General features: G+C 45.4%; 2 protein-coding genes across 3 annotated transcripts in view; one reads left to right on the top strand and one right to left on the bottom strand.

Moving 5' to 3' along the window:
- LOC142581949 (uncharacterized) overlaps window positions 1–10,801 on the top strand; it is a 46,670-nt gene extending 35,869 nt beyond the window's left edge. The window contains exons 10-13 of the mRNA XM_075691382.1: window positions 4,682–4,847; window positions 7,027–7,157; window positions 7,251–7,409; window positions 10,372–10,801. Coding sequence (XP_075547497.1) covers window positions 4,682–4,847; window positions 7,027–7,157; window positions 7,251–7,409; window positions 10,372–10,677 — 762 coding nt within the window. The 3' untranslated portion in view covers window positions 10,678–10,801. The remainder of the gene's footprint in view (window positions 1–4,681; window positions 4,848–7,026; window positions 7,158–7,250; window positions 7,410–10,371) is intronic.
- Window positions 10,802–17,814: 7,013 nt separating this feature from the next.
- On the bottom strand, window positions 17,815–66,088 carry LOC142583092 (uncharacterized). Of its 2 annotated transcripts, none has more exons than XM_075693388.1 (13): window positions 65,889–66,088; window positions 57,397–57,609; window positions 52,567–52,803; window positions 49,804–49,952; window positions 45,257–45,385; window positions 45,001–45,103; window positions 43,317–43,489; window positions 39,229–39,336; window positions 30,799–30,867; window positions 28,757–28,925; window positions 26,906–27,042; window positions 23,683–23,847; window positions 17,815–19,653 (listed from the first exon to the last, which is right to left on the bottom strand). In XM_075693388.1, the coding sequence occupies exons 1-13, from the start codon at window positions 65,968–65,970 to the stop codon at window positions 19,189–19,191; spliced, it is 2,199 nt and encodes a 732-aa protein (XP_075549503.1). In that variant the 5' UTR covers window positions 65,971–66,088; the 3' UTR covers window positions 17,815–19,188. The 2 variants fall into 2 exon arrangements, with proteins under 2 accessions (XP_075549503.1, XP_075549504.1); XM_075693389.1 differs by lacking the exon at window positions 65,889–66,088 and adding an exon at window positions 65,775–65,878.
- Window positions 66,089–72,089: the final 6,001 nt, after the last annotated feature.

The raw sequence follows: 72,089 nt of genomic DNA, 5'->3' as shown, positions 1-72,089 counted from the left end.
AAAAATGCGCCAAACATAAAAATGTCATTTATCAATCGCAGCAAGAACGACCATACTTCTGTGATGTTTCAAAATTATTTTCAGCGCCGCCATTACCCCTTTGAAACTGATGACAGCATATTAAATTGTAGAAGCGAAAATATCCGCTCATGGTAAAGTAGTTCTGGGAAATCATTCCACCGAATAACGCAAAATAAAATTTTCTGATTGGATTTGCTGCTCGGCAAAACACATTATTAGGAGCGAATGCTCACAGTTCTGTAATAATGCGATAATATCCATAATCATACCTTCGGGAAGAAAAAAAAACGAAAGGACTCTGGCGACAGAGAAAGTACTTCTGCAAGCTGACCCCGAAAAAAAAGTGACAACCGACGAACGCTGCATGCGTTCGTCGGCTGCCACTTGTCGCGCTTGAATTTCACCATCCGGAGTCGTCTTCATTTAAGATCCCCTGGGAAAGAGAATATCTTCGAGCCATTCCTAGAGTAGTTTGTGCAATGCGGCAAGCAACATTCAGGCATCTTGCGAACTTCGTGACGGATCAGTAGGGTGACAAGGCGGCCTGCACAACTTGCGCGTTTAACCTTAGCCCAGCGAGTGCCCAAACATGGCGGACGCTCCAGCGACGGTGAGGTGAGGCGGCATTGACCCCTTAAAAGAATGTCAGCACTCTCAGGCGGCGCGCGCATTGAGGCATTCTACTGCATCGCGGCCGACGCAAGAGGCCGCGCTTCTACCAGAAAGCTCGCCTTCTTGCATAGCGTTTGCCGCCAGCGTTTCCCAGTAAACATTGCGGTTACATAAGCCGCAGTTGCCGGGAAACGTCAGGGATCTTTGAAGAGAAGCAGTCAGGGATCTTTGAATGCTATCGCGTTCCACGTTTATTAAAGGCTAAGCTTAAGCGTCCTCGAAATTTTTTCTGCGCCTTGATTGCCCGCGCAAGCTCTCGCCCGATTTCTCAAAGCGCCTCGGTAATGCCAAATGAAGACGCGCCAAGCGTCTCAAAGCGGTCGCATGCCCGCCAGGAGTTCATAACTCGAAGGACCACTCAGCGCCGTTCAATTGTACATTAATGCTTTTCAAGCGAAGCTTGTATTGGCTTCGGTCGCAATATGGTCACGCAAAAACCCAGTTGCTCCCAGAGCAGAGCAGCTGCGGGTAAGGGCAGTTCGATGAGTTGACAGCTGCACCGGCGCCAGAGCGTGAGTCAATAACAAGGATTCCAGCTGCATAGGCGTGCGCTCACGCCACGCGCGCTGCCAATCAGAGCCATTTCGCTTCCGCCGGGGATGGAAAGGGCAGGGAAGGGCATCGCGCGTGCTGCCCCCCCCCCCCTTTCATCGGCTTCGTTTTCGTTCAGCGAGCGGAAAAATCAGTGCGCGTTCTCGGGATACCTATTGACCACACAGCATTGACCGCACAGCGGATGCGTGACTCGCAGACCTTCGTCGGACATGGCACAACACTCTGCACTTCATAAAACGAATCTGTTTCCGCATGGGTGGTGCTGGTATCGACGTATGCCGAAAGCTTGTTAGTGCTTTGCTGACATCCCGAGCGATATACGGAGGGCGCTGTTATGATCTGCTTGCTCGGCACTGGAGACAGCTAGAGGTACTCCACAGATCAGCTCTCCGTGTTATCACAGGGCCCCCGAAACACACACATGTCGAGGAGCTACATCGCTATGCGAAGTTGCCTACCCTCCGTGCAACCATCGAAGCATCGAAGGCAGGACACGAGGAACGCCTGAAGCCCACCAGACAAGGCAGGACTCTACTGGCCTACATGGGAAAGGATATATCAACTTTGCCACGATTGCCATCCGACATCTCACCGTGGGATGACATTGCTGTCGTCGACACTACGCCAACGCCCCGAAACATGGGCGCCCAACATGCGCACCGCCGGGCAGCATTCGCTGCGCGTCATATGCAGACATTGGCAGACGCACCATGCCATGAACAAGTGTACACTGAGGCAGGTTTCGACCCACGCACCAGCGAAGGAGCAGTCGCCTACCACGTAGTGGGTTCTTGTGAGACACATTCTACCTTTACAACTGCTGATGCTGATGACCCAACGGGACTTGAACTCCGCGCAATAGTCTGGGCATTAGATAGAGTTTCAAGCACCACGCAAGCAAAACACATCGATATATACACCGACTCTCAGTATGCGCTGCATGCCTGCAATTCGCGCCACACAGCGTCATCGGAAGTACTCCTCGTCAAGCAGGCCTTCAGGTGTGCGGAGGCCCACGGGGTCACTGCAACACTTCATTGGATCCCTGGTCACCAGGGCATCGAGGGAAATCAGAGAGCCCATGAGGCGGCGCGCGCCTTTCTTTCCAACCGCGTCGTCTCCCTGGATCCTTCAGAAACCCTCACAACCAGCACAAGCAACACGACAAATGGAGCCCCGAATGACCCAGACAGAGCTCTGAGAGCAGCAGCCAACCGACGCAAGAGGGAACTCCGTGCGAGTGTGCCCTCAGACCCAGACCCACTTCCAGCGGGTCTTCCCAGGTCGGGGCAGGTGCTGCTGCATAGGCTCCGTTCCGGCTTCGTCCTCACACCGGTTGTGCTGGAGCGGTGGCGGCAGTACCGGCCACGCCGGGAAAGGCGCCCTCCATCTCCGTCTCCCAACTCCCTTCCAACGCAGGAACCCGGCCATCCCACAGCCTCCGCGGACCAAGAAGCGCTCCAGGCGCCACACAGGTGCCCTGACTGCGACATGACCACGCGGCCATCCGCAGCCCATCTGTTTTGGGAGTGCCAGCGACACACTCAGCAGCGGGACCACCACCTGAGGGCGGTGCGAGTGTCGTCCTACGAGGAGTGGATTAGACTGTCAACTGGCTCGATGGATTCCGACAGGCTCATTCTGGACTCGCTTTTGGCTTTCGCCAAGGACGCGCAGCTTCTAAGACGGCTCTGAATACGCCTCCCCCCTCCTCTTCCTATTCCGCATTATAGGCCTTCGCGCCATCCCTTAATAAATACATTTTGTCATCATCATCATTCAGTTCATTCTCAGAAAACGGATAGGAAGGCCACGCATTGTGCGTTCCCCCGGGGAACTAGCAGCCTTCGACGAGTGGCGGCGAGAACCCGCCCGTGAAAGGGCTCGCCGTGGGGTCGCCGGTGCAGCCTTTAGAGCACCCTGAGCCAGGCAATCAAACAGCAAGAGGAGGATCCCGAGCTGAATGAGCGGCACGCCGAAGCAATCCGGCACCGTTACCTTTGGGTTACTTTACCATGACAAAGTTCATGTACACGCAGGACAAGCATCACTTATCCCCAAGGTGCTTGTTTCGTGTTTCACACGAAACAGCCACCTTCAGTTACGGTTTCATAGACGCCGGGTAGGGTTACATTTCTTGCTGTGTCTTTTGAAAGAAACAACATAGCAACACAGTTGTTTCTTGCTCTTGCGGGTGGAGCTTGTACTGAATTCTTAGGTTGCCACCGACTAACGAGGCACGTTCAATTCTCTAGCTTGCTCGAAAAGAGGGAGTGGTGAATGAAAGAACACTATATATATACTTCCTTTCATACATCAGGCGCAACGCTGTGGAGGCTAGAAATACTTTTCACTGTGGCTACGTCCGCACTTAGAAAGAGTTCGATATTCTTGATCGAAATTGTGCGGAAACTGTTCACTATTGGTTAGGTTCACTATTGAATAAAGAAACAAAAATGTAATCCTTTGAAACAAACAAACTGTGATATACGGCAATCTAATGCGTTGTTTTAGATCACTTTGTTTTTCGTTGCGTTTCTTTTCGTTTTTGTTTCTTTTTCTTTTATCGGCAGCACGTCGCGGCAGCCTCACGTGCATGCTAGCGCGAGCAAACGCCGTTGGCGCGCAGCGAAGCACGGACGGAACGCGCGGAGTGATACTTTTTTCGTCACCGAACTTCTTGCGTAGCTTCCACAACGTTGCACCTGAACTCTGAAAGGGAGCGTTGTTGCAGGCACGCGTGAAGATGCAGAACAAGTCTTAAACAGTCGCAGATGCCTCTCCACTTGGGACATCGCAGTAAAGGTCTTTTTGCTTTCTTCTCAAGGGGCTCGCGCACGGTCATGGTGTAAGGATTTTTATTTCCGATTGTAGTCGTAAGTCCAACCGGTTTAAGTCTGTCCAGGGGCGTTCACGCTCAACGTCAGACTTGGAGACACAGGCGGAAAAGTTGCTGAACGGTTTCTGTGCAACCGCAAGCGTTTCCCTTAGCATCTCACACATTTTAACGCGAAACGAGCAACCCTCTGTAAATTACACTCCCAGACAATAGAGGCACAGCAGTGTCACATCAGAGCGGGAAACTCTTCTGATGCCACTTGCAACTTTAAGGGACGATCAAGCATAGTAGGATAAAAATCCTAGAGCTTAGGAGAAGACCAATAAGCGTGGGTCATAGCTCTAGTCAGGAAATAAAGCTTCCTTGCAGCGTCCGTTCTGCAGAGGGGATCAGGAACCGTTCGGGATCCACCATGGAAGGACCGTATGAATGCTTTTACCATGGCACGATGTAACAGTGCATTATGTACTCAGAAAAAAGAAAAGAGAAAAGAAAATCCCTCTTCGAATATACCTATACAAGAAGTTCAATATGGATTGTGCTTAAGATTTGGCCGCTTGAAGCTGACTGTTCCCCTCATTGTTGTATACTTAGGTCGACGATTCCGTAACCGCCAGCGAAGGAACGACCGATTGGGAGAAGCTCACTTATTCCTTCTACCGAGTTGACAGAGCCAACAAATGGGTGACGGACCTGCAGGCGTTCGATGTCACTGACTGCATGGGGGACAATGTTTATTCTATGCAGTTCGAGCTGACGTGTAAGTAAACTAGCATACATTTCTCTCGCGAAAACTGTTAGTGACGGCTTCACTCGAAACATGGAAACGGGAAGGAAACTGTGAAACGGGGTTATCGAGGGCTATCAGCGAGGTGATTAATTACAGTGCACCGAACTATTACGCGGTATTCTCACTGTTGATGCGAGTAAGGACTGCGACCATACTGTATGCATAGTGTGGCCATACCTGGCAAGCACTGGGAGCCTTGTATCTTCCGAAGGGGCTCGTTAAGGACTGATTTTATTATGTTTTCCCATGATGATGAGTGAACGCAGCTGCACGAGTTCAGTTACGACATTGACAGTAACCGCGCTCACTGAATGAGCGCATCAGCGGCAGCCGCGCTGCTGTGTTTTGACATCTTGTTTATTGACCTGTTTCTTTAAGCCGCCGTCCATACGTGACACATACCAGTAATACCATATTTCGACAAATGTAATGTTGCTAATGTGTCACCTCGAAGTTTGTACGGTCGTCTTTACTAATACAACGACGTATAGCATTTCTTTAGTTTGACATTTATTTCCGTTCTTAAGTTTCAGTAAGGGCGGATCTTAGACGAGAAAAATAAAGCAGATTAGCACATTTATGTCGCCAGCGCAATTTCTGATGTGTCGCGACATATAGTTTGAGGGATTTGCCAGACGATGCGAGTGCCGTCTGGCAAACAAAAAACAAAAAACAAAAACAAAAAAAAATTTATTTAGACTTCCCCGTCCTCCAGCAATAGTCTCAAGAGTTGGTCTAGTCAGAATCTTAAGGGCAACGGTGCCGAACAACAAGATATGTAAAGCGGAAACGCGCACGTTGACAGCGCACATTCGGTTGGCATCTTGACTTCGCGATAAATGTAACTAAATACCGCTTTTTGGCCAAGCTACGCACCAGTAAACGAGTAGTTTTAAGGCGCTCTCTGCGATCTCGTTCACTTTTGAAAGTGTGCGGTTATTTCCGATTTTAATAGAGTATTCAACAGTCGGGCTGCTTCGTATAAACCACGCCCCTGCATGTTGCACCATCCTCCACGCTGCAGGAAATAACACGAAAAGTAGGATAGGCGTGGGGCGTAGGAGGGGAAGCTTGTAGGGACTTCGAGACCAAATAAATAAATAAATAAATAAATAAATAAATAAATAAATAAATAAATAAATAAATAAATAAGAAGGGAAGTTCCGATAAAATGGCGACCAATGGCCGCGAACAAGTCAAGCAAATGGCGTAGGAAAATTGCAGCAGTTCACTTAAATAATCGTAAATTTGTGCTTGTTGGTTGTTCAAACTGTTCTTGATACCTATAGCTACCAGCGCATGAGCGATGCGTCCCAGAAGAGAAAGATCCGGCGTCGCAATTGTAGCAATACGTTCCGCCACATCGTATTCTAGGCGTGCGGGGAAGTACGCCTGCACAATATGGCAAGAGAGGTAGGGTTATGTTTTTTTTTTTTTTTTTGTCCACTGCTCGGCTGCTTAGTGGTAGGGACGTGCAAGTTGCGTTTTATGCTGAGCACGGTTTGTAAACACATCTCAATGTGCTCTTTTACGCTGCAGTTACATTTTTTTTGTCGAAATTTCCGGAGATCTCCACTACGGCGTGCCTCATAATCAGAAAGTGGTTTTGGCACGTAAAATACCATAATTTTTTTTAGTCTGCAGTTTTGTTCAGTTTTGCCTAGTATGACGATATGCAAGGCAGGCCTCATGCGTTGGAGGTGGTTCGGCATTTGCTGGTCCCTCGCAGGTGCCGGTATTAGGGCCTCGATCTTTCGCCCATTGGAGACAAGCAAAACTATCTTGACGCATGGAAAATACTCCACTTTACTCAGATTTAGTTTCTTGTGAACTTTGTTACGGACGTTATACATTGCTGCTGCGGTGATCTTAATTAAGGGTGAGAAATAGAGGGAGGAATCTCTTTAATGAAACGCACATATTTCTGCCGACATGTATATAGTCGCCTACATCCTACTTTGCATGGAGGAGGGGATGAGGGATTGAAAGCATCTAAGAGAAAGAGAGAGAGAGCAGAAAAAAGAAGAAGAGAAAAAGCTATGAAAGACAAGGGACTTGGTATGTACGTGTAAAATGATAATTACTATACGCTTCGATATGGTATCTCATCAAAAATGATCAATATGCTTCTTGTCGTCTTTGTTTGCAGATCCTGACGCTAAGTTTGAAGACGTGGTGAGCGTCACCGTCGAGCCGCTATTTTTGGCGATGTGCAAAGCGCAGATAGTGCAAAGTTTGAAATCGAAACTCGGAATACTCAGGATTGGACGACTGCGGGCTGTAAGTATGTCGTGTAAGCAGTAGACGAATACTCAGCATTGTTAGCATACAGTTAATAAGCAAATCGTTTGCATTTTCTGACATCGCTTGTAGGTATTCGGCGAAGAAAGAAAGCTCTATATTCAGTTTTCATTGCTTGATGGATTTACTTCCGTTAAGGACGAGCCTACGCTAGAGCAAATGAAGGCCTCACTTCAAAAATACGTGGACGAGAAGACGCTAAAAATTAATGTCAATGCGCCCGGAAAAAAGGTATGGAAACCTGTTTTTATTTCTACCTTCCTTTCCATGAAGTAATAAATATGGTCGCATTATATTATATTTCTTTCCGCGCTTTTCTTCTGTTCTTATTTAGTTGCTGTAATGGCACTGAGAAAGCAAATGGTTTTTTTAACTAACTAACTAACTAACTAACTAACTAACTAACTAACTAACTAACTAACTAACTAACTAACTAACTAACTAACTAACTAACTAACTAACTAACTAACTAACTAACTAACTAACTAACTAACTTACTTACTTACTAACTAAAACTCAGTAATTATTAATTGACTAAGTAAATAATGTATCACTCAATTAGATAAATAATTAATTAGCTAACTAAACAACTATCTAACCTACGAACCAAACAACAAATTGCGCCTTTTCTATCTCGTGGTTTTAGCACGCCAGCCTTTGAAAACGGCGCTGAGACACCACGTTCTCGAGCTCATCTAGTTCCTATATTATGAACTGATAGAGGAAACAAAGAAACGATACCTGGGTATTTTGTGACGACAAATTAGGAGCAAGAGAGGTGCGCAGGACCGCTTATCATGGACAATGAAGTCAATATAGCAGGACTAGGCCTTCTCTCTCCTTGAAAGAGCGGACAGAGAAGAGAACGAAAGGAAGGTGACATATAATGAAGTAGGGAGCACCTTTCAAAATGAGTGAGCGCAGGGTTACACAGTACTACTTCGGTGGGTGCGAAACCACGCCGGATGATTAAAACTATAATGAGGAGAGTAACGGAGTCGTTAGAAAAAGCATAATCGAAGTAATCTACTGTGGGAATGTCCAGCCCACAGACTGTATGTTCGCAATATATACTGTGACAGGCACCTTCCCGCCGCTCTGTGGAAACTTTCTCCGAGTACAATAACACGAAGCATTCACGCAATTTGAAACTGATCGAAGTGTGTTTTTCAACGTAGCAGTAGATGATCTTGGAAGCACGAAAACCTCAATCCATCGGCTTTTACTTGAAGTGGCATACACAAATTGCTTTCTCTACAGTTCATGCCAATCTACTTATCCCGGGCGCTGCTGTGGCCCTGGATCTGTGGCCTTGTGCCACGCCCTTCACAAGTGTCCCAAAGTACTCCACAGAAACAATAAACACACTAGCTAGACTGTACAAGCATCCCCTGACTATGTAGGACATCTTTTTACCGTGGTTCGATTTCGGTAAAGGTTAATATCTCGAAAGACTTAGTGGACATAAATTTAGATAAAGGTTTGTGACAGAGAAGGTTTTAGGGTGTTGCATGCGCTGATGACTTTTATGTTTTTTTTACTGTGCACTGTGTCCGAAGTGAGCCATGCGTTTGAGATTAGATCCACGTTAGAACGCTAACGGCTGCTCCACTGAAGGTTAGTTACTACCATGTGACCCGCATACACGCAATGGCATAGGCACAGTTAAGCGTTGATTGAAATTTTGGGTCGGGGCAGCGATACTTCTTAAGATTTCCTGTAGAAAAGAAAGAAATGGAGTGACCGATGCACTAGTGTTTGTGCCCCGGTAACCTATGGCAATGGACAGGGCATTCGGTAAGGAGTCCACAGTGCCGTCGGCGTAATTTTTACAATCTATTGATTTCCTGTTTCTAAAGTATTAGCATGCAGAGCTGACTGCATGCTGAGGTTGGTTTGGGAACATATAGCTGAAAGAAATAAGCCGCCTTCATTGAAGCAAATGAGTAAATGTAGCCTGAAAAGTTGATCCGACAGACATCTCGGTCTTACCATGCACCCGCGTCCACGCAAATAAGCAGCGCATCGCGTAGCGCCTAACATTTTAATGTTTATGTTTATTCAATACTTAGGCGCTATAACGTAAAGCTATTCCAAACTCTTATATTAACAATTCTGCAATCATCCATCCACGTATGGTTAAAAAAGATTTTCGGGCCACCCCGCTCTTTGTCTGTTTCTCACGAGACGTCACTAAAACCGCGAAAACTCACCACGTCAAAGTGACGTGTGCGTATTAAAGATGCATTATTATACCGAACAAAATAGAATTTTTTTCTGAATAGTCGGAGACTTCTCCGTTCCAAAAAGGAATAGAATATGGCTGGCCAACGATCGCTTAGGCACTGGCTATTCGCACCTTCTGGAGTGCGTGGATTTATGTGCGTATAATAAACTTTTTGCGTGGCAATATAACGTTATCGAGTCCTTTCGCCACGTATACGGCATCACTCTGCCAACTCTTCTTCGCTGAGGATCCGCTTTAGCGACTTTCTTACACACCTCCGCCATTTTAGACCAGCCATGCCAAATTAAGTAAAGGGAAGCGGACGTATCGCAGACGTCGGCCCCACCCTCCTCATCCGGTTATCTATTTTAACTGCGCTACGCTCGCTCTGCCTCCTCGAAACTCTCTCCACTTGAGCGTGGTCCTCGCGTATTGTCAGCGGAAATTATTAAAGAAGAACTGCTCAATGTAGGCAATTTTATTCGATTTGAAAGCAAAGAGAAGTGACCTCTTACAAACGAGGAGAGGGTTTCATTAGGCTACTCAGACAGCGCTGCGGGTCACCGCCTGATGCTTGCGTTGGTGGTTACGTAGATTTGACGTCAGGAGATTGGAATAAAAGCCAATTGAAATTGTTTTACGTTATAGGGCCCCATATTTGATAATATTATTACTAGTAGGTAAAAAAAGACGAATAAATATATTTCCAGATTGAAAAATTTTTAAAGAAATCTAGAAAGATGTCCGAATTTCATCAAAGTTCGGATTTGGGCTTCTTGGCATGCAATTAGAAAGGCGTTTAGTTTAACGCAACTTGCACATGGACACAGAGCGGGAACAGGGCGCACACACAGCGCTAACATCCAGAAATTTGCCTGAACACTTTCTCTGTTTCTATGTGGTAGTTGCGTTACCCTGAATGACTTTTAGATGGCACCAAAACTAAAATCTGTACTTTCTGTATAGGCGGACATCGAGTTCACGGCTGCGCCACGTACGCTTAGGAGCATCGGCGACGAAGATTTTCCGGCTAGCAAGGCTTCAAGCGCTGCCCCATTTCAGTTTGGCGGTAATCTGACGATGCAGAAAGCACCGCCAGCGCTTTATTACCCATATCAAGCACGTGATCAGTCGGCTCTCCCGAAGAACGAAACCGGTGGCCTAACGAAGACGGCGCGTCTGGTGACTTTCGTGATGGGGGCTGTTGGACTCTTTATCGTGGGTGCTTTCGTTGGCGCCATATCGCTGCGCCTCCAGAGCATTGTACGGTAAAAATATAAATAATAAAAAAACAATTTGTAAATTGCGATACGTGCCTTAGGGTAATTAATTAAAAACTTAATTAGTGAGTTTTTGTCGGTTCCACGATTATGCATTAAATTTTTTGTGCAAGCGATGTCCGCCTCCTCCAATAGACTAACTCGTGGACTAGAATTGTGCTATCTGCCACAGAAAATTGTTGAAAAAAATTTTTTTGAAAGTGTTCGCTGAAACACCCAATTTGTGAGATGTGAAATCCCGCACTTCGTCCTACCTGTCCGGCGTCCTTGCGGCAGTGCTTGGGATGTCACTGCTGCGCAAATGCAGTTGGAACGCGGAAGTCCTGGCACGGAAAGCAAATTGTCAGCACTTCAGACGCCCAAGAACACCGCGTGGCAAATGACCAGCAACCAGCGTTTTTTTGCATAACAGGTCTCCTACCAGTGTATAGCAGGACTTGGCATCGTATTTAGCGGACATCCTCACACAGTCGATGGCAGGTAAGGATGTAATGGGCAGCAACCGTTTCCCCATCTTAGCCATCATCGCTGCATCCCGAGCCAGCGGACGAAGATCCTGTCCTGCGAAGCGCTGGTGCAGGGACGGTCTAAGCGAACCGTCCGGAGACTTTTTTTGCGGTCGTACTGCGTGACAAGGGATTAGCTGCGGCTGAGCTGAAGGTACGGAGTCACTTCCCTTCTCCAGACTTAAGGCGAAAAAAAAGTATGCGTTGCACGCAGTAAGAGGAACGAGTACAAAGGACTGACCCAGCCACATAGCAAAATTTCACGCAAGAGTTAATGCGGTGATCTGCCCGTACACGAGAAAGCGCGGGACATACCAGTGGGTGGTATTTTGCCCTAGCACGCCGGTCTTCGAACAGGTGCCAAGAACATGGTGGGTCATGTATAGGCTTTCTGGGAACTGAACCTGTATAGCAACTCGAACAGTTCAAAGTGCGTGGGTTAATTACATATCACCACAGTAAATTACACATGTGAGCGATCCGAGCCGTCATAGGTGTGTTTTACGAACAGCGCAGAATTTAGCCCGCTGTACGGGGAGAACTGTAATAGCTACCCGCCGGGGTTGCTCAGTGGCTACGGGGTTGGGCTGCTGAGCACGCGGTCGCGGTATCGAATCCCGGCCACGGCGGCCGCATTTCGGTGGGGGTGAAATGCGAAAACACCCGTGTATACTTAGATTTAGGTGCACGTTAAAGAACCCCAGGTGGTAGAAATTTCCGGAGTCCTCCACTACGGTGTGCCTCATGATGAGAAAGTGGTTTTGGCACGTAAAACTCCATAATTTAATTTTAACTGTAATAGCCACCGATATCAAATTTGGCGAAAATGAGGGAAACATTATGGATACCGTGCATGCCAAGATAAACTTATGTGGACAAATTACGGCACTTGTGAAAAGATTCCTTACGCAAGTGCTGAAAGCGTCGTGCAGCCGATATATCGCTGTTTCCCACTGTGTTGGGAGAACTTTATATCAAACTGAATTCACCTTCGCTTATTTTTAAGAGATATCGCCATTTAACCAACGCCACCTTTTATTACACATAAGCTATAACCGGCGTGCCTCATAACCGTATCGTGGTATTGTTGCACGTAAAACCCCGGAATTTAATTTTTTAAACCAATGACCTGCTGCTATTTCCACGAAATGTAACCAAAGCGACGCGTTTAGCTCAATGGGGACACCGCGGAGGCGTAAAGGTGACGCATAAAGTTAAGTAGAACACGAGTGTTCAGTATTTATTTGCAAAGTTCATAATTATGCATGAAGCGTCACACTTTCACACCGCATTGCTATTAACGTGCTCCATTTTTCAGCAGATGTGAGCTCAGTGTGACGTAAATTCATTTCGGAACATCTGAAAACACATCCGATAACGGTAAGGTAACGTTTTCGACCGTCTGATGAGAATATTTTTTTACAAAAGCTCTAATTTGTTAACACACGTTTAATTTCGCGTGCCCATCAGTCAGCCATAGAAGTGTTTTTCCGAGTGTGAAATAAGCCCGCTAAAACAAGAAAAGTGCCTCGAGCGCCCAGTCGCGCGATAATTTTGCATGTATTCGCGGGCTTCTTTCACACTCGGAAAAACTTTTATGCAGCACGTATTGAGCAACAGAAAACTGTATCGGGAGTTTTTCACATTGCTTTACAATATTATCATTGACGATTTTCATCTAATTATGATATTTGAGAAGTCTGTAAATAATTAAGAATAATGATGCAATTGGGCGGAATGCAAGAAATAATAGTTTATCTCCAAGCGATGGCAAACAACATTAGCTTGGTTCTGTCCAGTTAAGTGGCATTTGCATATTTTTGAATCTTGGTGCAAAATAGTTGGGACACCCTGTATGCATGTTTGTCGCTTTGTCTAAAGTTGTTGGAAGTCAGTGATGTCTGTGTGTTTTCTTCGTTTGACCCCGTCTCTCACGTGGATCTTAGTTTAAACTTGAACTACAAACACGCCCAAGTCTCTATCCTTCATAGCTTTAACACCCATGGAATTTCTCCCCTGCCCTCTAAGCATAACACTGTTGCCAGTTCTGTCCTCCCAGGGAAGTAGTGAAACATTGTTAGTGTTTCATACAAGGCCTCTAAGAAGGCGGAAAACAAGGGTTTATCAATTTTAATTATACGCCTAATTAACAGACACGCCTCAAAATCGGCAGAATATAACCTCTAGCATTTCCCACATTTCCTCAAAATCGAGGTTTCTTGAGTGATCTTTTTCAAAGGAAACCGTGAAAACGGGCATATAATGGTTTTGAGCGCTTCTACTCGTATTAATAGCTTCGCTGTAAAAGGTAAAAAATACCAAGCAGATGTAGATCTACGCACTCATGTAGTACCGTCATCAACTTTAAATGTGGTCAATTGAGGAGCTTGTAAATGGGAAACATCTTTTTTCAATAATTAGGTTCACTATGACAATGATAATAATGAAACAAGGGTACAACATGTTATCAGACGCACGCAAAATTGTTGTGTTCGCAGAAAGATTGCAGTGCGATACAACAGCACTGCACGCCGTTTCAAAGGGATACAAATGCGCATGATGGGATATTGCATGGCCAAATAATAAATCAGAAAAAAGTCGTATATGGGCTGCCTAAGAGCGAACTAATTTTATTGAATGACTGGAAATTATTTAGCGATAGTTTATCTGCCCAGAGCGTCCCCTCAGGAACTGAGGGAGAAAGAGGGGGACTTTATTATATTTACGATATGCCAGATATCTTAGGCTGGCTGATCGTCTGATATGCTACTCCAGGTGCGGTGTGATAAATATTTACACAGTGAACGAACGAACGAACGAACACACACACACACACACACACACACACACACACACACACACACACACACACACACACACACACACACACACACACACACACACACACACACACACACACACACACACACACACACACACACACACACACACACACACACACACACACACACACACACACGCACGCACGCACGCACACACACACACACACACACACACACACACACACACACGCACGCACGCACGCACACGCACACACACACACACACACACACACACACACACACACAGAGAGAGAGAGATGCGCGCGCGTATTTACAGTTTCGTTAAGGCTTGAGGCCGTCGGGAACAGCAACGCGCTGGTGGTGCTTTGCCACAGGCCGAGAATGTGCCGCAGTTCCAAGCTCGAGTCCCGCTACACGAGTTCATGAAGGCGTGCCCCTACGCAACGACCGCAGCTATCCTGCGGCATACTTAAGTTTTTAACAGTCCTCACCTTTTCCATCCACAGTCCATCCATCCTCCAGTCCATCCTTTTCTCTCTTCGAGACTCCAATGCGTCTTCTCATCCCTCGTTTTTTCGAAATAAATAAATATTAGACAATTTCGAAAACTCAATTCTCGGATCAAATACGAACGAAATAGTGTGTCCCCTACGATTCGCATTCCGACTTTTGAGCATTCGCACAAGCGTAGTTGTAAGCGGTTTTTCCAATGTTCTTTCTGCTGCAATCCGTTCGCTGTAGAGATTTATAATAATGGTGCAGCTGTCCTTGAGCTGCACCACCCCACTTCCTTGCTTGCCACTATGCTATTGCAATGGCTGATAGTCCTGTGTGTGATGTTTGCGGATGCCAGGAGAACGTTGACCACTTATTGTACCATTGTTCTCAATTTCAAGCACAAAGAAAATCTTTGTCCAACGCATTCAAAAAATTAGATGATCTTTCTCTGAGTGAACAGACAGTACTAGAGCACCGTCCCCACCCATCATCTGCTCAGAAGGGAGTGAAGGCACTTTTGTGCTTTCTCAGAACTTCTGGTTTGCGCAAATAAGCGACTTTAACTCAAGTACTGTCCGTACACATATCTACACCTTGTCTCTCCCCTCTACCTTTACCCCTTCTCCCTTCCCCCAGCGTAGGGTAGCAAACCAGACTCTTGACTGGTTAACATCCCTGCCTTCCTATATTCCTCTCTCTCCTCTCCTCTAACCTATAGCACTCTATAGCGCAGATTTCTCTGCTGCTATGCGGGTTTTCCGTCCATCGGTGCTGGCCTTCTGGACTGTTGGGTTGCCGACTCGGGCAGTGAGAGGACTTCGTCAATGCCGCTTTTCGGACCACTGGTGTCGTGGTTCGCGGATGCGCGCAGCCATGCACGACTTTTTCGTATTTCGCGCGCTACGAGTGAAGATTGTTGACTGACGTTCTCCGATTAGCTGGGTAATTAGCAAACAACAGTTATTCTCGCAGCGGAGGAGGTCTGGTGACTGAACACTCAAGTCCTCTAATGGTACACAGTCAAGCTCCTCTACGACGAACGCTTCTACAACGAAATGACCTGTATAACGAAGGAATAATTCGGTGCCGGCTTTACTGTGAGCTGTTGGGTGCTCAGCCTTCGCAACGAAGTGGCCCGCATACCGAATGATTTCGAAGGTCCGCGGAATTTCTATAAAATGGAGTTTCGCTGTACCATGCCACTTCGTTTAACAGCCTGGATAACGTTAGCTGCGATGCGTTTTATAAGAATATAAAAACAGCCGGTACTAAAAGATACGGTACATTTGCCTCCCAGCAAACTAAATAGGGGTACGCAGGAGCTTTGTGTCATGAGTCAACGCATATCTGCTCGTGGGTTAATGAAAATCCGATTGAATCACTGCGTGCAAACTTTCAGTCTTTCTTTAGTTTTTGTTTTTAAGCAGAAATCACCGCCACCTGTAAAAAAAAAGAAAAATCGGCAGAGCTATTGAAAGATACAGCCTGAGAAGTGTCTGGCTTTGGGGTCATTGTGTTGGTGCCGTCGGTGAGAGATGTGGCCCCAAAGCGGTAGTCGTATACGCCCGAAAACGCTCGCGTACTATTGAACAGCGATTGCCGAAGTAGTTGTAAACGAGAATTGCTCGGGGTTGCTACAGAGGAGTTCATATTGAGGGTTCGTTCATCTGTTGATCAGTTGAGAGCAGTTGAGAGTCAGCGCCATGTCGTCGTTATATACCTTCTTTTGTACTTGTCTTGTGTTGCGCTGTAACGAAGCCTCAATATGAATCCCAACCAACTGGCCCAACTTGCCGTCTTGATGCGCTACAGAGAAGGTCGCCGATCGATTAATGGGTAACTTTTATAGGTCTCAATGCTTAACAGGAATAATCAGGGAAATTCTCGAAGCTCTTTATTTTAGATTTGCTGTTTGGACTATGCCATGCACCGGCCTCGTGGGAAAGTTCGCAGATTTTTTGCCACGCATACTTATTGGAGGCCTGAAGGCGCAGAAGCTTTTACAGAGAAAGCAATAGTACACCTTTGTCGATTTCCAGGGACGCATGAAGCGTAAAGAGAAGCATAAATGAAGACTTCGTAGATGCATTTTAACCAGGAAACGAATAGCGTATTTGATAGGCTGTGAATGATTGATCTTAGCACATGTAATCGTGATACGTGCGAAGAAATGCGAATATCCGAATGAGGAGTTAGTGGTACCAAAATATCCGCGTTCGAATATCCGATTATCCATTTAACCGGTTACGTAAACTGGATGTCTAGTATATTCGTTTTTATAAAAGCGGATAACCGGTTTTCAAGATTAGATTTACACTTCTTTCCGGTTAAACCGGATGCCGTGTATGACGGATTTTTTGCAAGTGCAGCAGCAGTGCCTATATTCTGCGTAACAAAACATTAAAGCACGTCATGAACTCCATACATACAACGTCTGCTCACAGGAATCTCTAAAAGAGAGGTATATCCTTATAGAAGAGCTCACAATACTCATCGGCTTCGTTGATCTTTGTAAATTTCTCGCATTTGGGCAACACCTCTTTTCGGCAGCTGGGTAAGTGCTACTGGATGCTCCGGCTTATATATAACGAAATTCTGAACGATAGAGCAATGCCAGTGAACGCACCTCTATTTTGTGTAACAAGATAATAAGTGCAGACATAAAACTAGCAGATATGATAGCGGCTTGTAGGCATCTCTAAAGCACACATATATCTATGTGGAACCGCACCTCATATTCAACGGCTTTACTGAGTGTCCAGTATTTTTTTTTTAATTTGGAGCCCATGCTGACGGTTAAGTATACCTTTGCCAGCAAACAGCAACGACATGCTTAGTCATGGTAGAATAATAATTAAGTTGCTAGTGGTCACCTGACGGAGATTGTGTAAACGTGCCTACTACATAAACGCGTGCTGTTATGTCACCAACAAGGAGCCCGCTGACGTTACAATGCACAACGCGGTTTGCTTAGAGACAGCAAAAGCAGATGAAGAGAGATAGAGGGTTAAACTTGTGCAAAATGCGGCAGGGGACATGCACATTGTCTGGATGACAAATTAACACACCCGCAAGAAACCTCAGAAGCCTGAGTGGGTGCACTCGGGTGAACATCGAAACAGTGTTAATTTAGGAGTGCATTGTCCTCGGGTCTCTGCGCAAACTTTTTCAGTATGTTAATTTAGGCCGGTTGGGACATGTCAAAGCTATAAGCGGAGTAACAGTGCATAGTACGAGACAAACGGAATGCACGGACGAAGTGCTCACCGTATCATTACCTGACGTCACGCTCCCTGCGTCACCGAAAGTTACGCTCGCAAAAGTCCAAACATTCCGTGCAGGTGGAAGATTACAAGAATCGGCGGACGTTTGGAAAGCAATTAGCCGAAGTGGCAATTAAACTTGGTGAAGAGAGTAAACGGCCGAGGCACCGTTTCAGGCAAGAACAAACGCTAATGGAGATCAACATTGTTATTAGTTATGTACAATTAGAAACACAATGAAACAGAGAGATAGTCTGGGAGAACATGCATCTTTATTTCCGACGCTCTGTCTAACGCGCCTCATGGTTCCAGCACAGCCTTTCCATAATTATGAAGTGCGAAGTGAGGCGAAACGCTCTTGTGGGCAGTCCCCGTGTTCATACAAGTCCCTTAAAACTTCATTTATCTGCTATCGCGTCAACCTCAGTATAACCTGGAGAGTACAGGAACTACGAGATGTAAATTCATCTGGTGCATAAGTACACATTTCAGACAATGTTAACCGAGGGCGCTCGACTGCTGATGAGAATGTAAAAAGAGAGCACATTGAGAACGGCAGGAGAGAAGGGGTTGCAGCAACAATGTGGCGCACAGGGAGCTGCTGCGGTGGCGTGCTCGGCGGTCGAATTGTAAGCGCCATGGCGGTGTGATGCCGCTCTTCATATTGCCCCTTTGTATGTTAGCTGGATTTGATTTCGAACGCTATTTAACATTAGCTAAATCATTGTTTTGCTTCGTGTTTGCCTCTCTAACGTCCACGTTTGCTTCTCTAATGTTAACTTATCTGCAAGGCAGAACTACTGCAGAGGGAAAGAAAAGGAGATCTGGACTTGGAACTGGACCCGAAAAGCAAACGACGCCAGTTTGTTTTCTCTAGCCAATGCACAGAAATAAGTCTCTCAAACACGCAGCACCAGTGGCCTATGGTTATATACGCGGCAAGAAGGAGGAAGCAGCGTACTGTACCGAAAGGTTGAGCAATTTAGCGCCTCTTATATCGAGGGCCGCAATCTCATCTGTCACGAGCATTGCGCAAGTTACGGCAAGCGCAAGACGTGCAAACCAAGAGATATCCCTGCGGTAGCGCCTCGCGCTAACCTGTATGGCATCGCGTCGTTCACTATCTGCTTCTTACTCGTTGTCGCAGGCGTTCACCAGCGTTTCTTTTTTTTTTCGAGGATTTTCCATCACTCGTATGCCTTCGTCCATACATAATCGAGGTGGAATACCATAAAGCACGTGGTTCCAATCTGTCCACCTGATACCCTAAATAGCCAGATACAGATCAGACCATCGCGTATACCGCACAAGAGAAGATTAAGGTGTGCGGAGTTTCGCGTCCATTTCCTTACTCCATATTGAATAGTTCACGGTGGGCAAACATCGGTCATCTTGTGCAGGAGTGCCTGAGCGGTCGCTGAGATTTCGGTGTTCAGTGAAACACCGTCGTGGGAAGCGAAGCGGTTGGAAAGAACGTGCTCTTCGCGTAGGTAGCCGATGCCCCGATCAGCGCTCCCAGCACGAAGAGCCCCGCCGTCGTCCCACCGACTACTCCAGGAGAGTAGCGCGTCGCGTAGGTAGAGTAGGCCAGCGGAATTTCGGTTATGACGTGGTACGCAGACGTTGTAGTGTCCCAAACATGGGGCGTGTGGTCCGTAACCACAGGGTCGGTGATGATCTCCCAAGATGTGGTGGGGGCGCTGGCAGAAGAAGTCGCGCTCGAAGACGCCGCTGTAGTCACTTCCTCGGCCGGAGTTTTTACTTCCTCGGTCGGAGTAGTTACCGCCCCAGGAGTCGTTGTCGTGGAAACAGGCGTCGTGGTTGTTAATGGAGGCACAGGTTGCGGTTTCGGCGTTAAGGGCAGCCCGAAGCCCCAAGACGACGCTGTGAGGTTCACCTGAAAAAGCGACATGCCCTCGAGACTAATCAGCATGACACGCTCATGTGGCACCTCATTTTACTCGTTGCCTTTCTTTTTAATCGTTATCGTAAAATCGTTTGGTGCCGTTCACACTGTACAGCTCTGCAGATGCGTTGTGCTTTCGATGGCACGTGAAAACGATATAATTTGCGTAAAACCAAGAACGACTTCGAAACTGGACCGAACGCACACCATAAAACGCGATCTGACGACTATTGCAATTATTAATTTGCTCCTTGCGTGGTATGTTTTACACAGCATTTTGAAGTTGTTCTTGGTTTTAAGCAAAAAAGTGCGTTTATCCCAAGGAATGCATAAACAGCGTTAAAGGACTCTGATATAACAAGTGGCTTAAATTTCACCTCTGCTCGCGCTCTCATTGCTAGAACTAGCAGGGTGACACCAAGAAGAGAAAAAAAAATACGTGCTTCAACACAGAATGAGACCCTAAACAATGCAAAAGCTGTAATTATGAACTGCACTTTTTTTTTGTACGACATAAACATAACAGCCTTTCTGATCACACTGTTCGTTGCGATAGTTACGTAAAATTTAATTTCACCATAATTGCTTGCACCTCCTCTACCTCTTCACTGGCCAGCTGCCGCGATACCAAGAACTAACGTGCTTCCATCAGAACTCGCTCAGCGTGCTTGTCAATATCCAGTGGATGTTCGTGACCAGTACACTTCTGAAGAGGGCTTGTTCTGAGGAATCGATGGCGTGTTTTGTTACCGCTATCTACTTACAAACACTGCAAGCGGGCTGCATAACGACACACAATAAACAGAATTTCTGAGTATTTACTAATGCGTGAACGTTCTTTGGCTCGGCTGTCCGCTTTTTGCTTACTTGCTCTCCCTAGCTAATGCGTGTCCACCCACTGCTTTTCCGATGCCAAAGAAACGAAACCCGCGTACTGAACGGTGTGGAGATTAATTGCCAGGAAGCTGCATGGCCCCTTCAAAGCGATCGCATCAATTGAGCCGGAACGCCATCACAACCGGTTTCAGCACAGCTGTTGCTCCATTTTTTTTGTGATTTTATTTTCTCTTCTCCCTTTTTTTCAGACCTTGACGCGGCGACGACGACGTCACAAGTTTTTTTGACGCCAATAATAATAATAATAATAATAATAATAATAATAATAATAATAATAATAATAATAATAATAATAATAATAATAATAATAATAATAATAATAATAATAATAATAATAATTAAAGGCACGAATCAGTTATTCTTATATTAATACTCAGCAGCCACACAGCAGGCTTCTATCCCTCCACACGTAATGCGGGAAAGTAAACTTTCAAAGTGGCCTGACGAGAACGGTTTCCGTCTGATCAATTTTTCGTTGTTTCAGTTGTTTCTTATCGCTTATGAAGCTACCAATCATCTACATTTACACTATTGCAATGACTAAGGGTCTTAACTTCTCAAATCATCCATTTTTGTGCAGATAGGGGCATTACATTTTTCGCGCGGTAGACAGATTTCGCTTGATCTCGTTAATGCGTTCCTGCACATACTTCGTCACTTCCTTGTACGATCACACGTCACCGGGCACTATTTACTCATCATGAGGTACTTCCCATTAAGGGTAGACAACTTACACTGCACAGCGTAAACCCTTCGCGTAACCTGTTAGGTGCCTCTGCATCAGAGAAGATGGCTTTCTGATTTGGAACGGGGAGGCTGATTGTAAGGGTCTCAAACACGAAGCGCCAACGACATTATTGTGAAGCGCTCGGGACATTTATATTTAGTCTCCATATCCTCCTTTCAGATACCAAAGCGTTGGTTAACTCCGCCCGCCCCACTAGAGTATGCAACTATGCAGCCCGTGATGAGCCAAGTATTCTGTAAGCGGTGAGGTACCTGACACAAGCTTCATATCACTGGTCTACCTGGTTTGAAAGCCAAATGTCAGGCTTGATTTCACAGCTCAGCTGTCAGATCTTCAAGTGCTTATACCTTAGCTGTCCGCCTGGTCATGAATTTGAACTTCATTGCACTCGAAAGGCGAAAGGAGCTCTGGCAGCATATTTCGCGGTGAAAACAGCTTTTTTTCATGTATGAATTAGGCTTAACAAGACAGACTCTTAGAAACACTGCGTGCTGCTCCAGTACTGTGTGAGTTCTCATTTCTTCATAGCTTTCTCTTTTACGCCTTCCTTCATGCAGGGTAGTCAACCAGTATACCTCCGTTTAACCTTCCCACAATGCTATGCATTCTTTCTGTCCATCAGACGTTACATGGAACACATGTAGCACCAAAAACGAACTTTAACGTCACCATTTATTTAGATCATCTTTCTTTTCGAGGTTATCAGTGGCCGAATTCGCAAAGCTGTCCATTCAGGAAATGTCTTTGTCATTGCCAGGACGCACTCGCTAAGCGTGTTCGCTGCAGCATCTGGTCAGTGTCACTTAATTTTACGAACTAATACATAACGTATCAAGTGCTTTGTGATCTAGATGCGTAGGTAGGTTCGATGGCATTCAGTATCACGTGGCCGCTTCTGAATTTAAGGAGCTAGTTTTTGTACATTTAATATCAGCAGTTGATATGTCGTAACATTTAGTAGCCAGGAATCTTCAGATACGCTCAGAAACATGCGGGCACCCGAGGAAATTACCCGCAGTTGCCGAAGAATAAGGACGTTGTACGGGGCAACCAAGAAATGTTATCTTTACGCTTGGTGCTCAAGCAGAAAGCTCGAGAACAGCAGTCCTTAGGCCCTCGAGTTCGATAAAACCAGTTTAATGGGAAATGAGGGCCGTGTTGCTACAGCCGCTTTTCTTTTTCGTTCCTTCGTTTGCCTGCTGGAAAATGTTCCGGACCCGGACGTTCGCCGCGCATCCGAAAAATCCAATACAACGCATTAAGTATGCCAACCGCCTCTATAATCAGAACGAGAAATACCCTATTACGAATACGTATATGAAATTCAATGTCTCGTGGCTACGTAGGGGCTACGAGGGAGCCTTAGGGGAGAACTCCAGAATAATTTTGTCGACCAGAGTTTTTTGACGTGCGCCCAACGCTCGGCGCATCAGTCTTCTTGCACGGCGTCCCTATCCAAAAGCAGCCCCTGCTGCAAAATACACGATCTTTATATATTGCTGAGAAGCGAAATGCAATCAGGCATAATGTAAATATGATGTAGAACGTAATAAAGACGCAAATAATGTAAATATATATGTATATATAGAAATGCCATGTAGATGTAAATGTATCCAAGCGCTTTATTCCATGCAATTTTTAACTGCACATAGTAACTTTTACAATTACGATGTCAGTTTACATGAATGCCATGACGAATAAAGTGCACTTTAAATTCAGCCGAACATGCTGGCGATAAGCAATCAATGCTGCTGTGAGCATAGGTCGGCATTTTCCCTCACGAGTACTCCCCCCAGACTCTTAATCGTTCCACACTCATTTCGCAGGTCTGAGCGTCAGTGAATGAATGGACAAGGGTGTGAACAGGAGTGAATGCGTGTTGCACTGAGCGGATGTGAGTAAAGACAAAACAGGTCTGCGTGAGTGCCTGTTAACGCGAGTAAAAGAACGAGAAAGTCAGTGATGGTGATTTTGAGCAAGCGTGAGTGACTGTCAGCGAATGTGAATGTACGTGCGTATGCGTATGGGTGAGGGACCTGTGAGGGACATTAGACGCGAGTGTGAGCCTGAGTGGGTGCCGGCGCAGTTTGAATGAAAGTGACTAAGAACACGAGCGAGTGTTGGTTAGTATGAGAAGGCGCGATCATAGGCACGTGAGTGTGTAGCGACTGTTGGTGAGTGTTGGTGAGCGAGTATGGCTCCCTATATGGTTGTCATTCTTGTGAGCATGGGTTAGAGGCGACAATAGAATACGGCGTGGAGGACAACAAGGGGTAAGATGGGTTCTTCGATATATATATATATATATATATATATATATATATATATATATAGAGAGAGAGAGAGAGAGAGAGAGAGCATGTCGTATAGCTTACCCCTCTGTACGTAATTCCAAGCCTGCCTTCGCTGACCGATTTGTTCAAGTTGTCTTTCATTTCCTCGATGCTGACTTGCGTGTCCTCAATCCCTACCTTCGCGTCAGCAGGGAATCGGTCCAGCAACACGAACGTGACAAACAGTGTGCCATCTTCTGAGAAATACTGCCATTGGAGCAAAGAGAACAAGCATTGGGAAAATGTCACCACGCAAAGAAAAATGTTGGAGAAGAGGCAGGACACAGCAACAAGCGCTGATATCCCCGCTGTTGCATCCGCTTTCATTCAAGGGAAAGGTGACATAATTTTGCATGTATTTGAAAAAAAAAACATGCCACTGACATGCCACGTCATCGAATGTAACAGTTTGTTCTCGAAGATTCTAGCATCGCAGAGGAGCACCATTACCACAAATCGCTAGAAAAAGTTTTACGAATGAAGGTTATGCGCAAATATGCATGGAGTCTCTGCAGCTGAAAAGAATTCCTTACTTCCTTCTTCTTTTTCAGTGGCGAAATGAAGTGCATGCATGCTACAAGTGCGGATTATTAAAAGGTAAAATACAGCACAGCATTAAATTTCCATAGCTTGGAAGAGACATATTTACCTTAAGTAGATGCTATGGCAAATGAAGAGCCCAATTATAGACCCTTTATTAGTTCTTTAAAAAAAAAAAAAAAACCTTCTTTAGGGTGCAACTCTTGTGCGATAGGTGAAAGCCTGTAGAGGACATTTGCTTCTCAAGTTGGGATTACACGTGCGCCAGAAGAAGTTGACCTTCGTAATTCCTTCACTTCCGTTGCCTGAAAAGTTGAGTCCCCATCATTCCAGCTAATTGGCTTGGCTTGCATTTTTTATCGCTTGTTCCAAGCGTTAGAGCAAGTAGAGGATGGAGGGAAGTGTAGGCGGACGTAATTTATTTTTTTTGTTGAGCACCTGAAAAACTGTCCAAAATTCGTATCCCCTGAAAATAACGTAAAATTTATAAACAACATCTTGAGTACGACGGGGGACTAATAGGTCCCTTTTCTGCGGAAGAAGTCTCCAAGCGGCAGCAGTGATAGCAACATATATATAGTAGTTTGTGCGCTGGTTCTTACTTTTACGTGCTTGTGTTTCAAAAATTTCAGACTTCGTTTGCAGAAAATTTGTTTTGATGTCAAGCTGACGTCGGCAGGTCCGCTTACTTTTGTATTTCTAGTCAAGCGAATAAAAATACATTGACAGACTGTTCGTATTATTTGACTGTACAGCGTACAGAATTGCCCGCCACAAATGTCTGCGGCGGACAGTGTCAAACGAAACTGCTTTCCAATGTTCTTCTGACACAATAAAACGTTTTTCTTCAGATCGCTCATTTTCTGAAATCCTGACTCTCTAGGCGGGCGCAGCCTTGCAATGGGATGGTGGAAGCGGCTCCAGCCTGGGCCCCGCATCTATAAAATTAATTTGATTCTGATTACATCTCCAAAGTGATAGAAGGACAAGTTGTTCACTAGGTACTAAACAGTCACAGGAGATCATATATGGAAGCCAACAGTGAGACTCGAAACCAGAGAAATGTAAACGCTGCGTATTCGCAATTAGTCAACTGCAGCTGCCAGATTACCAATCCGCCCCACGCAGAGCTAGCTAGCTTCTACAAGTACACGGCTCAATGTGCGCTGCACACACCCCGCCACGCTATCGCGTATTCTCTATTGCGTGCTGCAGGCGCCTGAACTATGTCATGGCAGCCAATTTTTCGCTTACTGCAGGTTGAAGTAAACCAGAACCAACCTCTAAGAATCAGCGCGTCAGTAGTCGCCACTGCATCAACTGTACACGGCAGTTCTGCCAAATCTCCTCTAATACATAACTTATTAAGGGTTAACTGTGTCTTACAGCTTCAGAACACGTTGCTTCTAGGCTCACATTCTTGTAGTAACTATAAAGCGAGTTAGCCTTCTCTTCGGCCTCTTCCGTGTGACCACTTCAGGCACGATTTCAAACATTCATTCAGCGAGTCTAAACGGTTCGCGTTTAGACATTTAATTAACAGTCTGAATGGTCTGAAACAGGGGGTTTTTAAATATAGCGTACATTAAAGAATAATGCGTTATACCAGATATTATGCGAGGCACTCTGAAGCACCGCCCGCCGTGGTTGCTTAGTGGCTGTGGTGTCGGGCTGCTAAGCACGAGGTCTCGGGATCGAATCCCGGCCACGGCGGCTGAATTTCAACGGGGGCAAAATGCGAAAGCACCCGATTACTTAGATTTAGCTGCACGTTAAAGATCCCCAGGCAATGCAAATTTCCGGAGTCCCCCACTACGGCGTGCCTCATTATCAGATCGTGGTTTTGGAACGCAAAGCTCCACATTTTTCTTTTATTAAGCAGCGGTATTTCTCAACTGAATGGCAATTGCCTGGCAACAACCCTTTTCCGGAATGCTTGCGTGCGTCACTGTATAATAAAGTTGGCAACAATGCAGCCGGAACGAAGTAGCGCATGTACAAATTACGCGCAATGTGAAAAGATAGGGAAATCAGCGTCTGAATTCAGTGCTTTATAGAAGGCCCAGCCGCTAGGCACACGTAGAGAGCAGAGTATAGAGGAACACTACATCCTACAAGCTAGTGCATGGTGCCCTCTGCTTGTTTCTTTAAGAAGTTCACATTTTATCTCTGTTCAGCGCTTTTTAATTATTGATTGTTTTGTGTTTTCTTTGAACACAGTGAAACATCAAAATGTTCCAAATCGATACCGACCCCTATATTTTACGTGCTGGAACACGTCTTTTCTATTAGACACGCCCTATTTTTCTAGGAAGTATTTACATCTGACACGTTTTATTATATTACTATTATTTGTTTCGTTTGACCTTACCATTATCCGCACTTCATGCTGTTTTTTACCTTTCTCTCTAGTGTCCTTCCCTCGAATCTGGATGACCCATTCTCCATATGACGCTCGTACTGGTCTTTATTTTCGTGTAGCTATTAGCTATTTCTCAATACGACGTTAAAGCATTCCAGTGTCCTGCCATGGTCATAGCTCGGCTCCAATAGCGGCGAACGTAGGTGGCCATAACGCTAAATCTACCTCTGCTCCCCGAGACACGGAATGCCTTTGAAGTTGACGAGCGTCGATTTTTTATTCTCAAGTCAAGGTTGCTACGCAGAAAAGAAAACAGCAAAATTTTTTAATTTCAAAGTCAGCATGCTACAGGCGTATTCTTACCCCTTTGATGCGCGTGATGCGCAAGGAGTGGTCCGAAAGAAAGGAAGCCTGGTCGAGCGCTTCACGCCAAGCCGACAGAAACTTAGGGTCGTTGAGTGCAGAGGAAGATGACAGCGTGGAATAGTCGGAAGTTGAAACTGAAGTGAGAGACATAAAGGTGAGAGGCTCGCCACACCGAATCTTTGAAAACAGCAGGCAATAAAAGAGTAATCTAATTCTATGACGATGCAACTTCGTCATTACGGTATTTCTTAGAGAAATGTACGTAATTCATTCTCAGCTTGGGTTCAATTTTGATACCTGTGATTAACAAGTAAGTAACGCAATATTACGACAGTGAGCATGTACCCGTGGCAATCCGTGTCCTGTTAGATTGATTTGAATAGCTCATTCTTATCAGTTATTCAGTGACAGGTTATCAGAAATGCTCATCTGAGAAGTTCGTATCTGTGTTCGTACGCTAAACAATGGCACAATGTAACGGCCCTTATTCTTGAAGCAGTCGTATAAGGTGAAAGTTGTGCACTGGTGTTTCCCATTCATTGTTACGGCGGATGCTTTTAGATCTACAGTTTTTTTTTAACACTGATAGAGATATGTATTTTTTTGAATTACATTGTGTTTAGTACTGAGTCAAAATTATGAAGGTCTACCTTATCGGAATCTGTGTACCTGTCACTGATCACCATGATTACAGAACGCGAACGCGTTTAATTAAATAAAAGTACAATTGGCAGTAAAATTTTCCTCTTTCGGAATTCTAAGTACGTGTGGCAGCCTCTTGTATTTATTTACTGAAAACGGTGTTATTGGTCCTGTCCGGGGGACAGAATGAATAAGAAATTAAGATAAATATAGAATCAGTGATTTTTTAGTAGCAATTGGAACAAGCAATTTTAAATAACTGTCTCAATTAATATACAGTAAGCTGTAAACATTGCAGCCTTGTTCCTCCGGAGCTTCATATTAGCAATACAGGGGAGGCTGCAGTTATGCATGATGCGTAGTAATTTCGCCACCGGTGCGCTTTGCCTCGCTCTGCGTTTTGTGCTAGCCGGTGCCGTAAGAACATTTCTCGTGTTTAGGAGGTAGCGACGACAAACCTGACTTAGAACGTATTGTGAATTGTACGGTACTAGCTTTGAGAGTGCCATATATAGCGGCGTGATTTTGGTGTCTCACTCCCTATCTTTCCTTCGGTTGCATGGCGATTTTGCATTTTGACAGTATTTTCATATTATTTTACTCAGGTGAGTGTGTAATTTACTTCCTAAAAGACTCCCTTTCTAGTGGATATGGGACAAAGAAGACCAGTTAAAATTAAAAAAAAAAAACGAAGCGGTGCCTGACAGGTATGAGCGGGCAGTTAGAATGAGAGAAGTAACGACATTTGTCGTCCTCGCTGCGGCTTCAATATTTTTGTTTGTGAAAGCCTCTTTAACATGTAGATCCTACGAAAGACATAAAGAAAAAGGAAACAAAAACTGTTAACTCCTACTAGACTTTTTCGGCTGGAACTGGCCATTGCTTTCTTTTTGGCATGCTGTACACATTTATTACAGTGGTAATGACCAAAGCGCGAGAATACCCTTAAATATGGTTATAACAATATCGTGAAGTCAAAGAAAGATGTATATTTTGCCATATTTGTAGTCCGGCCTTCAAAAAAGGTAATACAGTTTAGGTTTATATTGGAAGAGAAAATGCTGTGACGAGCTGAGTCACGCACCAGAAGCTTTCCCTTGGCACCATGCGTACATGAAGTCCCGCGTTTGATATCCAAGTTAGGTGCGATTCTTTCTTTGCGCCGACAATGAAAGTGCTATTACGAACTTCGCGAATGGCACTCACGTTTCACCTCGAGGAAGGCGTCCACCGAATCGTTGCCTTTGTAACAAGACGAGATGTCGAAGCCACGCAAATTGATCAGTTCCGGCGGATTCTTGAACGAGTCGTACAAGTTGTAGCTGAAGCGAGTGCCTTCCTCAAGAGACAAGGGGTTTTCGCCGTCACTCGAGACCTTTGAGGCAAAAGAAACCGTTATCAGCCCGAGAGCTTCAGGAGATGCGCGAAAGCGACATTTTCGCTCATCAAAGCTGTGACCCACAAACTTTAACCTACGCGGAACGGGTCCGCGCAAAGCAAATAGTTAGAAGGCGAAGCAGAGGTGTTCGTAGTGCCAGTAGAATGCTGACTTGGGCGAGAAGTTGACTCGGTGAACTGAAAAGGGGAGCCCGGTTAGTGTTGTGTGACCTACAAACTAAATTGTTTTTGCATATAAATGTGCTGAAGATGACATTTTCCTAGAGTTACATCTAAAAAAATAAGAATGAAGCTGTGAACGTTTCGTTCATATTTTCAGTGTACGTTTATTCAGTAACTATTGCAATAACCTATTATGGATGTAATACTGCAGACACCTACAATTGGCACTAGCCCACTACGTCCGGAGCGACTAGTGCAGAAACAAGCCTTGTCATTAGGCAAGACGGAGCCCCTATATAACTTGTAGCCTTAGTTAAGTTTATTGCTTCAATATTCTTTCACAACTTGGAGAAACTGCAAAGAGAAAGAAGGTTAGGCGTTTATACATTGTTTTCAATCACAATTGCAGATAGAAATCAAAATCACGGTGCTTTTTGGAGCTTTTAAATATGTTTTTGTATACGCCATTGCTCAGGAACGCTCGTAGAAGAACGAAATTAATACTTTCAACGAAGCATTGACGACCAAGGGACCTTTCAGTACAGCTTGCCAGCAATTGCATTATTTTCTTCCTTGCCCTGTCTTCATACTAGCAGAATGAGAAGTCCAACAATTTCTTCTTATGCTTTCATTATGTCCGTGTCCCCTTGGAGCTATATAAATATATAAATATATATATATATATATATATATATATATATATATATATATATATATATATATATATATATAAGCTTCGAGTTTTGCATAAATCGATGTAGCGTTTCGAATAGGAGCTCGTGTGATGCACAGCTCTTAAGAGGTAATTGTGTATTCGGCCGCTTGGTCCTTTGCCTACTCTCCTATTTTGTAGGCTTCAAGGGTCATTTTTCCGTCGCATGCAGGGTAGACCTTATACTCCAGCAAACCACGGCAACGAACAAAAACCTCCCAATGTCATTCCAAGGACGGCTTGATATTACGAAGGCACCGGGCTTCCCTACACTAGCAAGAAATGTCCTGCCAGCCATGTCTCAGACACTTTTCTTCAGTCCTCAGTCATAACAAATGCCATTATTGTAAGTGCTACTTCTTTTACTAAACCAAGAAGGCAACGTTTAGAACACTGATATTATTAAACCTTTACTTTTGGGTGCTCTCCAAGATCTCCGTAAGACGTTCTACTTATACAGAATAGTCGAAAGCTCTGTGGAAGCGACGTGGGCCTGATTTATGGGCGTAATAAAATGGCGTTCAACTGGCTCCGCATGATGTCGGTGATCTACATCACTATACCACCGTGTATGTTGCTCGATGGAATGTGCCGTCCCTTGTGAAAGCTATCCAAATTGCATGGTTAAACGTCTTGCTCATATGACTTGCAAATAATCGACAAAGAAGGCAAAAGTTAAACATTACGTGTGTGTCTGTTTGGTTACTAAAGGCTATAATGTTAGTACACTTGTGACCCCGTCGCTTTCCCTGCAGTCATCCTATGTAGGCAAACGAAGTACGCCCTTTGATCTAATATATTCAAATGCAGCATCCATCTCATACGCGATGTGAAGGATAATTTCGGATTACGTTTTGGCATTGCAATAGCAAAATGTAAAATAAAGATGGCTGCAATCCAGACAGAGAGAGAGAGAGAGAGAGAGAGAGAAACGAAGGAGGAAAGGTAGGCATATCATTGTAGTAAACGTACTCACCCTAATCACTGTTAAGTCGAGGCTCACCATATATGTGTCGCCAGATGCACGCTTTCCCTCTTGCCCTTTCTGCAAAGAACGGGACAAGGGGATCATTTTCGGTCATAACCTAAGGGCATATAGCGTTTATTTAATTTTTTTTTAGTGGTGTTGTGTGCCAAGAACACTGGCCGCACACTACGCAAAGGCAACGGCACAACATGCACTAGCACTAAGTTGCTCGATGCTTAAAAGTTCACCTCATGCAGCAGTTAGCTGCCTGCATAAAAACGAAGGCGTCTGGCCCGTATGCATCTCAATGCCACAATAAGACGCATTTTAGGGCTGTAGCGGTTTAGAAAATTTTCAGAATCCAGACGTGCGATTGATGAATGCTTTCACTGATACCAATTCTGTACAGCTCACTTGAAGACCGAACTGGAATATATAGATTAATTTTGCATTGCCGGTGGCATATGGAGGTTACAATGATTCTTGCGTAGTGCCCCATCTAGGTCACAGGTCCAAACACAAAGTAAAACATTAGTTTGTCTAAACATAATTAGACAAAAGAATTTGAGAATACTGCCGCTATTGGGGAGAAGTCACCAAAAAATTAGAAGCGGGAATAACCCAGCTCTCCTAACATTGAGGCACACGACAGTTCTTTCTTTTTCCCATGTTTCGTTATCGAGCGTATCATTCTCACGGTGCCTGCGCAGCACAATCTAGCAGGGAAGTAATATCGACTCCTCCCGATAACAACGCCTTTTATCAGCGTTCTTTCTAGGTCAGGCCTCTAGTTTCGCAGCGAGGGAACCAGGCACCGCACGATACAAGTGAAATATTCCGCGTTGTTCTCTCTATGACACCACATTAAAAAAATATGCAATACTATATAAAGCTAGAGGTCGGTAACGAATAGCCGGAAAGCATTGTGTGGGGATAAGGATAGGAATGAAATTGCACTGTGTGTATGGTCATCTCTGCGCTATCGCTTAACGGATCTTCCAACACGAGCGTTACGAGCCCCACCCTTGGCTGCCATTGTTGCTTTCCTGGCACAAATTCGACTGTAGGGCGCGCAGGCTGGTTTGCGTCCCTGAAGACTAAACCACGATCCGCAACTTCCTTTGAGTAGGCGTGACAGGGTTCGTTCCCTCGGCCGACGACGTCAAGAAATACATTTTCTGCTGTGCATTGGTTACTGCGGAGAGATTGAGGCAGAGAGTAGTTCGGCTACTCCATTTTTCTGTGTTCTACTGAAATAAAATAAACAATGAAAAGAACAATAAAAAAACGAAATATAAATAAATAGATAAATAAATAAAAGGTGACAATGAAGATTATTATACTGATAACGATGCTTCTACATCTTTATCTCTTTCAGCGCGCCCTCATTACATAAGCTAGCGGAGAGAATGTCTGTCGACCCATTAAGGTGTTGGCTAGTTTGATGCTACGTCACACAAAAGCAAAAGCATTCCTTAAGGTGGTCAGCCGAGAATGCGACTTTCTGCCGTTTTCAACGAGCACATAAGCAATGAGAAACATTTTAGGCAATATCCGGCTTACACGAATACTGTCAGATGCCGTCGAGAGCAGCAGTGATTCGACCGAAGGGATTTTTCGGACGGATTATATTGGCCCCGTTGCACGGTTGGTATGTTTTGAACGCAGTTCAGACAGGTTTTTCAGATTACGTGACCATTTTTCCAATGCGTGTTTAGAGGAAAAGAAGTCTGTCTTCACTTGCACTACTTTATTTTGGTGATAAATGTGGTCCATGGAGTCTTATTTAATGAATATCTAATTAATTATTTGGGTACCTTCAAGACCCAGAGGGTGTTATAAGTATATAGAAATTAGTTCAGTTACAGACGTATATTTAGAAGTTAAATTTTTGAGTACGTTTTTATAAAGGATGCCGCACTGGAGGCTGCCATCTTGACAGTTGAGTTTCCTGAATTGCAATGGCCGGCTTCAGCTGAAGTAAACCGCCATTATATTGTAGACGGCAGCTGGATCTGCCGGGAAACGGCTCTCAACTGAGGCTGATGTCAACTATCGTTGGGATCAACGGCCGTTGAAAGAACCCGTGTAACACAAGCATTTTAGACTTACGTCAAGAAACATTTCAGGTGAGAGGGAACCTCTAAAGTACAGCAAAGATGTGCACGTACAACATTTAGCTGATGCCAAATTCTTGACGGAGATGACACAAAGTTGCCGAAGATTACACGATGACTGTTATCAACTGCTGAGAACGCCCTTCGCCAGTGACCATGACGCTGGCCAGCTCTACAAAGGTCAACTGCGCTAACGGCGATTCAAGAATATATTTAAAATCTTACATTGCACTTTTAGGACTTTGGTCAACGTGCTCACACAGTATACGCGTATTACTCGTTGCAAGAGACGTTCATACCATCGCATGAACCAGCGTGTCGCTTATAATACTCGCCGCTATAGAAAGGATTTCGCAGCCTTTGTCATGTCTTGGGAATGCTTAAATTGATTTATTTGATGATATGGCAAATGTTGGCCGCTTTTGTCGCCGACTCTTTGACAATAATCGATTGTCTACTGATCATGTAGAAATGACACGAAATATGACGTGCACTTAGCGTCGGCATACTCGAATAAATTAGCAAAGCAGTGGGCGCAACAATACGTTTGATACGATGTGCACCGAAATATTCAGGCAGCAAGCCATGCAAATGAAGAAAAAAAATAGAATTCAGAAAGCAAGTATCATATCACAACTTGTAAGAAGAATACAGATATTGTGAGTTCGTGCATATTAAGGTGCATAGATGAACAAGAATACGGACAAATAATTGGATTTAAGTATAAACCAACAGAATAAATTAAATAGGTATCAATAGGCCGAAACACTGTCACTTTCCGTTAATAAATCTATTTGATCTTTTAGAGCTTTAGTTCGCGCTCGTCAATTGTCCCGCAATCAAAGCGCTTTATTTGCCATAAATGGATGACCATCGCGAGTTAATCGCTTGTTCGTCGGTGCGAAAGCGTTTGGCCAATGTGAGCGAACAGGGTTGTTCAGGTGACGAGTTCTGGCGTGGAGAATCCTATCGTGCACGAGTACGGTATTGTTGTGAGGTGTTTCTGCATCTGGGACGACGGTTAAGCAGTGTATTGTATTACAGAACAATGCACACGAGTTTACTGAGTACAGTATTTCACAAGGATTCAATGCATCGTCGATCCCGGACTCTGGGACGCTCGCCGACGTCAACATGCGAACCACGCACCCGTACTCAACATTGCATTCTGTTATCGTGGCTACGTACCCGATGGCGTGATGACAAAAGGCTGAGGGCCTGCATTCATATTGATAAAACATAGCAGTAAGATAATGCATGAATAATATCTAGGGACAGTATTACATAAGGCGGACGACAGACTACTGCCACATGTTCGCCATCCCGTTTCAGGCCTCCTCTGTGTGGCTACCAGTGGTCTCGCGGGTCCTCCGTTCACACATCCTGACGTCACGTTATGGTGCGACTGCAGCTGCGCAGAAAACGTATGCCCAGGTAGCACACAAAGTCTTGAAAACGTCGTATTAAGGGATTCAACGTCTGAAACGGATTTTTGACCAAAATCGACGCATCAAAGACGTTCCAAACAAGATAGCTTAAAAACGAGGGGTGAATACGTTTTGATAACGTTGGAAGCCAGACAGCTTAAAAACGAGGGGTGAATACGTTTTGCAAGCGACTCAAAACGCCACCGCCACGCCACGGCGCGTCAGCCTCTTTAGCGGCTTCTACAATATTCAACAACCCATCAACGCGATCCAACCTTGCGCAAGGTGGCGATACCGTCGTCAAATCATGTGACCAAAGTGGCCACGTGATTCGTGATGCCGGGCAGCCGGGCGAGCCGGGGCATAGTCGCGTCGTCATGGCGTCGTCGCGTCACCGCACTCGCATTGCGCTGTGGTGTGTTTGCGGCTGTTCTGAACGTGCTGCCGCTGCCCTTTGCTATGTAAGTGTTGCAGTGTTTTGCTGTCAAGAAAACGATATTCTGTGATCAGTTTGGGTAGTGCGATATGTTTGTGTGGTTTTAATTTGGAAATCAGTAGTGTTTTCAATTGTTATGTGATCAAGGCGGCCACGTTATTCGTGAAGCCGGGCATAGTTACGTTATCGCACTCGCATGGCACTATGGTCTGTTTGCGACTGTTCTGAATGTGCTGCCTCTGCCCTTTGTCATGTAAGTGTTGCAGTGCTTTGCTGTCAAGAAAACGACATTCTGTGATTAGTTTGGGTTGTGCGATCTGTTTGAGACGGGCATAATAACGTTATCGCACTTGCATTGCGCTGTGGTATGATAGCGGCTGTTCTGAATGTGCTGCCGCTGCCATTTGTCATGTAAGTGTTGCAGGGTTTTGCCGTCAAGAAAACGACGTTCTGTGATTAGTTTGGGTTGTGCGATCTGTTTGTGTAGTTTAATTTGGAAATCAGTAGTGTTTTCAATTGGAGGGCGCGGAGTGGAGGGCACTAATCAGCTCTTCAAGTTCATTGTCATGTTATGTGAGGCGCCTTTTCACTGACGCTGTAATTAAGGCGTTAAGGGCAGTATAAGGACGAAAGTTAGAGGGACGAAATCGTGCCTGTGTGTCCCTAGCGTCGGGGTCGGCCGCTATGCGTGATCCTAACAAGAAAGCATTTTGCAGAATGCGAAGAAAGGCGGCAAAATTTCTGTCTGTGCACACCTTGCCGATCTCCACAATAGAGCCATCATCGTGGTATTTTAGTCTCCCGTTTAGCAAGAGTGTTGCAGACAAGGGAACTGGTTCAAACAGGCTTTTTTTTAATGATTCACTACTAGTGCGGTATCCCAAAAGGTGAGGTCAAGTGCTCGCCCTATTTTCTTCCCTCGCGCTACAGCGCACTGACAGAATTTTGCGTGCACCATACCGTGCTTTTATCGTTTGCGCTTCAGGTTCTCGATTGTGTTTTCGCCCCCTTTACCCACGTGATGGGTATTTCATGGTATTACCGGGTACCACATGTGTCCATATATTCTGTCCAATATATGAAACGGCCAAATTCGATTTTATTTGACGCCTCAAATGGTAGTAATGTATTGAGTCCCTTGTAGCTTTGTGCTTGTTATCAATTTTACTATTTGGCGAATGGATACAGCATGTACGCTGCATAACTCGCTTGTGCATACTGCATACGTGAGTCGAGTATGCCCTTGGTATAAAATAACTTGTATGCTTTAGGTAGTACGATTGTTTGGAGTTTGGGACATGTGTCGGAATGTACGCTGTGCGCCCTTCGCGCTTTACGGCGGCCTGCCGAGTTCGTGCGGGTGCCATGTGTGCGCGTGGAGTTCGCGAAGCGCTCTCGCAGTTTTTTTTAATATATATATACATGTGTTCTGTTCGCGCGCTTCGCACAACAGGGCATGTCGCAGTTCTTTGTCCTTGTGCAACACATTTTCCTAGCGTACGTCTGTGCATTATTTGATACCGGTTTCACACGGGGCTCTTTTAGCCGCTATCCAGTCCGTTACAAATCGAATTTCTCGGTCGTGATGGCTCCTCTGCGCAAGCTACGAAAGTGAGCCAGTCGCATCGATAATTTCGATCCGGATCGGGCTTGATCGCGATCGAGAGTGGTCGTGTGACACCGGTTTTACACATGGCTCCCACATAGGGAACACTTTAAGTTCAATGCTACTGAGTGAAGAGCAAGCGCATATATATGCCAGTGGTGGTATGTGGGCAAGTCTCTCTGGTGAAGCCAATACTTGTGCATTCAAAACATTTCAATTACCAGCGTAGTGCATCAATGTGTCTACTTCGACAAAATGGAGCACCAGTGCAGATATCTGAACATACCTGTCCAGGGCAGCAAGTGTGTCTAGATTGAAACCACTACCAGCATGTGCGGCAGTTCTATTTCTAGCAGCGGGACTACACAATAATCAGTAGGGTGCTCTCAAGCTGTTTATCTATGAAGCTCTGCCTGGACTGTGTGCCAAATATTTTTGGACGTGAAAGTGGGGATGAATTGGTAAACATCAGTGGAACTGTGCCTGGACTTTGTGGCAAATGTTTTTGGATGTGAAAGTGTGAGTGAACTGGCAAAGAATTTGCTCTGGGCTACATGTGTTAAACGTTTTTTCTCATTCAGAGTGCATTTTTTTACTTTAGGAGACTGGAGATGTGCGCAAAGTGTGACATGTCAGTGTGCTAATTAATGTATTTGCTGGTTTGCAAATTATTCGTTGCAACTTTATTTTTGCCAGAGAGGTACAACTTTGCCTCTTGTAAAGGGATTTTTAGATAAAACACTTACTATTTATTATGACCATTGCTTCCTTTGTTACACAAATGCAGCTTCCAGTGCATTCCATTTTATTTCCATGTTTATGTGGGTTTCTAATATGAGGCTTGCATATTCATTTCTCACGTTCTGGAGTGGCAAGATGCAGCATTACTGTCTCATCGTTCGCTGTACTACAGTAGTGTTCACTTGTTACACTGAATCCCCCGTTTAAGTATTCTGTACTAATTTCACTTTATTGCTTTTTTGTTGTATGGTTATTTTTCTCGCCATTACCTTCTTTGATATATCCTAAAGGCAATATTTCCAATTTTGCATTGTTCCCATTTTTTTATTTCTGTCACAGGATTGTTTTATGATGGTATGCGGTGGTATTTCTTTTTGTGCTCTTTTCAAGCTTCTAGATGATTGGTAACATTGCTTGGAGGCAGTTACCGTCCAATTCATAGTCTTGCATTTTTCAGTCTACTTCTTCCATTCGCTCCGATGTCACTTGTGCATAACTCTAGTCCATCTAATAGCACGCGCACTTTACTATGATAAATTAGACACTTTAGTACACTCCAGGTTTTTCTGTTCATTTTTGTATGTGTACTTGGAATTTTGTTTATGTGCTAGTGAATGTTCACTTTCGAGTTCATTACGAATCCTTTCTGCGACTTTTGTCATTGTTGATGTACTTTTATTTCTATTTGCATTTCTCACACAGTTTGTTCGAACCTTGCATAAGCATTACATTTTAATAAAGTGTTCTTGCTTTGTCACAATGTTCTCATTTCATGCACTCTTGGCATGAAGGGCTTGGTCTGGCCACCTGCCAAGACGTGGCCATTTGTTTTTTGCAGGATGTCATTCCCATTGTGGTTGTAAGCATCGTAGCTTACTAAAGGCGGTATTAAGGATTTATTATTCCTAACAGGCTCATTTTCGTGCGACTTGGTAGACGATGCGCCGGCCATGCGGGGAACAGTGCTTGGCACTGAGCCATGGCTCTTACAGTCAACACCGACGCTTCTACTCATCTGGGGCGCGATTGGAGATCGTTGTTCGAAACGCCCGATCAGTTTCACCTCACGCGATTGGCCTAGGCCGTGCCAACGGGTGCGGCTGACGACGTCTGCGCGGCATAGGCCAGTCGCGTGAGGCGAAACTAAACGCGTGTTTTGAACAACGATGTCTGATCGCGCCCGTCACCCGCGAAAATTAGCTTCAGATGATCGTAAACCTTTCAAGACCGCTTCTAGACCAGCTTTTTGATAACGTCCTAAAAACGTTTAGAAATTGGTTACGAATAGTTTTGGCAAAGGGATTACTTGTGTCTTTCCCAATCCTATTTCTAGACCAGCTTTTCGAATACGTCTTGCAGACCTGTTCTAGATCGTCTCAAGAAAGTAATTAAGCCGGACATTAGCAGAGATATCCGACGTTTTCCCGCCGAAGTTCTCTCATTCGTGTCTTCTTTAACCCGTTTTTATCGTCTTGGATAAACGCTACGAAAACGTTACGTATCTCTTTTGTGCTACCTGGGATGTTCGACTTTGCGAATGGTTCTGGTGATGGAACATGAGGCGAGATGACGACGCGTACGTTGCCGCTTGTAAAACATACCAGTTAAACAAAGTGCCAACAACCGTTTCAAAGCCACCGATGCAAAACTTTCAGTCACCAGGGGCCAATTTCGAAGTTGTGGGCAACGACTAAATGGGTCCTTTTCCGGAAACTAGATCTGAAAGCAACTACATGTTAGTTGCCGTGGACCATTTTGCTCAATGGGTCGAGGCCGAAGCAGTTCGTGACACTTAATGCAAGCCATGCCGTGAAATTCTTGCACCGTCATCTCGCGTCACGGCATGACGCACCTAAGCGGTTGGTGACTCGAGAGTACGAAGCTGCTGTTAGCTCCTCGGGGATACTGCACGCAACCACGCCCGCGAATAACCCAAAATCTAAAAAATATATGGAGCGGGTCGAGCGCACCATATGCAAGAGGTTTCATGCTAGCTAGCTTCATGCAACTAGCTTTCATGCTGGTTATATTTTTTGGGGGAGGAGGGGGGGGGATTTTTTCCGTTTCAGTCATTGCTTCCTAGTCAATGCTTAGTCCAGTAGAGCAACATACGGGCACCACGAAACACCACTCCCACAGCGTAGAGATGCCGTCCGAGCCGGGAGGCCAGTCCGTGCGCAATACTTCCCACATGTGACACGGGATTCCTCGCTTCACCGTCTGAAACAAGATCAATGGGCTTTTAGGGGCACGCAATCATAGCCTCCTTGTCCTGGCAAAACAAAGCTCCTAAACACAGCAGTGTAGTAGGTTATATGAATAATTCGTGCGCTTCTTCATTCGCATTCATAAGACAGATGTAGCAACAAGACGTGGAGAAGAATTATAGTGGATGGCGGCTCATCTGAAGGTTTGAACCACCGTGAAAGTTCCAGCTAGTCGCTTTATGGCTTCACAGCACCAGAAGACAACATGGAAAACCGAGAACAACAAACACAAGCTCTAACTTCAAACTGTTTAACCTCGTGTGGGAAAGAAACCATAACCGCGTACCGCACCCGCGCATAACCAACAAGGAACGAATGCACAGCAAAAGCCGCAACAAGATGACGGCACGAAAATTAAGAAGAACAGCATAAAAGCCAAATTGCAGCGAACTATTTCTATGAGTTCACGCGTTTCGAGTACTTTCTTTCATTCTTACTTGTACACTGTAGTCATTTATTAACTGTAGGTTGTTTTACCGGGGAAGTATACACCTTAGGGATAAGACTTTAGCGCGTCCCGACCGCGCACCATAGAACACGATCTATCTCTATAGCCGTCGAGATAGAACATGCTCTATCTCGGCGCCGGACTCCGACGCTCGTGTTACTCAATTGACCAATTATACCGGGTGATCAATGCACAATGAAATTGGCGGCACATATTCCACTTCCGGCCACTCAAGACCTGCACAGACTCCGGGGTTATGCCCATCCCACGCTCCTCAGCGCTCGCTGTGAGGTTGTTTCCATATCTCGGCTTAATCGCACCTGGCGTCGTCGCCAGTATTTTCGTGATTTAGAGTGTGATTTAGCTGGTTCCCCGTCATATATGCTTCACAGTAGCTCAATACTTAATACTAGCAGCAGCACAGCACAAACAAGTACAAAAAACTTGGCGGGTATCTCGAGCATAGGAGTACATAGCGTTGCACAGCTGTTACTTCTATGGTTGCCTTAGAAGTAAAAAAAAAATTCACGAATGAACTCCTCTGGTGGCACGCGTAAGGATTGTACCACTTGCTCATCTCAACGCAGCCCGGTGTCATTATCAATGCTATGGAACTTGATCCAAAATTGTAAACCCTTATCAACCCTCATCGGTCGATCGCTTATCATGTTCGATACCGAACCTGATAAGGCAGGTTTAATTAAAATAGAGCTTATTACGGCACTTCAACCCATGGCCATATTGGTGTTAATTAAGATGAATTAGCGAATTTTTTTATTGAAACGTATGCTGTTCTGTGTGTTGTATCGATGCGTGATTTCAATGAATCCATGCACTGTTCCCTTCACTTTGGTGAGCGCTTGTAGCCTCTGCATTACGAGGGTATGAGCCACTGCTTAAGGGTTTGTTTGTGCTCGCCTCTCTCTCTCTCTATCTCTCTCTCTCTCACCCACTCGCTTTCTCTTTTTATCCCCCTTCCCCCGTGCATGGTAGCCAACCAGAACTACCTCTGGTTAACTTCCCTGCCTTTCTATGCTTCATTTTTTTTCTCTTTATCTGTTGCAGGGTAGGTATGGAAATGTTTTCGCATTTAAAATTCTGACGCTGTCTTGGAGTGTACACTTCGTGGTGAACTCTGCGCCAAAATGGACGATAACACTCCCTCGCTGCTTCTTGGTTCTCGTGTTGATGGAAATGTATTTTTTTCTTTTTTTTTTCATTTCAGCGCACAGACAAAAATACAATTTTCTCTTTCCCGTCCGCGTATCTCGTACACGTGAACTTCTATTGGCCCATTATACGGGGTGATCATTTTAAGTTTTACAGAATTTTAAGAAATCTCCTATAATAGATAGCATAATTCCATTCCTTGAGTTGGAGAATGCAAAGAGGAGAACATTATTTGTACGAGTAATTGAAACACATAATCAAGTAATTGATTAGAATTCACTGCACAAATTTTAAATAATTAATTCCCTCCACATATTGCAAGCTATGAATTATAGTCGGTTAGTTAGTGAGGCATATCTAGTAGGAAGAAATTTCGAAGATGGCACAGGTTTCTATATGTGCGGCATCAAAGTGGCAACAAAAATGCACTGTTGTCCCACTCACTTTTCAGACAAATTTCCGTTAATAAGCCGGATATGTTTCGATTTCTCGAGCAAGCAATGTCTACATCTTCGAATAATCCAGCTCAAGGAACAGAATTGTGCTATCTGCCACAGGTGATTTTTTTTTTAATTCTGTAGAACTTAAAATTTAACACCTGGTATATCGCATGTAGAGAGATCGAAGTATGTACAATGCCTGATGTAACTACTGGGACCTAACCACCGTGGAGCCAAGTTAATGGGATGCACTGGAAATAAACGTTTCCGGCACGTTGCCCCAGTCGTCTTGAGCTACTGGAAAGGTTTTCCGCAGCGTGCTTAGTTTGCTAATTATTTTTAAGGGACACGAAAGAAAAAAATATAGACCCTAACATGCAATTCCCCAAACCTATGAACACCAGCCGCTCAACAGAAAGAACAATTCAAAGACCTCGAAATGGCACAGCCTGTGCCAAATGCTTCTTGTACAAGGCAGAGACAAACCGACAGCGCTGTGTGCTCTCGTGAGGAGGCTGACAAAGACACAGGACACCTGCTATTACAGTTGAAATAAATTATGATACTCAACGTAGGAGCGTTTTTGCCAAGATACGTGCTGTGGATGGGGCGCCATAATGAACAGGTAAAATAGCGGGCGCATGGTAATCACAACACTCGCAACACAGTGCAGCAAGTGCATTAGGATACAGTATATTGAAGAGTCGGGAATATCTAAATGGTTTAAATTTTACTATTTCAAACCTGGTCGTGGCGCCAACTTTTCGTGTTTGCATGGCGTATTCACTCACGTTATCCTGTCCCTGTGGCTCTTCCCCGTGTGTGTGTGCGCGTGCGTCGACATGAACACCCGAACCCTTGCGGACTAATCACAAACGATTGTTTTCGCTGTGTTAAGTGAAGCAGTGTTAAATTTGCCCATTTCATTCCCACGTCCCCGGCGTACAGGAACCTGACGCGAGCATGCGCTCTGGCTTACCCGGGCTGCGCAACGTGAGAAACGTTACATAGGCTCGCATTTATTTACGTTGCTTCTTATTTATTTTAAGTGTACGGGGACACTTCTTGGCCAGTTCACCGTTGTGAGCGAGTGCCATAATATGAAAATCATGATAATCATCTCGCGGTAATCATCTCAAAGAGTTAGCTGGCGTTGACACGGAAGAAGTGTACAAAGAACTTCCCCTCGCATCTTGCGGCATCCGGTTCCTTCCTTCTTTAAAAAAAGGCAGTCAGTAATAGATACCGCGCTTTGTTTATCTTATTAGCTCCTCATTAATCCCGGAGAAACCGCGTGATTGACATACATGCCGAGCCACCGAGTCCGACAAGGCCTGTCTTTCGAGAAGTGGCTGTTCGAGTGCGTTGTGTGGATTGGAACGTTCTGTCCCTTTCCTGAGTGGATTTCGCATCTGGACGCTTGTCTTTGTTTGTTCGTTTTTGAACTTTCGTTTGGCTGTGTAGCATGCGTGCGTTTGTTTTTCGTGTCTGCGTAATGCAATGCAATTAATTTTCGTATGACAATACTGATACGTCCATGCAAATAAAAAAAAGTGAGACTGTGGACTAATGCTTAGAGCATAGAACTGCCATAGGTTAGGGGCCGATGTTCGAGTCTTGTCGCTGGACGAGTTTAATTTCTTTAAGTGTATCCGAGTCTACTCGGCAAGATTCCTACCAGTGACCAACCAACCGACTCGGGAGAAACAATGGAATGATAAGCAAATAAAGGTTCGCATAAAATAAATAGAAAAAAAACGACTGCACAATGCCTTCACCTGCCTGCGAAGCATCATACTTAGGCATGACACTGAGAGAGAAAGTGTGATGTAAGGAACCTCTAATTCCAATATCACAAGTAAATGAGCGACTAACCTGTTTCTTGTATGTCAACTTTATGTCATTGTCGTCACCGCCGAAAAACGTTGCCGGTGTCATGTGCCTGATGTAGCTTGGATCGGCGATCATTTGCACATCGAATTCCAAGTCAAGTATGCTCTTAACACTGCAACGTGTGTTGCTCTTCTGAATTATCTGGTAGATTGCGCCTGAAAATCATAGGAAGAGGTTATAGTGAGGAGCTATGCGAAATAACATGCTGCCACAGAGAGATAAAATAGATGCTTTACAGGACAGAAAGGAGTGCAAATAATAAACAGAGGGTATCTTTTTCAGTGCACTGTGACACGAAATATATCAATACTGCTTAATCCTTTTCAACGCCGCGAAAATGATCTGTTAGAGAATTTTCTTATTTCAGAGGAAGTCTTGCAAATTCCACCTCGAAATATCCTTCTGAAGTTGAATATATTTATGCGTCCCACAGCGTTATTACGGAAGTCTAAACAGTTAAATGGAAGCGGGCACCTTGTTATGAACAGTGGCATCTAGCTGCTTTTATGCTGTAACTTAATAATCTCTTTGCGTACGAACGTCGTCGTGCTGTCTGGCGACGGCTGTAGCATGTGAACCTTCTATTACTGCGCTTCGAGCTAGACAAACTAGCACTCATTTAGAGGGTATTTCCATTCGAACATCAGCGTCGACGTCAGGAGCTATCATTTCGCCGAGACGTGACAGCGATTTTTGGAAGCTGCTACATGGTCTCTCTACAATTTCCGCCACACGCAAAATGACGCCCTGGCCCGCACCAACCTCCCTGGCTTATATCTCCATTATGGATAAGTTTTGGTATTGTACAGGCTCGCCTAAGGAATATTCCTACTTATGCGCGTCCATTAGACAACTAAATATTGTGGATAAACCAGCGGGGAAAGTGGCCGACATTCGCAATATCATCAGAATATAGACTCATATTTTGCGTGGAGATGGGTCGGTTTATTGAAATGTCATAATACATGGCCACTAGGGGCACGGTGTTCACATCTTTTTGCCGGAGTGCATTGTCAGCTCAACAGTGTCTTCGGTAGCGCAAATCAAGCGAAACTTCAATTCTTATCGAATGCATTAAGATTTTATACCAGCAACGTGTCATTTCGCCGTACTGATAAAATGAACTTGCATATAAGTTTTTGATGACGTTCTTTTCAGTATAAGGCGGATAGATAATTGTTTTTTTTTAAATAAACGCATTGAAGGTGTAGAGCGTCTTCAACAATGATGACGTGAGCACTTGTTGTCGCAGAAAGAATTTTCTGGTTATTGATATCAACTTTCTTTTTTTATTACTTAGTGGACAGAACTGAACGAAACTGCCTCCTTCTCACTTTACTTATCACATCTATTAATAGCGGAGGGGGTGTTCACAAAAGAATAAATCATACGACCGCTGATTCAAGACCGCCCTTGATGTATACAAATAGCCTCGCTCATTACGATAAAACGCCTCGTGCAAAGACGTACAGCATTCATGGGGCAAAAACATTCTTTTTCACTGTAATACCAACGTCAATGAAGCGATTTAACTTGGGGAACATGCAGATAACTATAGAACAAAGCAACAATTTTCTTAAATTTGTAACTCGTTATAGCGTTGCAGGTGCATGCCTCTGTAGATAAAGGTCACGCCATACTTATTCTGCCTTTCCCTGCGACCCACCTTCGTTTCCAGATACGATAAGGGCTCTCCTATGCCGCACAAAGGTGTCATTTATGGGCGCGTAATCTATTCGGTACAGCATGCGGTCCAGATCGACCCAAACCTGTAAAGAAGATATTTATAGAGAGACAGATATAAAAAATTACCTCGCTGAAGGAAATGCCAAAAAAGAAACCTAAAATATGAGATTGAGCTGGTATGACCAAAACAACGAGGTATACAACAGAAAGAGCTCAAGAATGAAATTGCGACGTACATCACTATAGAGCGTGGCGTTGTTTCCGGATGAGGTCATCTCCACGCGGTAGTTGAAAATCTTCAAATCACGAATTGGAGGCAGAGAGACGGCCTTCTTGTATCCGCCGCAGAAGACACCATCTGGAAGCTAGGAAGGACCAGAAAATGTTAGCGAAATGGCAGAAATCACCGAATTTTTGCGCTGTACTACACCATGCGTTCACAGAATTAAGGCAAAGCCAATAATAGAGAGAGAAGCGTCAGTATGCAGCAAAGCTTCCTTCTACGTGTTCGTCATCAGTTTGTTTTATCTCTGTTTCTGTCCGTCAATCAGCCTTAATGATCTATACCTCGAGTTACTGGACCATGCAGTGAATTCGCAGAGTGACAGGGCACTGCTGTTTTTAAAGCGAATGGTTTGGCTCACGCCTGTCTTCGTGGCCGGTGGTGGTTGGACCTTCTTCGGAGTACAAAAAAATGGAGGACGCATAAGCTTCGCCTTTAAGACCGGAATGCGATAGATTTCAAAGGTCCCTGACGGCTGGTCACGCTTGCCGGCAACCGCAGCTTTCTTGCGGATGTGCGGAGCTGAGCGCGATGTTGGTGTTGCAAGGAACCGAGCGGGCCGCGTCGCTTAGAAAAGGGGTTTGTGTTTGAGTTTTCGCGGAACAAAATTAAGTTTTCTGGTACATTCAAATTAAACTTCCGCGCTATCGTGTCTGTAGGTTGTGTTTAGGTCGTGCTTTACGTTTTTTCTAGCGTACCTAACTTTGAGGAACTTAATTAGTTCAGTAATGCATCTGCGCCACGCGGATGGCCTGCGCAGTTGTGGTTCGGACTGATTTTTCGCTAAGCGGCGACCGACGCCAACATCGGATTTTTTACGACACGGGGCTTTGATTCTTTTTTCCAGATGATAAGACAAGTGCGTGTTCACTTGCTGTCTCCGATAAGCAGGCAGGCTCCGTTAATCGCGACAGGGGAGGTGTCATGCCTAGCAGACGCGACTTGCGCTTCCAGTTAACTTCAGATGTAAATTGTGGGGCTCTACGCAGATGTGTAAGTTGCCTTTCCCGCAGTGCGCTTTCGGCGCTCGCGGACGAATGAGTGAGCCGTACAAACCTTCGCTTTAATAAAGGCTACGCAAGTTAACGAAATGCGTTTTCCTTCAACTTGAACGTTCAAAGAGCACAATCCTAAACAAGCAATCAAATCGCATATACATAGCATCGGGTCGCTCAGCATTTCTTAGGTTCGTTGCGTGGTAGTTGGCTTTGTACTTCGACTTTGATTCAGTTTGCATTGCGGAAAAGCTTCGCGTTCAACCATCTTTCATTAAGAAAGGGGCTTTGATTTTTGTTGTTTTCCATCTCACATAGGGCGCTACTGAGGTGCGACACCTGCAGCGCCGGTGGCAGCGCTCCGAATCTACGTCAGCGCAAGGAGCCTCGACACAGACCGCTTCTCGCCGTTTGCTAGCGTACGCCTGCTTAGTGAGGCGCCTAACAGCTATCATGGCGCTGCTTCTGTTGAGTAACAGAAGTTGCCTCGAGTGCTGTGTCGCGTCAGGATTTATTTATTTATTTATTTATTTATTTATTTATTTATTTATTTATTTATTTATTTATTTATTTATTTATATATTTATTTCCACATACTGCAGCCCTGAAGGGCTATAGCAGGAGTGGGGAAATACAATAGACGTAAAAACATAAATATAACACTGAACATCAATGATTACCAATATACAAGAGAAATTCATCGAATGCTAAAGATCTTGCGTAACCAGGCAGAGCATTCCTCAATTCTATAGAACGGACTAAAAAAAAAAAAACTGTACTTAAACGCATCAGCGTGATGGTGAAAACTGGACATATTCAACTCATGGTAATGTCTGGTGGTTGTGGGTCTAGCGGGTGCGATGTATTTGATAAGTAGGGAAAATCGTGGGGTGTTAGACTATAAAGAAACTTCAAAGATTTAGTGCGATGACGAGAAGAGAGACTGGTAAGTTGAAAACTAAGAAGATGGCAACTGGGTGAAAAATACCAGTCAAAACGACGATGAATGAAGCGTACAGCATTCTTCTGGACAGATTCAATTTTGTTGATGCCGGATATTTTGTATGCGTTCCATACGACAGAGCCATACTCCAGTATATATTTGCAACACAACCTAAGGAGCTTCAGTGCAACGCGAAAACCTGGCAATCGCTTTCCGCGCTTCACCCGCTGGTCCCTTGCTATTGCGATAGCAGTTATATACATACTAATGGCGAATTTTCGCCATCGGCGCCGGCGTTCTGCGTGGTGATCCATATGAATTCTTCGATATGCTAGATAGATAGCGTATTAAAACAGCAAAGTTGCTCTGACCAAACTTTATGTTCTTGAATGGCTTATTTGTCAGAATCTTGGCAATTTCAGAAAGCAAAGAACAATAATAAAACATTTAATTCGCACTTTATGCCTTTCTTTTCTGAAACCACTCAAGACAAACATACAAGGAAATTTGTTGAGGCCCTGAGAAGCACCGCCCTTAGAGCAGCACCGCGGGCCGCTCCCACGTGGGCACAGGCCTCAGCGCCTCATCGTGCGCTCTCTGGACAGCCCGGAGTTCTGGGAGAAGCTCAGAACTCTTGATGGTAGAGCTCCACTTCTACTAGGTGACTGGACTGGGCCCCCGTAACGAGGGGAACCGCCAGAGCATGTGATCTAAGCTGCTAACCGACCCGTAGTCCGGGCAGGTAGGCTCGAAGGCGTCCGGAGCAATTATACTGGGGAAAGCTGATCTGGGATATGACCTAGTCTGCAACATTCTGAGTGTGATTGCCTGAGACCTGGAGAGTTTACAGTGCCAGGGCGGGAAAGCCCGCCTGCCCATTTGATAGTGCTTGGTGACGTCGTAAAAGCTGAATAAAATGTCTTTAATTTCCCTGTACCCATCCTGCAGGCCTGCGTCCTCCCCGGCGCGGAGGGTTGGAGGACACACACGAGAGTGAGCTGTATCATTGAAGTTGGTGAGGGAATTTAGCTGAGAATCGAGATGTGCCGGAAACCAAGTAATGGTGTACGTGCGCTGATATAATCTTATTCCCGAGAATGTTAGAGGCTTCGACGGAAATGGAGCCTGAAGCAAAGGCCCTAACCAACGATCTAGAGTCTGTGTAGATTTGTGATCCACTATCGTTCAGGAGGGCGAGAGCTATGGCCGCCTGCTCAACCCTCGAGGGAGTACAATTTTTGAAGGATGCGGAAATGTGGATCGAACTCATGTGATTGATGACAATGGCCGCGAACCTGGCCGAGCGGCCATACTGGGCCGCATCTACGAAGCAAGCCGAGCGAGGCTCATCCCTAACGTGTCGGAGAAGCGCGGTGGCCCTGGCCCTGCGCCTGCCGGCGTTGTGCTGTGGATGAACGTTACGAGGAAAAGGAGTGGCCTGAATGCTGGCCCTTTGGGCGTCAAAGAGCTGATGTCACCGCTCCGCAACGAGCGTGGGGTTGAGGCCGAGTATGGCCAAAATCTTCTTTCCGGCTGGCGTAGACGACAGCCGAGCTACCTAAATCCCTAAAGAATGCAAAACAGTATTTGGCCTAATGATCTCAAACTGATGCAACTTCGCTTGTACAAGCACCAGGGATTTTCGGGGATCTAATGTTTCACTGAGCGCTGATTAATTCCGATCGTCTCCTGTTGGTCTCATTCAGTATCATCTCGTGCAGCGTGATGGTGGGAACGCCAATGGTTCCGCTCATGACTCTAGCCTTCCCAGACGCCTGGTACCTACCAGGGCTCTGTTCCTTCTGCACAGCAGAAGTTGCCTTACGTGCTGCGTAGAGCCATGTCACGTCCACACATAGTTACAACAGCGTACGAAGAGCTCAGTGCTGCGCCACATCTTGCTATCGCAGTAAATGCGGCGCCCTTCGGATGAAACTGCAAACTTTTTAATGCGTTAGCATTAGGAATGTCAAAGTGGAAAAAAAGTGTATGACCAGGAAGTGTGGGAAGCTGGTCACGTGGTAGAGGTATACATATTTCGGCCGGGGTCCGGCCTTCATCAAGACTGCAATTGGTGGCTTTTTATGAAGGCTGGATCGCAGCCGAAACGTCGAAATTAAATGTTTGTGTCTGCTTTTGTACGCGCCTGCACTTCTCTAAATTTGTTAATCACCGGATCCAAAGTACTGCTTGCGTCACACACACACACACACACACACACACACACACACACACACACACACACACACACACACTGCGTGTACATATATATATATATATATATATATATATATATATATATATATATATATATATATATATATATATTGCCGTTGACCCTCTTGGCTAACGTTAACTGGGACACACACGTAATAAGCGTCTTGTGCACCAAACTCTTGTGAACTAGCATATTGCCAGTACTCTTCATCTCATGCTATCTCATAAAACAAGTAGCCTAATTTCGTATTCTCGTTCACAGTAAGAGACGTTGATATTGAGGTGCTACGCAATTTCACACAAAACGTGAGGACGTGCCTAGGCAAGATCTTGCAAAATAAGTACCTGCAGAAGGTCGTCGTGAATGCTGTCACCCAGAGCGGCGAAGTTGAACACATTAATTTCAGTCTGGTCTTCGTCTTGACTATTAGCATACCGTATGCGAACAGACACAGGCGCCTGTATAGTGTTGGTAGTTGAGCCCCATGAAATTGCTAAATGAACATGAACAATGAAAAGAAAAAAAGAAATCGGATTACTTTAGTGATTCCTTCAGGCCCAGAACTCGCTCACTGCGACAGCAAGCATTCTCCCAGAGGGAACAGGGCCATATTGATTTTGCTTGCTCTCTGGTTTGTCAAAAAATAGCGCTACCGCACTGTTCAGAAACAGCTCATTCCAGCAAATGACGATGCGAAGGTTGTGCTCCACGATAATGACACAATACCACTGCACTAATAACGTTACCCATGCGCAGTCACAATCGAGCACAATTCGAACATATGAAGCGACAACCATTTTGGTTCACTTTTTTCCGCCAGTTCTTGATGCTTTGCGCCTCCGTACAGAGGTGTCTTGGTGTCACTGGTTTTATGAGCGAACCTGAAAGTTTTAGTAAACTTTATGGAGAACACTTATATCAGTGCTCGGCCCATGATGATATTTTAGCTTGCAACAAATACCTTTTATTTTCCAATTAGCATAGCTTTCACATTCACAGAGCAAGGGCATTAAACTGTGCGCTGACTCCATCTGGCTTGGCTCTCTTTCAGAGGTGAAAATCCAGGGCAGTACGGTTTTGGGGGTGAAGCTAAACTGTTTTTAATTGTTGCGTTGGTCATCGACTATAGCGTGATAGAATATTAGCAACTGCGCACTATATGCTCGACACATGATCACAGAAATTGATGATTGAGTCCAGGCGTTTCCGCAAAAAACGAATTGTCTCATATATGCTAACCGCCGTATTCCTGAAAGCATCGTAACTTGAATCCCATGCTCGATTTGACCTTAATGACGCCTGGCGTGAACGTGCCCCAGACGTTCATTGCGATTTCATCGGCGCGTTCACGACAAGCGTCAATTAAATCAAGTCAAGCATGGGATTCAAGTTAAGATGCATCTATGAGTAGGAAAGTACGCATAGCGGTATCGTGGGACTGTCGATGTAGTCGCGGATGAGAGCATTGCTAACACGCGCTATCTTAAAACGCCTCCGTGCATGCTCGCAGTTATTCTGCAGTTCTCGCCTGCATATACGACTAGAATTATCATCAACCATTATAGAAATACATGGCGGCGAAGTTCTTTTGGCTTCCTTCATATCAATTAGGGTAACTTTTTCAAACTGAAAGTGAATACATCCCCGTAGATATGCATGCATTAACTATAGGGTACATGCATAGATGAAAAATATATAGAGGAAAACTTCATGCTGGAGTTCTTACTGAGGGCACTGGGATGCCGGATCCGGATGCCGGAGATATTTAGACCAGCTATAACATCAACAAGACCAACCTAATAACTCAGAAGATAGGTTCAAGTGGGCTATCGATACAACGGTTTGAGCATGGTGCGCGCAAGGGTGCGGGTCCTCACGTATAAGATATATATATATATATATATATATATATATATGTATATATATATATATATATATATATGAAGCGGGCTCAGTTTCGCCCCGCACGGGAGACATTTTAAATGGTCATTTTGCCATTGGAGATAGGCACACACCCAGGGGCACATACAGAGTTGTATATACAGTGGCACGCATCCCAAGGATTGCAAGTTGGCGTCAAAGAGGTTGGCTGAAAAACGGCACATATCCAGTGTCGCGTACTCAGTGATCCAAGTTGGTCCGAGGATTAGCTTCGATCCCTGTATACTCGGTACCGCAGCCTGTACTGAGGAAACAGTACCCTTCCAACACTCTTCCAGTACTCCTACCATTAGGCCATGGATTGTACCCAGCGACCCAAGTTGACGGGAAAACGGTTGGAGACACCAGCTCGAAAGGCCGACAGATAATTACCGGGAAGTCTTTGAATTATCACAAGCATGCTAATCGCACTAAGAGAAGCTGAAGACAAGGTTCTGCCATATTTAGCTCTATTTTGCGGAGTTTACGTACCGTCAGATTGACCATATGTACGCAACTTGTACTGAGACGCAATTCGTCTCATTTTACGTATTTTCAAGGTAGTTTAAGCATTACCGGACAGGATTGAGTAAAGAGTTTCACAAACAACATTAACATTCAACATATAGTGACGACAATTGGTGGAAGGTTATATACCCAACAAATGATTGTGCGACAAAAAAAAGCAGGAATGTTAATGCCTTATGCATTAACATGCATTAAGTTATTCTATAATGCGCGAACATGGTGAGATCTCTAACGATGACGGTGGAGGGGAGCAGATGGTTTCATTCGTCGAAAGCCTTGGGAATAAAAGATTCAGGGTACATGTGTGGTTCTACGGGATAGGGCACCAACTTTGTGACTGTGGCGAGCGCACGGCGGTGTGTAATTAAGAACGATAAAAATGTGTATTTTAGAGGTTCTCATTTCAATATTATATTCTACTAAAGGTATATTAGCGGGGAAGCACGGCGTCGCAAATCAGTGTCAGGAAAATTTCGCGTTTTTTTTTCATTATTGCAAGACTAGTTCTTGGACGGGGGAAACGAAGGCTCTCGAAAATGCAGTAAGTAATGGGCAAAGCATTTAATTTCACAGAAGAGGGTTTCTAGTACACCCCTCTTCCTAAAGGTATAGCGAGATTTCAACGGGAAGATAACCTGAACTTCACATAGACATCTTACAGTTTACTGCCATGGCGATGATGAGCGGCTTCCCGGCGTGTTCGGTGTTTATGACCCACACGTCACAGGACATGTTTCGCGCTGGATAGTGGGCTTCACCGGGTGTCGTGTTCCACAGTTTAGACGATAGTAGATCCTTGAGGTAGAAGTAGTGCCATCCGTCTTGTGTCACCAGTGGACCGAAGATATCGCCGTTCGGCTTATTCGTCCCAATTAAGTTACACGTTGCATTGTGCGCTGAAAGAAAATCACGGCAGATAAAAATCAATCAATCAATCAATCAATCAATCAATCAATCAATCAATCAATCAATCAATCAATCAATCAATCAATCAATCAATCAATCAATCCATCAATCAATCAATCAATCAATCAATCAATCAATCAATCAATCAATCAATCAATCAATCAATTGACTATATAATGTGCGCAGGAACAACCCTAAGGTTTGAGTACTGGCGTACGGTAAAAAAATTTAAAAATACGAACACAGCAAAAAAAAAACATGAAATAGAAAACGACAATTATGGAAAGGAACAGTCTACAATCAGCAAAAGCCAAGGTGAATCCATAGCAGACAGATGGAGAAAAACGCGAAAAACGCGTGGAAATCAAGAAAAATAAGTTGATCAATCCAGCCTTTAGATTTTGTGCCCACAAAAAAAAATCATGAGGTTCTAAAACTGGCCCACAGGTAATCTAACGATACCCTTGCGCCAATAAACTCCAACCATCATCAATTTAAAGATAAGATAATGTATAGCTTAAAAAAGGATATATAGATAAAGAAAAGGATGCATGTACTGAAAATCCATTTGGGCATAATACTGGCACACAGCCAAGAACACGGAAAATTGCTAAAACAAGCTCCTATCTATCGACAAAGGCCAACCGAAAATGAACGGAAAATTAGTGAGAAATTACAATGAAAGAAGACAAAAACAGGAAACTGTACAGCTGTAAGTGAATAAAGAAAGGGGAATCGAGTAATTTTAGATGCATGTAAATGCAATGCACTGATGACATTAAATGTACGAGAAGAAAAAGAAAAACAAAAATGCCTCTTTAACATTACACATATCGCCAGGCAAACTGAAAATGTACTAAATCACACGGCGAAAGCGAGCACGTACGTATACCGAGAAAAACTAGCAAACGACCATACGAAGTTGTGAACAGAACGACGAAAGCGGCTGATGAAAAAAAAAATCAAAGATAAGCGAAATAGGTATTGTACAGATTTTGAATTCTATACACAGCAGAACGGTTTCTGTGGCAAGCACGAACGAAGAATGGTCGGTGCTCCCTTGTTACCTTTTGTGGAATTCGAAGTGCGACATAATTAAGTATCCTAGCGCAGTTCAGATCTCCGTGAAGGAGCTTCTACAAAAATGGAAGGTCTGCGCGGGCGAGCCATAGAAGTGCAAGGCTTGCAAGATTGACCAATGCCAGCGCAATAACGATGGCTGTAAATTGTTACCAACTACTCTTTCTAGTTTATCGCTGTGGAATTCGGAAGAGCCATTACACACCACCGATGCCTATTCGAGTTGGGGAAAACATATAGACATAGAGCTTCATACGGCATTAGGAAAGTAGCATGAGATATGAATTGGCGTGAGAGGCGGCATACGGAACCTAGAGAACGCAGACCCCGCAAAGCGAGGCGTTCAGTATGAGATGGAAAGCTTAACGAGGCATTAACGAGTAGACCGAGATCATCGCCCGCAGCAACCCTACTCAGCGGAGAAGAGTACACACAATAAGAAAACGCAATACTTTCAATTTTGCGAGTAAATGTCATAATTTTGCCTGAGAAGTGTAGGCTGAGACAATTATTTTTCATTCGTTCTGCATACTACAATAGGTTAGACTGAAGAATTCGACAGTCATCAATAGTAATAATAATGATAGCAATAACAGAAGAAACATTGTTGATGAATACCAGGAACAAAAGTGGTCCTAATACGGAGCCTTTAGGGATGATGACTGTTCATTGACGCTAACATAGCAGGACCTCTCCAGAAGATAGCTGCGAAGGATAGCAACAACTGAAGAATCAGCACCAGGACGGGTAGGCTTCGCGAGGAGCATTGGATGGCTGACCACATCAAAAGCTTTGCTGAGGTCGCAGTACACGGCACCGACTTGTGCCATTTGAAATACCGGAGCAGAGGTCTGTGCCATGAGGCTCGCGAGATTGGTGACTGTTGAGCGACCACAGCGAAATACGTGTTGGTTTGCAGTTAACAAGCTCTTTACGCTAGACGACACTACGGTGTGAAGGGCAAGCTCCAAAATCATGAATCTGGCACTGAGGAGGGAAATCGGCCTGTTGTTCGAAACATATGTTTTGGAAACAGACTTAAATACAGTTGAAAAGACGAGCAGTTTTCCAAATGCGCGGAAAAGTGGAAAGAATGAGACAGTTATTAAAGATGTGCATAAATACCGCGCAGATATGTTGCCGTTAGCTTTTAAAAGGACCGAGGGAACGCCACTTGAATCACAATATAATGAGGGTTTCAAACGTCGGATGCATTCATGGATGAGCTTCTCATCTAACAGTACTGTATTAGGCAACGTAATTGAAGCCTGCTGCTGACAGGTACTATCGTTTATATCAAAAGCTTTATTTATATTGAAGAAAAATGTGCATCAAAACAGTCAACCACCGCTGAGAATTCTACACCATTTGAGTGAAGCAGGGGAAAAGACTCTCCGAGTTTACTGGAGCGATTCCAGATATATATTTAAATATCAGACGGCCATTCAGAGGTACCTTTTTCCAGGATCTCTATACGAATCGCGATCTCGCTTGTAGGAACGTTTGCAAAGAGCTCTGAAGAGTCGAAATTGCTGTCACCACTTATTATCTTGTGAGCATTTACCCTTTCCGTGCACACAGTCTTTATGCTTCAAAGCATTTATCAGTTCATACGACAGCTAAGCAGGAATTTGTTAACAAAACGTCGCTTTATGCAGTGAAGCTCACAGGTAACTGGAACGCCAATGCATTTCTCCGCAAAGTTCGGAAATTCATATCTCGAAACTGGTGTCGTCCTGAGATTTCGTTCCAAGTGGATCCGCCTTGCGAAGTCCACTGCTAGAATTTGTAAATTGCAATATGGGTCATATAATAATTAGCTAAAAAGTTAATTAGTAAATTCTTGTTAATTAGTCGATTTTGCATTTCAGTTTTTTCTGCAAGTAGTGTGCACCGCTTCGAGTAGACCGGCTCATAAATAATTGAGCTATCTGCCAACAATTTTGTGTTCGCTGAAACACCATGTATGTATGTATGTATGTATGTATGTATGTATGTATGTATGTATGTATGTATGTATGTATGTATGTATGTATGTATGTATGTATGTATGTATGTATGTATGTATGTATGTATGTATGTATGTATGCATGTATGTATGTGTGTATGTATGTATGCATGCATGTATGTATGTATGTATGTGTGTATGTATGTATGCATGCATGTGTGTATGTATGTATGTATGTATGTATGTATGTATGTATGTATGTATGTATGTATGTATGCACGCGTGCATGTAGTCAGAAGCGAAAATTCGCGAGAATAGTGCCTTTCTTCGGAAACTGTTGGGCCAAGAACCTCAAGTTTACAAGGGTCTTACGTTTGTACATGAAATTAGGTCACATTCATGATTTCAAGTATCATTTTCTAAATCCTGAACAACGAAGTTCCTTTTTACGGCTCGTGTAATCTATAAACTTTCACCTCAGGCTGTACTCCCAACACGCAAAATGCCCCATCAATCATAATCTACCACTAACAGAAGATTTTTGCTGGTGGCTGCCGGATGGCATCTCCTTATAGCTTCAAAGAGCGTTGTTCGGAACAACAGAGCGTTATCGACGACCCTGAAATCTCACGTACAAGGGCAGTAATTGACTCATTTCGCTGTTCTGATATTTCCATGTTCTCAATGTATACGTCAAGTTTCCTATCGCTGCCTCACATAACAGCAAATAAGCATTCAGCAAGTGCATTACAAGCTTTACATCTGCCAATCTCAGATCGTTAGGTGAAGCATGCGCGTGAATGCTATCTATCCCTACAACGTGTCAATGTGGCGATATCAAAGCGCTATTGTTTTCCTTCTTGATTTGCATCCATGGTTAGAAAAGATGTTAATTCGTTGATGCCCCAATAATCCTGTTCCTTGGTTTGCCACTCACGCTATAGCTCTCTTTGCAAATTCACCTGTTATAAGGAACAAACACTCCTAACAGTCATGCACAGCCACATTCAAAAAGGCTGTTAGAGTGCCTCCATTGCAGAAGAACGTTTGGTACTGAGGTGCAGTTCTTTGCTTTCATAGTTGAGTTCTCATGAGACAATGTTGCACAGGTAACCACAGAATCCAAAATCGGTTAGGTTTTCCTAATCAATGCAGCAGTGTATGTAGTAGCAACGTTGTTTTTAGTTACTGCTGATCCACAGGGTCCCTTTGTAGGAGCCTTTGCGTAAAATGCTTTACTAACTTCACAAATATTCTTTGTGAAATGTTTCCTGTGAAAAGGGAATGACCAAGCCAATATGACCTTTTCGAGAGACAACAATGAAATTCTGTCGGTTTCGGTTGTATCTATTCTCACGATAACTGCTCTCTTCTCCTTGAAATAGGAGCACGCCCGTCACATGGACGGTCGTAGACTCTGACACATGCCAGAAAACCGAGACTATCAAATCGTCGCCAAGAAAATGCATTTATTTCTGCGTCGAGGAAGTGAGCACGTAATATGAAATGACTCAATTAGTCGACTCTGAAAGAAATAAACCCGGTATATTCTTACCTGATGACACATGAAGAAAGGTCTGTCTGGTCTCGATGTCTTGAAAGTAGGTGAACGTCTTGTTAGCTGAGCGAATTCTGAGCGCGGCTCTGAGATTCGTGCTGTCGTAGAGCTCCTCGAAGAACATTATTTCTTTGACGGTGGAATCCTCACTCATCCTGATGATCTCGCCGAGAGCCCGAAATGAACCATTGTAAAACGGGGGGGATAGGCCTGTGCGAAACAGACGGATTTCGAAACACAAGCGCTCTATGCACACCTGCACACAAACGAGCACACGCACACGCACAACACAAACGCGCACGCACGCGTGAGTGCAACTTTCTTTAGGGCGTAGTCTCGACAGATTAAGCAGCATTACGTAACATATCCATATAGGTCACGCGCAAAGGAATAATATTTTACAAGGTCACCAAACAGGTCACGCTTCCCGCGGGACAGTTGCATTTCGAAGAACAATCGCCAATACGTCATTGTACATTAATATACCTTAGTGAAAGAAAATAAAAGAAAAAGCTGCAGTTGCAAGTTGTTGCGTTTCGCCTGCGACACGTGGTTTTGCCGGCGCGACTGCGGCGGGGCGGCAGACATTTTGGCCCGATCGTCGTCGCCGCAACACTCATCGCCAGGTGTTTCCAGGCGCGACTGCGGCGATGCGACCGCCTGGGGATCATCCTCGCATTCCAGTCATTGTGCCCGAAACAGGCGATGCCAAAGCAGGGATCTCATTCCAGTCATTGTGCCCGAAACAGGCGATGCCAAAGCAGGGATCTCGTTCCAGTCATTGTGCCCGAAACAGGCGATGCCAAAGCAGGGACCATCCTCTCATTACAGTCATTGTGTCCGACCGGCAGCGCCACGACAGGGTGCTACGAGATCGTGCTCGACATGGTGCTACGGCATCGCTACGACAGTGTGCGTCACCATTAGCCCATTGCACATTCACGTGCTCGTCTTTTGAGGGGTTCCTTCTTGCCCTCAACTGCGAGAGTATAAAAACAGCTGCCCCCGGACGCCAAAAGGAGGGCTCCGATTTCTTCTGTTGAGTGAAGTGCTCTCCCGTCTCTCTACTTCGGTCAAACCTGACCGCCAACTCTTTGCAATGTTAAAATAAACAAGTTGTTTCGTTGTTACCAGTCGACTCATGCTTTGCCGGGACCTTCGGATGCTTCCAGTTGTACCCCAGGCCGCCAGGCCAACGCTACCCTTGGGGCTTGCGACCCAGGTACAACCACGGGCGTCAGCGCCGAGTTCCCAACAGATCGTACCAGCAGTCCGATCCAAACATCTGGTTGGCAGCGGTGAGATCGCCTACGACTTCAAACAACTGTCTGCCAGCGGTGAGATCGCGACAACGGAGGCCAGCAGCGAAGAGATGCAGTTGACTGTATGCTGAGCAGCTCAACGACGATCCGGGAGCAGTGCAACGAGCCCTGTGTGACGACTGGTTGCCTGCAGCGGAACGACTGCGCGGAATTCCTGCCTGCGAGGTTTGGTGAGTGCGGGACTTTCTTCTTCTGAGCTTTGCCAGGCTTTTTGTTAGTGTCAGAAACAGAGCTGGTAATTGTGGTTGTCGTTGCTGCCGGGTTAGTTTGCGGCAAGACAATAGTAAGCAGTAGAGAAAGCAGCATTCAGAGCAGCCATGGATTTGAAGTCGTTGCGCAAACCGAAATTGTTGGAGCTTGCAAGAGAGTTGGGTCTGGATGTCTCAGACAAACTAAGAAAACCAGAACTGCTAAAGGCTATTCTTGAGTTAGAGGCTGAGGATGACGAGCTGTCGGAATGCCTTGAGACTATTGAGGAGAGGTCAAAAAGACAGGAGCGCGAACTTAAAGAGCAAAAAGAGAAACAGGAGCGCGAACTTAAAGAACAGAAAGAGCGAGAGCAACAAGAGCGTGACCGTCAACACGCTTTGGAAATGAAGCGTCTTGAGGTAGAAATGGAACGCGCTCGTAATGGAAGTCAGGCACACGGTGCAGGAGAACGAGTATTGTTCAAAATGACTGACCTGATGCGGCCGTTTAAGCTTGGAGAGGACATTGGTTTGTTCCTGGTTAACTTTGAGCGAACGTGCGAGAAGCAGGGGTTCTCTCGGGAAACGTGGCCACAGCGCTTGCTCACTTTGTTACCCGGCGAGGCGGCCGACGTAGTCGCTCGCTTGGATAGAGAGGAGGCAGAGGATTTCGACAAAGTAAAATCGAGTCTGCTTAAAAAGTACCGGCTGTCTGCGGAAGCGTTCCGTCGGAAGTTTCGGGAAAATGAGAAAGCCAAAAGTGAGTCTTATACAGAGTTTGCGTATAGGCTTATGTCGAACATGCAGGAGTGGCTCAAAGAAGAGAAAGCGTTTGGTGACCACGATAAAGTTCTGCAGTGTTTCGGGCTAGAACAGTTTTATAGTCGGTTACCGGAGAACGTGCGATACTGGGTCTTGGATAGACCAGACGTTTGTACGGTGGCTAGAGCCGCTGAGCTAGCCGAGGAGTTTGTGACGCGTCGAGCTCGCGGAGCTAAGGATGGTCAAAAGGGTGAATTTGGCTCGAAGTTCGAGAGGCCGAAGTTCACACCCATGAGATTAAAGGGGGACACGCGTAGTGCGGATGCGAGCGAAAGCAGTCCGACCAAACGTAAAGAGACGGCGGCAGCCAAACGCAGAAAGCGGTTCGAGATGAGGCGAGCGCGCTTGTGTTATACGTGCCAGAAGCCGGGTCACTTTTCGGCGCAGTGTCCGGAAACAACACCAAAAGTTGTGTTTTTTTCAATAGGCAGCACTGACGAGAACATGAAGCTTCTCGAGCCTTACATGCGAGACCTCCTCGTGAACGGGAAAGAGTGCCGAGTGCTTCGCGATTCCGCAGCTACGATGGATGTAGTTCACCCATCTTACGTAGAACCCCATATGTTCACGGGCGAGTGCGCGTGGATCAAGCAAGCCGTGGAAGCTCATAGCGTGTGTCTGCCAGTAGCAAAGGTGCTTATTGAAGGACCTTTCGGAGCGCTTGAGACAGAGGCGGCAGTGTCATCTATGCTGCCACCCCAGTACCCATACCTATTTTCAAACAGGTCCGATCACCTCCTGCGCGAGAAGGGGCTTTTGTTTGGTGAAGCTAGTGTTCAGGCCTTAACCAGATCGAAGGTTCGGGAGCTCGCTGCAAAGGCGGTAGTTGCGGGGCCGACGTTATCAAACAACGAAAAAGGGTCAGAGGCGCAGCAAGCTGATATTCCGAGCACGCCCGAACTGAATAAACTTGAGTCCGTAACGTTAAAGGCACCAGATACCGGAGAGGAAAATCCCGATGCGGGAAAGTTAGAAGAGCTATCTACTGATTTGCTCATCGCGCCTACGTCAGACGGACTTGATAGGTTGCTAAAAGTCAGCCGGTCGGCTTTGATAGCCGAGCAAAAAAAGGATGGCAGCCTGGAAAACGTGCGCTGCAATGTCAAAGAAGGTATCGCCAGGAAAACTGCGCGTTTTGTGGAAAGAGGTGGAGTCCTGTACCGGAAGTATCTAGACCGAAGAGGAGTGGAGTTCGATCAGCTGATCGTGCCTCAATGCTATCGTCAGGATCTGTTGCGCTTGTCACACGGGGGTTCGTGGTCCGGACACCTTGGAGTTAAGAAAACTAAGGACCGTCTCTTGCAAGAGTACTATTGGCCAGGGTGTTTTCGGGACGCAGACCATTTCGTGAGGACATGTGACACTTGTCAGCGGGTGGGCAAACCAGGGGACAAATCGAGGGCGCCGTTGAAATTGGTACCTATCATTACGGAGCCTTTTAGACGGCTCGTTATTGATACTGTGGGACCTCTGCCGGTAACAGCCACGGGGTACAGACACATTTTGACTGTGATCTGCCCAGCGACAAAGTTCCCTGAAGCAGTGCCGCTTAAAGAACTCAGCTCAGTTGAGATAGTTAATGCACTACTGTCCATATTTGCGCGAGTTGGTTTCCCTGCGGAAATCCAATCAGATCAGGGCACAGTGTTTACTAGCGCTTTGACGACAACTTTTCTCGAAAGGTGTGGGGTAAAGCTGTTACACAGCTCAGTGTACCACCCTCAGTCGAATTCCGTTGAGAAGCTCCACTCCGTCATGAAGCGCGTGTTGAGAGCGTTGTGTTTTGAACATCGAACTGACTGGGAGCTGTGTCTGCCTGGGGTGATGTTTGCGTTAAGAACCGCGCCGCATACGGCTACGGGGTTTTCGCCAGCTGAACTGGTGTACGGTCGCTCGCTTCGATCTCCGCTTCGCATGCTTCGAGAATCATGGGAAGGTAGGGGCGACGACCCAGTCGTGGTGGAGTACGTACTTAAGCTCCTCGAACGCTTAAGAAGGGCACAGGAGTTGTCAGGTGAAGCAATGACAAAGGCCCAGCAGAGGGCCAAGGTTTATTATGATCGGACAGCCAGGGCCCGTCGTTTTGAGGTTGGCGATGAGGTCATGATATTGCGCACATCGCTAAACAACAAACTAGACGTGCAGTGGGAGGGCCCAGCGCGAATTGTTCAGAAACTGTCGGACGTTAACTACGTGGTAAGTCTGCCAGGAAAGCGGAAAGCACAGCAAGTTTACCACTGTAATCTGCTCAAACCTTATAGACAAAGGGAAGCAGTGGTGTGCATGATGGTAAACGTTCCTGAAGAGCTTCCGGTCGAGCTTCCGGGACTAGGCTCAGTGACGAACAGGGAAGACACCGGTCAAGTCATTAGTGACCTTATCAGTAAAGCACCGCTGTCGCCCGAGCAGAAAACCGAACTACACCAGCTATTACAAGAGTTTCAAGGTCTGTTCTCTGAGAGGCCTGGTAGGACTTCTGTACTTACTCATGATATAGAACTTACCTCCACAGAGCCAGTACGATCCAAGGCGTATCGGGTGTCACCCCGCCAGAGCGATATTATGGAGGCTGAGGTAAAGAAAATGCTACAGCTCGGTGTTATTGAGGCAGGTGAGAGTGATTATACCTCCCCTTTGATTTTAGTTGAGGTACCGGGCAAGGAACCTCGTCCTTGCGTCGACTACCGCAGGCTTAATTCCATCACTAAGGATCAAATTTATCCGATCCCTAACATCGAGGAGCGCCTTGAGAAAGTTAGTAGCGCTCAGTTTATTTCCACCCTAGATCTTGTCAGGGGTTATTGGCAGGTTCCACTTACAGAAGAGGCTAGTAGGTATGCGGCGTTCATTTCACCAATGGGAACATTCCGTCCTAAAGTGTTGAGTTTTGGTTTGAAGAACGCGCCATACTGTTTTTCAAGTCTCATGGATAAAGTGTTGCGGGGACAGCAAGAATTCGCTTTACCGTATCTAGACGACGTAGCGATATTCTCCGCATCCTGGTCTGAGCATATGGCACACTTGCGGGCAGTGCTAACCCGCCTGCGCGAAGCGGGCTTGACAGTCAAGGCTCCTAAGTGCCAGATAGCACAGGCCGAGGTTGTCTACCTCGGTCACGTGATTGGTCAGGGTCGTCGCCGCCCCTCTGAAATAAAAGTGGCCGCTGTGCGAGACTTTCCGCAACCGCGCACCAAGACCGATATTCGGTCGTTCTTGGGTGTCGCCGGCTACTATCCGAGGTACATCCCTAGGTACTCTGATATCGCGGCTCCCCTGACGGATGCTCTAAGAAATACAGAGCCTCAAACAGTCGTCTGGGACGAGACCAAGGAAAGAGCTTTTAGCGCCCTAAAGAGTGCCCTAACAAGCCAGCCTGTGCTACGATCGCCAGACTATACAAAAGGGTTCATTGTTCAGTGCGATGCTAGTGAGCGAGGCATGGGCGTTGTACTGTGCCAACGGGAAAATGGAGAAGTAGAACACCCCGTCCTGTATGCTAGTCGTAAGCTGACCAGTCGTGAGCAGGCGTATAGCGCCACCGAGAAAGAGTGTGCATGTCTCGTGTGGGCCGTTCAGAAATTGTCATGCTATCTAGCCGGCTCGAGGTTTATCATTGAGACGGATCACTGCCCTCTCCAATGGCTGCAGACCATCTCTCCCAAAAATGGCCGCCTCCTGCGCTGGAGCCTCGCTTTACAACAATATTCCTTTGAGGTGCGTTACAAAAAGGGGAGTCTCAACGGTAACGCCGATGGCTTAAGTCGAAGCCCCTAACGTAGGAATCAGCCTCAAAATTGTTTGTTACTGATGTTTTTCTTCCTGAGGCAGGATTTTTTTTAACATATTGCTTTTGTTCAGTGTTTCAAAGTGATGATATGCTTTCTAGTGCAATTTTTCAATTTGTGGACGCGTTCTGAGTGATGCTAGACTACTGTAAGGAACTAGGCAGTGGTATAAAAAGGGGAAAGAGCCTGGCAGGGCTTAGTGAGGGTTGTGCCGTGCTTGCTGACTGAGCGGTTGAGTTTCAGCGTAGTTCTAACGCTTGCCGGGAACGAGAACAAAAATGTGAACTCTCCCGAAGTCACTTTGCAGTGTCCCGTGCGAACCTGAACAAGAGAACGAGGCCTTCTCTGTGCGCTGCGCTCAAGAAACGTCGAGGGACGCCCGACTTCGGTTATGAGCATCATCGAGCGACATCCCTCCGGACAGCGGATGCAGTCCCCTGTCCATCGGGATCTCCTTCCCCCGGCGGGGCGGTCTGTTGCGTTTCGCCTGCGACACGTGGTTTTGCCGGCGCGACTGCGGCGGGGCGGCAGACATTTTGGCCCGATCGTCGTCGCCGCAACACTCATCGCCAGGTGTTTCCAGGCGCGACTGCGGCGATGCGACCGCCTGGGGATCATCCTCGCATTCCAGTCATTGTGCCCGAAACAGGCGATGCCAAAGCAGGGATCTCATTCCAGTCATTGTGCCCGAAACAGGCGATGCCAAAGCAGGGATCTCGTTCCAGTCATTGTGCCCGAAACAGGCGATGCCAAAGCAGGGACCATCCTCTCATTACAGTCATTGTGTCCGACCGGCAGCGCCACGACAGGGTGCTACGAGATCGTGCTCGACATGGTGCTACGGCATCGCTACGACAGTGTGCGTCACCATTAGCCCATTGTACATTCACGTGCTCGTCTTTTGAGGGGTTCCTTCTTGCCCTCAACTGCGAGAGTATAAAAACAGCTGCCCCCGGACGCCAAAAGGAGGGCTCCGATTTCTTCTGTTGAGTGAAGTGCTCTCCCGTCTCTCTACTTCGGTCAAACCTGACCGCCAACTCTTTGCAATGTTAAAATAAACAAGTTGTTTCGTTGTTACCAGTCGACTCATGCTTTGCCGGGACCTTCGGATGCTTCCAGTTGTACCCCAGGCCGCCAGGCCAACGCTACCCTTGGGGCTTGCGACCCAGGTACAACCACGGGCGTCAGCGCCGAGTTCCCAACAGATCGTACCAGCAGTCCGATCCAAACAAAGTATCTTTACCAGGTATGCAGCGGAAGAAGAAAAGCTGTTCCGAGGAAAAAAAAGAACACGGCCGCACATCTTGGCTATGCCTGCCCCTCTTTTTCCTTTCCATCGCTGTCAAGATAGGCAATACCACTGATGTTCTCAACGTTGTTGTGCAATGTGACAGACTACTTCGCAGCGCGGATACTGGCCAAGTGTTGGCAAACGCATTACAGGACAGTGCCGGTAATGTACGCCTCTGCAAATAATCCAGCTCAAGGGCAAGCATTATGCGATGTCCCACAGGCGGTATTTCAAAAAAAAATTCCGGAAAACTTAAAAATTATCTCCCCATATATTGACACTGTTACAAGCAAGTGTCAAATAGTGGTCTAAGTAGTGCCCGGAAAGAGGACGCTTTATGACTCGAATCGCCTCCTACATGTACCGATTAATCTTTTTTTCAGAGCACCATCATCCTTTTAATAGAAGCCGTCATCTTTCGTACCCTACCAAAAATTTTAAAAAATATATAAAATTTACGTTGGAAGTTATGCTAATGGTTACCTTACTTCACTAACGCATGCTTGTAAGCTCAGTCCTTGTGGTAATTTTCCAAACAATGCTAAACGAGAGCAGGTAAAATATTTCTAGAGTTACTTCTTGGAATGACACTCTTCCTTGAGCGTTGGCTCCTCCTTCGGTTGAGCTTCTCTACGCAACCACTATGGAACACTCAATTCGGTTTCGCATATGTTGTACTAAGTCAGTAAAACATGATATTATTGTTGAACTTAGGTTCCGCTAAGTTAGTGTAGCATATTCACGCAAAAACATTAAACTTGCTTAGTGGAACTTATGTGGAATGAGATTGTGTATGGCTAACCAGAGACCCCGCATTGATCGATATCGTACAGCAGTTATAAATTACAACTCATAACATAAATCTGCCAATAAAACACGCTTCGGAGACTGAGTAGATGTTGGATATTTCTTTTTTGCTTTGAAATGCGCGGCGATTCATTATTATTTATGAACCAACCTATAATACCTCCAGATTTCTCTCCTGTAGCGTGAGCCACGCCTCACCAAGAGTTGCTATGGAACACCAAGCATGCAGGCACACGCACATCACCGATGCTCTTGCAGTGTGAAATCCACTCACCAAGTACTCGTTCGGCCCTTGTGGAGGAAAGGGAAAATAAGCCAGCCCCTAGGAGAACGGTAATAAGAAAGGTGGACGTCATCTTGACGTGTGCATATCCGTCGAGTAAACACACGGTAGTACACGTTTTCCTCCCGACTGCACAGGGGCGTCACAGCGTTTCTCTCCGCATCGCCGACAATGTGGCAGAGCTCATGTTTCCCGATAGCGCTGGCACTAGAACGAAGCATCGATAAGCGTGATAAGAGTGAGAGAACAGCTATTTCATCGCAGACTTTGTTAACGCGAGCACGCAAGGGTATTGTACGCGCATCTTTATCTCCGGCGGCTTTTGATTTCTTCATTGCGCGACTGGAGAAGCGTACGAAAAAAAAAGTGGATTTTGATGCGTGATGTTCTCCTTGTGCAGGTCGTTGAAGTTGTTTGCGCTATTCTGGCTGTAAGTGTTTAGCTTCTCTTCGGGCGATCGAAAAGCATCTAATGTTTAAGGTAATGTAACAGGAGACAAAATAAATGAAAGGCTTTAAGTTTGATTAAAGGCAGAAATGTTCTAATTTCACCTGGAACACAAAAGACTAGAACAATATGGAGCAAAGTCCGTAAACAATGAGATTACAATGCAACGTGCAAAAGCTGAACGCGACCTTTACGTGCTTTCAACAAGCGTACGTTACCACGCAAGCTATAATCACTAACGTCAAACTTAAGCGGCACTGAGAAAACAAGGGCGTTACCAAAAAAGCTCGGCATTCAGGATCGCTGTGAAAGTGACTATAGAGTAAACAAGGGAGAAGGCTATCTTGTTACTTTCTCTTTCAGTCCATGACACATGACCAGAGTGCGATACAATCGTTACAAAACACGGATCTGCCGTCTTGAATAGTAAAACAAAGGTCACTGTTGATGGTTTCCTTGACACGTGCTGAAGATGTTAGCCAAGTGTCACCTGTCAGGTAGCTTAACAAAGAAACAACGTATTCTCGCAAAAACGGAACGACACAGAAAAGTTAAGTAACGTGCTGCATATTCAGGAAACCATTCAGCAAAGCAAATTACACGTGTGTGACTCTGCCATGAACGAAAGGCAAATTTTTTAGCTTTTCAATCTTAGAAAAACGAAGGCCAAGCCCGCCCTGGCCCGCAGCGAGGTCATCCAGGTTTAAACGGTAGATGCATTCAATGACGGCGTGCTCACTTGCGGGGCAAGCAACAGTGATGTGCGGTCAGCCCCAACACTTTACGGGACACGAGATTTGCAAATGCACATAATTGGCATATAGCCTCGTACTCAAAATTTCTGCGCGTAGTAACCTGGGAGATGTACGCAGTGATCCATTAAATTGGTGGTTTCAAGTTTCAAGTTTATTAGCATAAACGTATTCCCAATACATAGACCAAATATCCTAAATTTCTAGGAGGAGGTTGAAAAGTTAATACCGCGAGAGGGCCTGCAATCAGAATTAGGCAGATCAAGCCATTAGTAGCCAAAGCAGCAAACTCAGGCGAGAAGCGCTGTGCCTCAACCTAACAGAAATTAACATATATATGTGGTGGAACCCATGTCCCGAAAGATTTTGCGGCCGGCTGCAAATGCTTAAAGTAAAAAGTAACACATCATGCTTGCAACTAATTCAGACGAAAATGTAATCGAGTGCACCTATACATTAGAAGTACAAAGAATTATAAGTTGCCGAAGTACTCGCTCACCTCTTACACCTCATCGCCTGGGCCTGACGGGGTGACATACGCAGCTCTTGGAAACCTCGGTCAAACAGCCCGGCATGCACTTCTAGACGTGTACAATCATTCATGGCGTGGAGGAGAAGTTCCTGCTGCATGGAAGTCCAACCGCCTTGAGCCTTTGCTCAAGCCAGGTAAATCACCCCTAGACGTGGCGTCTTATCGTCCCATTGCTCTGGCCAGTTGTCTAGGAAAGGTGATGGAGACGATGGTGCTGACGCGTCTAGAGTGGTATCTAGAACACTACAAGTTATACCCTGACACTATGGCAGGCTTTCGACGCGGACGCTCTTCTATAGACAACGTCATAGATCTTATCTCGTCTGTTCAGCACGAAAAAAGCCTCCGAAGACTGTCAGCGACGATGTTACTGGATGTTAAAGGCGCATATGACAACGTAACCCATCAAACCATCCTGGATGCCTTGGGCGATGTCGGCCTAGGCGGCCTTGTTTTTCGGTGGATATCCAGCTTCTTGAAGGACAGGTCATTCTTTGTGCAAACAGAGAATGGTGCGTCATCACAACGCAACACCTAACGAGGCGTACCACAAGGCGGAGTCTTGAGCCCCACTCTATTTAACCTGGTGCTCATCGACCTGGTTCCTACCCTTCCGGAATCCGTCAATGTGTCGATCTATGCAGACGATATATGCATTTGATCATCAGGAGCGACGCGTCCTCAGGTGCGCGCCAGGCTTCAAAAAGCGGCCACACTAACATCAGGTTATCTTCGAGCACGAGGTCTGGAGCTGTCCTGCGAGAAGTGCTCTATAGTCGCTTTCACGCGTAAAGCAATGAAACCGTACGTTATCAGAATTAATGGACAGCCAATTGCCTACGAGAAGACGCACCGCTTTCTAGGAGTGATAATAGATCGAGACCTTTCCTGGAGTCCTCCTATCTCCTACCTAAAAAGGAAATTAGTCATGATAACCCACGTGCCCAGATTCCTTGCGGGAAAGTCATGGGGTGCGTCTGTGAATGCGACGCTCCAACTCTATAACACGCTGTTCCTCGGTCTCCTGCGCTATAGCCTACCTGTACTGGGTGGGACCGGCAAGACCAACCTCCGTGCCCTCCAGTCTGTACAAGCTCAAGCTCTGCGAATTTGCCTTGGTCATCCCAGATGTGCGTCCACGGCAGCAACAATAGCCATAGCGCATCACCACCCCATCAACACGTATCTTCAAGTCTACACTTTAAGGATGCATATCAGGCACTTCGCCCGACTTCCATCGCATCATCTCGCCTCCCTTCCTGCCGCTCGACCTCGTTCAGCGTTTAGCAAGATTATTGCCGCCAACCATGGAACTTTACCGTCAAACTTCACGCCTGCAGCACGACCATCTCAACCGCTGTGGTGCCTCCATCCACTCCAGGCTCTTCTTGTTATTCCCGGTATCAAAAAGAAAACGTAGATGTCAACTTTCGCCCTCCAACAAACTGTGCTTTCAGTGCTACATGAAAAGCACAAAGGACGCATCCACGTCTATACGGACAGTTCTGTCTCCTCTAATAGTTCAGTTGGCGCAGTGGTGATTCCCGCAGAGTGTGTCACCCTCAAGTTCAAGACAACTCACATTACATCATCGACGGCTGCAGAACTCGCAGCTATCCGGGCTGCTCTGGAGTTTATCGTTCACAAATCATCACATTCATGGTCCATCTTATGTGACTCAAAGGCAGCTCTTCAGTGACTGATGTCACCTTTCAACCATGGACCAAATGAGCAACTAGTCACAGACATCCGACTATTTCACCCTCACGCAATCAACAGGGGACACATCATCTACCAGTGCATACCGGGTCAATGAGGAATTTCAGGAAATGTCAGTGCGGATGACGCTGCCCGGTCGGCTCATGATGGTGTCCAGATTATACCCATACCGCTGTCAAGAACAGATGCAGCCACAAGTCCTCGCTCCCTCGCACGCGAGCTTACGCTAACTCTGTGGAACACCAGCGAATTCACGAACACACGTCTTCACAGATTGGATCCACGTCTGCAACTCCGCCTACCACCAGGGTTGCCACGAGCTGAAGCAACACTTCTGTGCCACCTGTGGCTCGGCGTGGCATTCTCTAACTCCTATTCATTCCGCATTGGAATGGCCGACAGCCCTACCTGTGACACCTGCGGCTACGAGGAGACGATTGAGCACCTCCTTTGTGACTGTCCCCGTTACAAAGTGCGAAGAAAAGTGCTCGTGACCGCTCTCGCAAAACTGGACGATCGCCCCTTTACAGAGGAAAAAGCTCTAGGACACTGGTCCAGACGGGCTTAGGCACTCAAGGCCTTAAGGACTTTGCTGAAGTTTTTAAGGACATGCGAATTGTGCGACCACCTTTGAACGTTGTAGCGCGTAGTTTCGCGTTACTGTGTAAATTTTCTTTTTTCCATGTTTTCCTCTTCTTCTTTCTCCTTTTATTCCCTTTACCACTTTCCCCAGCACAGGATAGCCAGCCGGTACTTACACTGGCTAACCTCCATGTATTTCCTCTCCTTTGTCTCCTCCTCCTCCTTGTTCAACCATTTTTCTTAATGTTTGACGCAGACATGCGCTCAAAGAGCGAATATGGAGCCGGTTGCTGATTTAAGAGGGGGAGAGAGAGAGAGAGAGAAGAATAAATGGAATGCAGGGAGATTAACCAGGTCTGAATCGGGTTGGCTACCCTGCACTGGGGAAGGAGGAAGGAGGAGGGAAATATTCAGAGAGGAAAAGAAAGCGAGCATTTGATATCACCGACGTAGTAACAATTCTGTGCTCTATATTACATACGATCACTCAGTCCGGTAACCTGCAAAAGTCGCAGCAGTGCTTTTGAGGTCTGTTTTGAAGAATAAATTGTCCGTGCCTATTGAGCTCTATTTTCGAGAGTGCCCTCTTCCCAAACCGTTATTTCTAATGAAGCCAAATCTCTCCGCCCGAGCTCAAAAATACAGTAAACGTACTTATCCAGGTATTACGAGAGCTTTGGAGTTAATATCCAAGAACCTAGACAGTCTTATTGACACACATACTCAAAGCAACATGGAGATCTTGTAGAGATATAGAGAACTAATATAAAGCTCACATTATTTCGCTAAAACTTGCATTCTGTCTAAACGTAAGGATTAGTACACGAGGTTAGTAGTTGAAGCTCCTCATGTAAAAATCAATGATTCGGACTGCCTTTGCCAGCCTTCGATTACATATTTCGCAAGAGGAACTGGCGTACTTTGATAGCTTAGGAACAAACCTTGGCAGCAAATTTTATTCTGTGCACGTAATGCATAATAAAATATCCTTAACGGACTACAGTTTCGTCGTCGCTCAAAACAAACGGTACCTTGGGCGCCGGAATTCCCATTACTTCTATTTCTTTTTTATCCGACTAACCAGTTTAGTGACCGATAAGCTAACGCAGTAATAGCGTAGCTTAGGATATATATCTTCAACTTTTATCGCTAGTTATACATCTCCATGGACTATCAGTCTCCGGCATCTTCAGAAGTACCGATGGTTGCGAGAGGCAGTGAAAATAGCAAATACATCTTTAATGGAATTGAAGAAGACGTTATCGGCAGAATGCTCGCACATACCCACCATCACGACGGATAACGCACTACTGAGGGGATGAGAGCTATCTGCTGTTACGAGAAAACAGAAGTAAGTACGCGCAATCTGGTATTGTTTCACTACAACACGCACACACGCCGACTTGGAGTAGTTGCTCAACAGTATCTAAAGCTAAAGAAAGTCCCTGTGTGAATTATCATCGGCACTAACGTTCGGTTAGCGCTTTTGGCTGATATAGCGTTGCATCCTCGGAGAATAATATTTCATCCAGAAAGTGGAAACAACGCCTTGCGTCATTTACTGAGCACCTCACCCGCTGTCGGGAAATGGAAGCCAAAAGGCACTCAATGGCGGCTCGGTCACGTGTTCGAAGACGACAGCGACCATGCACTGGTGCTGTCAACGATCTAGGCTTTCCTGCAAATCTATGCATATGCAGCAAAAAATAATGGTTAAGCTCTTGAAAGACGATGCATCTTCAATCGTTTTATCGTTTAGAGAGAGACAGAGAAAGAGGTGCATTAGGGGTTACAACCATATTTATTTACTTCTGGAGTAAAATGAAAGGCAACAAATATAGTTATTTTTGTGTCCTGTGGACCACCATCGACTCCAACATGAGAGACTTGCTTGTAGTTCATTGATATTTCTTTTTATGCATTGACAGAAGTATGTTTTCCTGTGTCCTTGCGTGGCCACGAGCAAAATATAAAGTTTTGAGGAGTTTGCACTTGACGCTTTCTTTTTCGTTTATTGTTTTTGGCACGTAATTATCAAGAATTCTTGTTTAGTGCATTTTTGGCTGTAATATTTCATTGCAAAGACAACAGTCACCCCTTGAAAGACTTACTCGATTAGCTTGCGCGCCATCGTCCCGTTCCGCAGTTCACAAGGCGCCA

This window comes from Dermacentor variabilis, chromosome 5 (genome assembly GCF_050947875.1).
Source record: "Dermacentor variabilis isolate Ectoservices chromosome 5, ASM5094787v1, whole genome shotgun sequence".
In the NCBI taxonomy this organism is placed as follows: Eukaryota; Metazoa; Arthropoda; class Arachnida; order Ixodida; family Ixodidae; genus Dermacentor; species Dermacentor variabilis.
The sequence above is the reverse complement of the archived record's forward strand: the minus strand, read 5'-3'. Positions and strand labels throughout refer to the sequence as shown.

Excerpts from the sequence above, each read along its gene's own strand:
- LOC142583092 (XM_075693388.1), bottom strand. The coding sequence starts at position 65,970 with ATGACGTCCACCTTTCTTATTACCGTTCTCCTAGGGGCTGGCTTATTT. Across the intron at positions 45,104-45,256 it reads ACGCCACGCTCTATAGTGAT|GTTTGGGTCGATCTGGACCG; the intron begins GTACGTCGCAAT and ends TCTTCTTTACAG. Across the intron at positions 43,490-45,000 it reads TATCGTATCTGGAAACGAAG|GCGCAATCTACCAGATAATT; the intron begins GTGGGTCGCAGG and ends TATGATTTTCAG.